The sequence below is a fragment of the Scatophagus argus genome, chromosome 12, assembly GCF_020382885.2.
Source record: "Scatophagus argus isolate fScaArg1 chromosome 12, fScaArg1.pri, whole genome shotgun sequence".
Classification (NCBI taxonomy): domain Eukaryota; kingdom Metazoa; phylum Chordata; class Actinopteri; family Scatophagidae; genus Scatophagus; species Scatophagus argus.
The window spans coordinates 18,445,038-18,508,276 of NC_058504.1; the positions used below are offsets into that span (position 1 = coordinate 18,445,038).

At 42.1% G+C, this 63,239-nt stretch overlaps 7 protein-coding genes across 7 annotated transcripts in view; 2 read left to right on the forward strand and 5 right to left on the reverse strand.

The window, feature by feature from the left end:
* Window positions 1–12,754: 12,754 nt before the first annotated feature.
* On the reverse strand, window positions 12,755–17,823 carry LOC124068746 (transmembrane protein 182-like). Its single transcript, XM_046407209.1, has 5 exons — window positions 17,494–17,823; window positions 15,462–15,585; window positions 15,042–15,140; window positions 13,669–13,806; window positions 12,755–13,332 (listed from the first exon to the last, which is right to left on the reverse strand). Exons 1-5 carry the CDS (start codon window positions 17,665–17,667, stop codon window positions 13,112–13,114), a joined length of 756 nt encoding a protein of 251 aa, XP_046263165.1. The 5' UTR covers window positions 17,668–17,823; the 3' UTR covers window positions 12,755–13,111.
* Window positions 17,824–18,283: 460 nt separating this feature from the next.
* Window positions 18,284–23,794, reverse strand: LOC124068144 (sodium/hydrogen exchanger 2-like). The gene is made up of 13 exons (XM_046406102.1): window positions 23,519–23,794; window positions 22,799–23,021; window positions 22,311–22,551; window positions 21,955–22,205; window positions 21,639–21,856; window positions 21,306–21,502; window positions 21,081–21,170; window positions 20,145–20,215; window positions 19,836–19,970; window positions 19,447–19,543; window positions 19,196–19,324; window positions 19,022–19,085; window positions 18,284–18,606 (listed from the first exon to the last, which is right to left on the reverse strand). Exons 1-13 carry the CDS (start codon window positions 23,769–23,771, stop codon window positions 18,416–18,418), a joined length of 2,160 nt encoding a protein of 719 aa, XP_046262058.1. The 5' UTR covers window positions 23,772–23,794; the 3' UTR covers window positions 18,284–18,415.
* Window positions 23,795–24,806: 1,012 nt separating this feature from the next.
* Window positions 24,807–26,753, reverse strand: si:dkey-237j10.2 (uncharacterized protein LOC568721 homolog). The gene is made up of 2 exons (XM_046406103.1): window positions 26,338–26,753; window positions 24,807–26,121 (listed from the first exon to the last, which is right to left on the reverse strand). Exons 1-2 carry the CDS (start codon window positions 26,504–26,506, stop codon window positions 25,430–25,432), a joined length of 861 nt encoding a protein of 286 aa, XP_046262059.1. The 5' UTR covers window positions 26,507–26,753; the 3' UTR covers window positions 24,807–25,429.
* An 820-nt stretch (window positions 26,754–27,573) lies between these two features.
* sh3bgrl (SH3 domain binding glutamate-rich protein like) lies at window positions 27,574–37,691 on the reverse strand. Its single transcript, XM_046406104.1, has 4 exons — window positions 37,398–37,691; window positions 30,834–31,019; window positions 28,841–28,921; window positions 27,574–28,420 (listed from the first exon to the last, which is right to left on the reverse strand). Exons 1-4 carry the CDS (start codon window positions 37,440–37,442, stop codon window positions 28,385–28,387), a joined length of 348 nt encoding a protein of 115 aa, XP_046262060.1. The 5' UTR covers window positions 37,443–37,691; the 3' UTR covers window positions 27,574–28,384.
* An 875-nt stretch (window positions 37,692–38,566) lies between these two features.
* On the forward strand, window positions 38,567–42,037 carry hmgn6 (high mobility group nucleosome binding domain 6). Its single transcript, XM_046406105.1, has 6 exons — window positions 38,567–38,729; window positions 39,687–39,719; window positions 39,908–39,937; window positions 40,667–40,714; window positions 40,832–40,951; window positions 41,050–42,037. The coding sequence occupies exons 1-6, from the start codon at window positions 38,715–38,717 to the stop codon at window positions 41,095–41,097; spliced, it is 294 nt and encodes a 97-aa protein (XP_046262061.1). The 5' UTR covers window positions 38,567–38,714; the 3' UTR covers window positions 41,098–42,037.
* Window positions 42,038–49,599: 7,562 nt separating this feature from the next.
* LOC124068655 (cell surface glycoprotein 1) lies at window positions 49,600–57,469 on the reverse strand. Its single transcript, XM_046407054.1, has 3 exons — window positions 57,093–57,469; window positions 54,455–54,769; window positions 49,600–54,066 (listed from the first exon to the last, which is right to left on the reverse strand). Exons 1-3 carry the CDS (start codon window positions 57,105–57,107, stop codon window positions 50,671–50,673), a joined length of 3,726 nt encoding a protein of 1,241 aa, XP_046263010.1. The 5' UTR covers window positions 57,108–57,469; the 3' UTR covers window positions 49,600–50,670.
* A 1,389-nt stretch (window positions 57,470–58,858) lies between these two features.
* Window positions 58,859–63,239, forward strand: part of LOC124068693 (charged multivesicular body protein 1b-1-like) — a 4,460-nt gene continuing 79 nt past the window's right edge. The window contains exons 1-8 of the mRNA XM_046407109.1: window positions 58,859–59,004; window positions 59,780–59,877; window positions 59,993–60,139; window positions 61,345–61,413; window positions 61,503–61,610; window positions 61,701–61,744; window positions 62,154–62,226; window positions 63,188–63,239. The exon at window positions 63,188–63,239 is cut by the window's right edge and continues 79 nt beyond it. Of these exons, the coding sequence (XP_046263065.1) occupies window positions 58,989–59,004; window positions 59,780–59,877; window positions 59,993–60,139; window positions 61,345–61,413; window positions 61,503–61,610; window positions 61,701–61,744; window positions 62,154–62,226; window positions 63,188–63,235 (603 nt within the window). The 5' untranslated portion in view covers window positions 58,859–58,988 and the 3' untranslated portion in view covers window positions 63,236–63,239. The remainder of the gene's footprint in view (window positions 59,005–59,779; window positions 59,878–59,992; window positions 60,140–61,344; window positions 61,414–61,502; window positions 61,611–61,700; window positions 61,745–62,153; window positions 62,227–63,187) is intronic.

The window sequence follows — 63,239 nt, forward strand, 5'->3', positions numbered from 1 at the left end:
CCGTATCCCTGCAGGTGTCTGTATCAATAATCCAGAGGGCAGAGAGAAGAAAACCATCCGAGGCGGTGTCCATTGTTTTCAGCTTTGTCTCTTTAGTCTGTCCTCTAGCCCTGAACAAAACCAGTTGAATCCCAGTGTAGGCCACCAGTGCATAAGTAGCAAGATAAAATAAAGTAACTTTACAAAAGTTACAAAACAGTGTTAGCCACCACCCAGCACCGTCTCTATGCCTTGCCCCCAAGCTAACATCTGAAACGTCCTGGATCACTGCATGGATAGTCCTGACACTTGTATAACCAGATTTATACCTGTCCTTCAGATGACTTTGTGTGGAGGTTCCAAAGATATGCCGTAACTGGGCCTACATGTCGGGTGTAACGCAGCTGTGAAGATACCACACGGGCAACTGTGACTGGCTGGTTGTGTTTTTCCGCTACAAGTCTTTTGCTCAGCGTGACATCTGCTTCCTGTCAGTGAATGACAAATATAGTACGGAAACAAGGTGGACCTTCCCACCGTCGCTTACATCACAAAGTCAACAAAGAACTGTAAACACCTTTAATGTGGGGAATATAATTAAAGCATGATCAGCAGATGAAATCCAAGCTTAAACTCAAATACGTGAAAGGCCTGCACCAACAAGCTTTCAAAGGCAGGACTCCTGATAATCCCTAGAATCAATAATAAATTCGTCATACTACTCAACATTAACACCAAACAAAGTTTTTTTGCAGCTAGATTGTTGTCTGTGTCCATATGGTTCCTTCAGCACTTTGCTAATGAGTAGTTTTTAAGACAAATATTGCAGGAAGTTGAATGTAACTGAATAAATTCTGAACAAAAGTTATCTGTTGTAAATGTAAGCTTTTCCTTTCATGAGCTGTAGCTCCTAACAAATATCTAAAAATGAACATTATCTAATTAAAAGGTAAAAGTTGTCTCAGTAAGTCTCAGTAACTTAGTCAGTGAGTACTAATATTTTAAAAAGTTCTTTAAAAAAAATAAAACATACAAACATAAATGAGATTAACTGCCCTCATTATAGATGTCTGTTTTTCAGATTTGCATTTATACGTGAGTCCACTTGAATATTGTTCTTGTCAGTCAAGCGTCCACTAACTTCACTGTCTGCGCCTCACCTCCACTTCTCCTCTTAACGAGCTTGTTAGTGTTAACTCATCAGCAGGGTCAAAAGCAGAGAACACACATTACAACACAGCCAAAAGATCACATTACTCAATTTGAATAAATACAAGGCAATTTGTCACTGTCATGTCAGTGTTGCCCCTTTCTCTGTCTGCCCTCACTGGCTCTCTCATCCTCCTTCCCCCACCCCCCACCCCTCCTCCTCCTCCTCCTCCTCCTCCTCCACGCCCTGACTCCTCGGCCCCGGCACAGCAGCAGGAAGCAGTAATGGTGATTGTATTAACCCGTCATAGAGAGTGCTGACCTTTGCTTCTGTTCAGCTGGAGGTAATAGGCCAGGAACACACACTCACACACAGAGACATGTGTTTGAATGTGTAGACACTCACACTACAGGATTCAGCCAAAGTTGAAGATTTTGGAAGAATTTGGGGGCTTGTGGAAAAGGTGAAACTTTTTCTTCTTTTCTCTTGATGGAGGTGATCCAGCATTGAATTGGCTGACAGAGGGAATATAAACTGAAATGCGTTTGCTGAAAACAACTGGTTCTGAGTTTTAGGGAAAAGATAACGGACAGCATTGTCACAGCTGGTGCAGTGGGAAATTACATAACATGGCCGTTGACTATTTTGCCTCCATGAAGAATACACTCTCTTTATGTCCCTCTTTCTCTCTCCTACTCTGCTAGTTCGTGGCTTTAGCCCCACAGCTGTGTGTCTGAACTTCCTGTGTAGCTGTTGATGTTATGGAGGTTATATTGCCTAAATACACCATGCCTTACTTGTGTGCATTCTAAAATTGTTGCTTATATGCTGTCCACACACACAGACACACACACACACACACAAGCACACACACACAGATGCAGAAGGCACCACGCCATGTTCAGCTTTGAATTTTTGATTTGTAATGGCAGCCTGTGTAGAAAATCTGTGGGACGCTGGTGACATTTTTACTTTTACGCTGCTCTGTCTAACAAGAGGATGGCTTTACTCATTGGCTAGATAAGGAATCTCATGGCCTCATACGCCAAAAGATCACATTACAGGTTGTTATAGGTTGTTTTTGTATGACAGAGATAAGAGTGGTGTGTAAGAGAAGCATTAATATATGATGGACACTGAAGTGAACATTTAATTATCAGCTGTGAACATTGTGGGGTTAGGTGTACTCCCCTACTGATCAGTACTTTGTATTTGCTTATCTTATATGTGCTCATATTAGCTTAGACAAATAGTGAACAAAGTACATAATGCTTGGCTCTGTATCTTTGAACTGAACTGAACTGACAGAAACTATTCAAATCAGCAAACTGGTTCAGAATTTACACATCTGATCTGAATTTGCTTCCACGTTAACACCAACATTTCCCATCTGGTTTTCTCAGAGGATTTTCTCATTTGGCTTTCTCACATACCTTCCCTGTCCAATATTTAAAAGAGTGCTCTTACTGTTAGTTTTAGCATTAATATAACTGGCCCTCTATGTTTGCAATATTTTCAGTATTCTCTTATCACTTATATCCTGAGGAATGAATTGAGTCGAGACACTAAAACAACCGTTTCATCTCAATTCTCTTGAGAGTTGCATCCTTAGGGGGCCTGTTTTCATCTCCAGGCCGACAGAACATTTGTGTATCTAGAACCACTGAGTCCCATGTGATATCTAAATATCACCCACATTAACCCCAACACCTTCACACAGACATCTATATTTCCTAAGCAGATTAATTAAAAAGAATAAAGTTCAACATAAAACATGAAAATGAAGACAATCTTGCTGTTACAGTATATAGCAGAAGATATGTGGCAACAGTATGAATCGCACATACAATTTTTTTGCCAGAATAAACTTATCTGGTTTGCCAGAAAGGAAAGCCTTTAATAAAAGAATTTCTCAGAGATGTGTGTGAGGCGGAAGTCACACAGGGCACCTCTGAGTGAACGGGGGTTAGCACAACAGCTCAGACCTCCTGCACTCCTTCATCTGGCTGTTTCAACATCCCTCCATCCCCTCCACCCTTTCCAATCCAGTCTCTTAAACAAATCCTCTTCTTTCTGACAACCTAAGACACACACACACACACATATTTACAAAGAGCCACAGGGCAGAGCTGTGACCTATCCAGACTTTGACCTGTGTGGGTGAAACAGTCAAACTCTTCGTGTACCCAGATGTCCTCTTGGCTTTTTAAAACCTCACAGTTTCTCCTTCACTTTCTTTTCTCCTCTCCTCTTTCCCGTTTGCTCTCCTTTCCCTCCACCCCCCTCTGGAGACTCAGTGATAACCAGGGTAGACGGGAGGAGGAAGTGAGCGGAGGAACGAGGGATGGGAGAGGAGGAGGGAGGGGGTGAGAGGGAGTTGTGATGTCCCGACTCAGGGATATTTAATCCTCTCTGTGAGGGGCGAGCGTCTCTCTCCCTCTGTTTGGCTTCTGGAGATCAAAGAGGCAGTTCAGATCCTGGCGAGATTGCTCACTCTCTCCTCCTGAGTGGACCAGAGACTCTCTCTCTCTCTCTCTCTCTCTCTCTCTCTCCCTCACACACACACACACACACACATACACACACACACACACAAGTACTTGGGCTGACTGGTGAGGACACTGGTGGTGGTGGTGGTGGTAATGAGGCTGTGATTGATGGGACTTTATGCTTCTTTACTCCACTGTCTTAAACCACCAGCGTATGGATACGCTCCAAACAAAATCAAATCTGTGTGCAGAGGAAAAATGGTTGGTTCAAAGAAGACCCACATTTGGCTTTAAATCAACAATATCATGTGATTTTCTTTACGACTGAATTAGAGCTTGACCTCTACAGAGTTACACTATTTTAGAAGTTAATTTTTTGCATTAAGAATCTTCTTATGCCAGTATGCTCCCATTGTGTCTCAAAAGCTTCTTTTGGCATGGACACAATAAAACAAACACACCTGGAGTATACTGTTGGCTTCAGGCCGTGACCATAACGTTAGTGTGGATACATTTGAAAAAGCATCCTTTTTTTCTGCTTTGGCCCTCCACCCACACCAAGCCGATAATTCACCCACCAGAAACAGATAGTACTGAAAGTGCTCTCCAAAACAAAGACAAATTTTTCTCATGCTGTGATATCCAGGCGGAGCACTGAGTTTTTTGAGAACTCTGGTGTCCACTTTTGAGAAATTTGATATTATGGTGCATTCTTTTATCTGTTGCCTGTCTTCCAATTTTTCTTGCCAGTCACTCAACTGAAACATCAAAACATCTACCAATCAGCTGCAATGAAATTTCTGGATATTCGTGTTTCCCCAAACAATGAAGCCTATTGACTGTGGTGATCCCCTTTTTGCTAGATTTACAGTTGTGATTTGGAAAACGTCATCCACTATTGGACGGACTGACATAAAATTTGCTACAGGCCTTTATGTTCTTCTCATTAATTGCAGTCACTTTGGCAAAACTTTTTTTAACTTGTCATCATTAGCTAAAAATAAAACACTCCCAACATTCCCATTAGCCTCTTCTTTAGCATACATTTAGTGCTAAATAGCATCTGTTGATGGTGTAAAATATACTTCAACTAAACAACAGCATGCAAGCTTTCTCACTGTGAGCATGTTAGGGTGCTGATGTTGGCATTTAGCTCTAAGTACTAAGGCCTAAATACAGCCTCACTAAATTGCTAACACAGTTAGATCTTAGTTGAAACACGAAGACATGGTCATGAAAGAACTCTATGGGTTGACATGGCTAGTAAAAGGTCCTCTGCGCCTTAGTCTCCCTTGCTAAGTAACATTTAGTCTTAATGAAGTATGGTGGAACAATTTTTACAAATTTGAATGTCAGAAAGAAATGCACAGGCCATGGGAAGATTTAAAAGTAGGTCCAAAAGAAGAACAGCTCACTGCTGACGCCTGACAAGAACATCAATATTGGACATTTAGCAAAACCTCAGATACAGCGTGGCATCTTAAGGAAACATGATTAGCAATCCAATATGGATTATCCTAGGGATTCAAGACTTAGTTTTATGTAAGATAAGATAAGATAAGATAGCCCTTTATTAGCCCAACACTGCATATCTGTAAGGTGAACAGGTGGTCCATAACATCAGATGTCATCCATGGAAATTCTCACAGACTTGTCTCAGAATTAAACATGTTCAACAAATCTGTGAATGCACTCATCAGAGGCTCAGCACTTTATTGTTGGATCCGGTAATGTTTTTTCTCATCTAATGCCTAAAATTAGTTTCACACCCATTGCAGCCTTGCCAAGTGTTTATAGTATTACTTAAAAGATATTCTCTGAGGCACGCAGTGAGTACATTTCAGCGCTTTCTGTTTCATCACCCTGGAGGAGTTTGTTAACAGTGGGAGCTAAAAACCGTATAGCTGGCGATAACAAAAGTGATGATTCCAATGTTTCCTTTCTATTTGTATTTTAATTTTATACCAATCCCCTGAAACACACACACAGACTCGTGTACTTACGCACACTCACAAACCTACACACAAATGTAAACCCACAACTCCCCTGCCACTCGGCTTCTGGGGTTTGCAGGTCTCTGATAGGAAGCCTCTGAAATGGAAAAGAGATAAGAGTAAATAAACAAACAAATACAATAAAACCGAATTTGTGCTGGTTCAGTGCACACACAGGGAGAGGGGGAGAGGGAAATGGAGGGAGTGCACTCTGCAAGGCCTGACGACGAACCCCACAAAGATGCATTCTCAGTAAAGCAAAGCAAGGTAAATACCTAAGTGAATTCATGCAAGTTCCATTTATTCAGTGAAATCTGTTGAGACTGTGCACCGATAGAGAGAGAGCGAGACACCATTTGGCTCTCTAACAATGGAGCTATCAGTTACTACCTCTGTGTTCCCTTGATATGATCTCAGTCCATTTTATACAACTGAATTGCTCCACAAAAAAGCATTTTATTTCCATCACAATAATGTCATTTGGTGTTGTCAGCGAATTCTCAGTGGCATACTGAGCTTTCTCTCAGCCCTTGTTGATACCTTAGTGGAGGAACTGCGGTAAACCAAATGTTCTGCGCAGCCAATCTGTCTTTAAAGCTGTGCCACAGGCTTTGATGTGCGCCCACACCAAAACACCACTCCAACAGCCTTTCTTCTCAGATGTTGCTTAATTACACTATCATAGTCTGTTAATTACCTTATCAGTGCTGCATAATCCCATGGTCAGTGTCTGAACAGCATGTATCAAAGCAAAGCAAGTATCTTTCATGGATTTTTTTTTTTTTTTTTTTTTTTTTTTGGCTCTGATTAGTGAATGCAGCAGCCCTAAACAGAAGACGGCAGGTTGCAGTTTTAGACAGGGTTTTAAGCAGAAGCTAAAGCTTTCCCACCCAGTACTTGAGCACAGCCTCCCTGCTTGTGGGTATAGATACTACATGGTTCCTTCCGTACAGCCTTTGGATCTCTCTGTGCCAGTGTAAATTTTAACAGCAATTATAGATTTCATCTTACTTCTTAGATGGAAATGTATATTAGTTTCAGTCTAGTTTCAGACAATCACATCCCAAAGTTTTGACTCAGTTTTAGCCAACAAAAGGTCATTAAGTTTTAGTCAACTTGTAGTCAAAGTGTTTTTTTCTTTAAACTAATTCTGTTAGGATAAGGTTAGCGGATATCAGTGTCAATACAAACCAGCCTGGAGTGCAGCCTGTGTTGAGACTCTGCAGGTCTGCATACTTATTTGAAAGAGCAGAAGCCTCTGCATGATCAGCAGCTCCATGTTTACACATTTCTTTTTAAAGATGCAATACAGTTTGATCAGGCTGTTATGTAGGTTGTACTGGCAAATATCACCATTAAAATCACACTTGTGTTGAAACAGTACTGTTAGTTTAACAGTTAGTTTATATGCCTACTTGGTCTCACAGATAAGAATTCATACACAAATATCTTCCAAAAGAATTACTGTATAATTTTAAAAATATCTAGACTAGATAGTAATTGCAATGCATGCCATGTTTAGGGCTTGCCATGAATTTTTTTCTCCTAAGGACAAGTGATTGAAAATGAATTAAATGTAACTACAAGTTGCTTTTTCAAATATATAAATAAATAACTTTGCATGTTTCAATATTGCAGCAGCACTTGTTAGAACATCACTGACATGCTGCTATTTTCCCCAGTAGTAAAACTGAGTGAAATGTCCATTAGATTTGAGAGTGAAAGGACCAAACCAAAGAGCAGAAGATCAATCGATCTGTATTGAGATGCCATATGAGAGAACCCCAAGCAAATATAATATCAAACTTTAAAATGTGAAATAATCCATCTACTCACAAAATCAGAATCTTCGCGGTTGGCTTGGAATCATCGGGTGACTATAAACACCCTCTCATGTACGTATTTTACTTTGAGAGCATCTGATGTGTTGCATATATGTCGATTTTTACCTCCACACAACTCTGTTTCGATTTGGAGGTGATAATTAAAAAATTATTGGAAAGGCCTGAGAAGAGTTTGTCAAGCGTGGAAGATGCCTAAATGTTAATTCCACTCAGAATATGTTAACGTATGCACAGATGTTAATGCAGACTCCACGTCGGGCTCTTGTGTTGTGCACCTCAGTGCTTTCCCTGTGTTCTTCCCCGCAGCTCTGCCAGCAGCCTACTGGATCTGTCAACTTGGGGAAAATTTCCATTTTGCAGCTAACTCTGCAGCCTTTTGAAGGATACGTCTTGCCGACTTTTATCTCTCAGCGCGTCTGCAAACTAATTAATATTTTTTTCTCTCTCTCTCTCTCTCTGTCTCTCTCTCTTTCCTTCAGGCAAATATTTGTTTCCTCAGAAGTGAGCGTGGGCAACCTTCCTCACAGCTCCATATGCTGCCAGCTGCCAATCAAGTGGGCTGGAACCCTGAAACTAATCGCAGCCTCCCTCCTCCTCCTCCTCCTCCTCTTTCCTCTGTTTCCTCTTCCTCTCCTTCAGCAGAAATAAAGGGGGGGGGGGGGGGGGGGGGGGGGGTGTAGCGTGGTGTTGAAGGGAAATAAAGACATACAGTAGAGAATAAGAAAGGGAATGGTTGAGACACAAGCCCAAAGCAGTCTCTTCTGTTCAATCTGTCCACATAGAGCTCTTCCTGAGTGATTCTGAACTCTTTGTTTTTATTCTTCTTTATTGTATTTATTTATTTACTCTTTAAATCGGTTGTAGGCCTGTTGTTTCTGCACAGGGATTGGTTGGTTTGCCAGTCAAGCCAGATTTGGACCGTAGAGACGTCTTTTCTGTCCACAGCACCAAATGAGAAGCTGGATGTTTCCTTCTGGAGTGTAGTTTGGTAGAAAGAAAATAGTTCCTACATGAAACTGCTCACAGCAAGGTCTGGGGATTATGTTGAGTGATTGGGTTGAGATTTCAGTAAAGAGACACTGCTGGTTTTGTATGTGTTTTTGAATGGGCACAGTTTCCAAAACTGTGACACAATTTTTCTAATAGAAATGTTTTGAGCTGCTGTAGCTCATTTACCCTTGTTGGCCACCGTGCAGTGCTTTTTTTGGGCTGAAATCTTTGCCTTTTTTTGTGCTGGCAGGAAAAGAGGGGACATGAGGTGGACAACTAACATTAAGACTTAAACAGTAGACTCAGCAACTACAATGCAGTCCTTCAATCTCACTTTTGTGGGAGAAGGTTTGAAAAGCTTTTAAAAAAGCTGTTAGATCCAGAAAGCCTTCAGTTTGACTAAAATCTAAGAAAAAGACAGAAATAATTTTAGCTTTGTGAAACATCAGTTTTGTCTTGTTGTGCTTACATGTACACCAATGATATTTTCTAGAATACGGACAAAGATGGACACAAAACTACATGTTGTTTTCTAATATTCTGGTTCTAAACGAGTGTTCAAGTGGAAACATTTTTCAGTCAATCAAATCAAATCAAAGATTCAAATACAGAGCAACACCTTGCTGGTGCTTTAGCCCTTTTCTTTTCTTTGGCACTCACCGCTCTATAGAATTTCCCTGGCAAATGGTTACATTGACTTTTCATCCAGAATTTCTTTTCTTAAGACTGCACACCACAGTACAGTCCACCTTGAATGTTTAATGTTTTTACTGTTCATTAGCAGGAGAATGTGCTGTATCGTTTGAAAGCGCATTATTTTCAGGAGTTGGAACAAAGCAACAGATACACAGGAATGTTTGCCTTCTCTTACAAAGTACACAGAGTATATGACATAATGCCCTTTAATAATAAGCTGACTATTGTGATGTGACTCCCTATGTTGCAGACCCTGTCTGTTTTACAGATAGCAGCCATTCACACACACACACACACACACGCAGACACACGCACACGTCTTTACTGTTTCCCTCCTGCTATCATCATCAGATGTGTGTGTAAGTGAGCCTGTCTTTGTGTCTTTATGAGGTTAATTGAAGGCAGGAGCTCTGACTGTCAGAGACATAATCTGTCTGCATGAACAGTGTGTTTGTGTGTGCCTGTGTGTGTATGTCCGGGAGGGGGGGTAGTTATTTATATAAAAATTAAAAAAAAGAAACACACAGAGCAACTCATCTTTATCCCTCCACCTGCTACCTCTCTACTTCAGGTACCCTGAAATACAGCTTGTGTATTTGTAGGGTCGTTTCTGGGGGGTTGGGGTGTACAAAAGAAACAAAAAAGCACAAGTGAGGCCAAAAGGCTTACTATTCTATCATATCAGCTCTTGTTATCTGGCAGTTTTGACAGGACAAAAACCTTTATCTTTCAAAAACTGTGTCCGCCTCGCCCTGTGTATGAGCACACATTCATGAGCTTGCACACACACACACACACACAAACACACACACACACACACACACACATACGCATACGCATGAAGTACCATGCTCTGGGCCTTGCGGGCTGGGGTTCACACACACACGCACATGCACACACACGCACATGCACACAGAGCAGGTAATCGGCTCACCAGTAGAGTAGGGGGTTAGTGAAAGGAAGGAAAAGCGCTCTCAACAAGTGTATCCCCCTTTATGACTGGATTAGAGTCCACCAGTATTCAGTCCAGGTGCTCCAGAGGATGAAAGGGTGAGGGGTCCACATAGGGTTAATTTTCCCTACCCAGTGTGAGACCACATCCTACTGTTTGCTGTCTGAAACATCACATACATGGGACCTTTAGAAAATAGAGAAAACTTAGCCACAAATAATACTTCCAGGCCTATATATTATCCATCCACACAGCCACATACATACAATACACACTCACTACCTCTAATCAACAAGACGTATGCTCTTTGGGTTCCTTGGGTCTGCCGAGGTTAATTTGCAAACCATTTATTACTTTATTATCATGTCATGTCTTTATTCACATGATGCTCGCTGTGCCATATGCATAATATTATAACACCATAATTGCTGACACTTCAAGTGCAAGATTATTTCTTCCTTAAACGAAGTGATGGTGCGTTTCCATTGTTGTGGATGACAGGGGAGGAGACATAAGAGTTAATTAACTATGATTAGGAAGAGGTACAGTCACTGAACAAGCCAGGGTTCTAGCTGAATACTCTGCTCAGTAATTGCTTCCTTTCCTTTCCTTTCCTTTCCTTTCCTTTCCTTTCCTTTCCACTCACTGCCCCCTTTTTCCATTCTGTCTGTCGATGCATGGGAGCTTTACCTCTTGAAGAAGAGAGCTGGAGAGCCCTCTGCTGGCTGGTTGTGGTAACCAGATGTGAACTGAGTGAAGATGTGGGTAGCTTATTACTAGTTTGCAGCTGAACGCTTGAAAAAGGTACAGTTTGCTTTCATTGAAAACAAAAACAAGTAACCCTTCATCATTATCCACCATTCAGATTTGGGGGAGTTACAGATTTGATTCAGCGAAGTTATCTGGATAACTCAAAGGGACCTGTCTTTTTAAACTGGTATTAAATTAAGGTCACATTCAAAACAACACAGTCAGAAACAGAGACACTCATCTTTTTTTCATCTTAATCCATCAAATTGAAAATCAATCAAAACAAAGCTGACAAGTTTAATGACAAATATTTTAAAGGTCCAATGTGGATTTAGGGTGTATCAATACCTTCATGCATTCCAGACACCACTCACAGCCTTGTTATATAATACATATTGTAACTTGAGTGACTTTGCGTTGCTCCATAATAGTTGACTTCTTGATCCAAAGAAAGATATGTCAAGAAGTGCTTTCCAGATCTCTGTTAAATTTGCTGCGAACAGCCAAAGTCTTTGACCTTTCCACCCACAAGACAATACTTCCACTAATAAATGCAAAAAAATTCTTTGTGTAAATAGCTGGTTTTTATTTTGCCTGTTAAGCACATTTATGCACCACTGAGGATAAACCCTTTTGACTTTAATGATGCTATGATGTGTGCTGCTCTCTGTGCAAACCTTACTTTATAGTCCTGTTACTGATGAGACTCTGAACTAATTCATAACTGCAATTGTTTGCATTTTTTTTTGTCTTTGTATTCTAACAAACCCCCAGCTCTGGTAAAGAGCAGCTGCTTCCCTAAACTTGCAGTGCAATGGGAAGCGAGTGTCTGCCAACCTGTGGCTAAAATATTTGTACCAAAATGGCCCAAACTAGCTTTGTGGGCTACTAGAAAGGTCAGTGACAAGCACAGCGCTGGCACCTCATTTACCAAACCTTAGCCTATCTGTGACTGTACGTCATGGGCGTTGACTTGGCTGCTGCCAGTAGTTCTGTTTTAGCAGTTAATTTGTTTTGTTTTTGTTCTATTGAAATACTTGAGACAATCAACTGTCTTACACACACTAACAGACTAAGTAAGTAAGTTTAGTAAGTAAGATCAGCTTGTCAGATTTAACAGGATAGCATTTGATGGCTATGGTGCTAAATTACAGCATTACACCCTGAAGTACACTGAACAGAATCAGTTGTGTAGGAGCAGTAAAAAAATACAGTTTATTTCAAAAATAATGATGATGGATTCTTCTGGACTGTCTGATCACGGTGTGTGTGTCTGTGTGTGTGTTTCAGTGTGTATTTTTTATGTTTGATCGGTGGGTTCTTTGAAGAAAACATACCAGCACCCCCAACCCCTCCCGCTCTACTGAGGAGCAGATGAAAGCTGATGTGTGATTGAGAGTCCACCGCTTGCTTCCACACGCTACCCATTCAGACTGATGAAAAATAAGGATGATCTAATATTGTGGCAGTTATGATACAATCACGAGCCTGCGTCCTTCGTTTGGATAAGAATGTGCGAAAGAAAGTAGATTATCTATTAGAAGCCGAGGGGGCCCCACATGTTGCTGTCAACATGGGGAGCGAGACAGAGAGACATGACAGTAAAGACAAAGCGTAAGGATTTCAGTGAGGGAGTAAAAGGTGATTGGGGTGAAGGAGGCAGGTGGTTTGTTTGCTGTGCACCAAACGTCCATCCCCTGCTTCACCCCCACCCCCACTTTCTATCCAAATGCAACATTTCCATCTCGTGTCCATCCAGCTGGGGGGGATAGCTGGGGTTATCTCGCCTACTTTGATTGTGTGCCAAACGGCAGGACAAAGGACACAGCTGGTCCACCCATGCATTTCTAACCTTTGGCTTGAAGAGCTCATCATTTGAAGAATTAATAACAATAACAAAGGATGCAATCCAGTGAAAGAAATATTTATATTCACACAATTTTGTTTAGAAAAAAAAAACAGTCTCAAGGCTCCCTGATGCCAGTGACACGTCATATCAAATTAATCCCATCAACTGTAAAACTGAGTTACTGTTGTATTATTATTCTAAAATAAGTATTGATTTTTTTTTACAGAAATAAAGCAAAACAGGTTCTACAACAACCTCTACACCACTGGCTGCTTGCTACTTGCCATCCAAAGGGTGGTGCTGTAATATTGATCATGTATTCTCAGCCAGCATTTACATCCCACAAGTGTGCTGCCGAGTCCCAGGGCAGGACATTAAAAGGTCAGTCTTTTCTTCGCCCGCAGGCTGCATGGCAAGCTCACTTGCTGGCACGCAGCGCACGGCTCACTAGCATGAAGACCAACCCGGAGATGAGCTCCAGAGGCACGCCAGCAGCCGCCACCATGAACGACAGGCCGTAGAGCACTGAAACCTGTGCATGTGGACACGCCTCTCCTCTCTCCTGCAGGATGTAGTGCTTCACCTCCACCACCTCCATCCACAGGACATAGAGCAGCAGCATGAACAGGAACAAGCAGGCTGGGGAGCGATTCAAAGAGTATCAGAGAGACAGGTAGACAGAGACAGGCAATCACTGCTGTGAGTAACACTAAAGGAATGCAGCTCCTACTCATCTAGCAGTGTTTAAACCTGCTGTTGTTATAGCAACAGTACTGTGACATCTGCTGCTCTGTGTGTTGGGTGTTTGTGTGTCATGTGACAGGTATGAACAGCTGAGAGCTGACAGCAGCACCAGCAATGGTTGTGACATGTGTTTGTGTCTGCACATTCACCTCCTCCCCTGGTAGCACATTTCAGGCTGGGCATAAATACTATGGTTATGAACTCAACACATGCACATAGACTATATTTTACCAGCTGCGATGAGGAAAGCACCGCCCAGCTTGTACAGTCTGTGGCTGATGAAGGGGACACCACAGACCAAGAGGAAGCCTCCAGTTAGGGCTGCAACCAGGCCAAGGATTATCAACATGGTCCAGAAACCCCGAAACACTGAAAGACATACAACCAGGCCACCGTCAGAGCAGTTAGATATCTGTGTGTGTAGCATGGTGAGTGTGTGTAGCTGTCAATGAGGACACTGAGGTCATGTTCTCAGTATTTTTTTCCGCCAATTTGGGCCTGAGGGGAAGTGACATCCTAGCCTTAAAGAAATTGTTTGACCTCTTTGTAAAACATGCTTAAAAGCTTATTTTTTAGGTCAGAAGATTGATAGTCCACCTTTCTCATATCTTTCTAAACGTTGTAAGATGATATGGCTGGCTTAGTATGAAGACTGGTTACCAGGGAGTTTCATTGGTTTGACTATTTCTTGGCTTAGTGTGAGTGACTTCTTATGAATTAAAACAAAAGAGGTATAATCCCTTACAGTCAGTCAGCTGTAGAGATGCCAGGTTTGCTGTTTCCCTTCACTTGCATTCTTAATGTTAAACTAAGCTAATGAGTGTCTAAATCAAGAAAAATGCATGTAATTACATGTAATTCCCGAAATGTTAAACTTTTAAAAAATTTCAGCGTTTTTATACTAATTTCACTACTTTTAGGTCAATAAATAATAGAAAAAATTGTATTTTTGCATTTGTATTTGTCTTTGTGGATACTTTCCTTTGGTGATGTGATGTGTGTGTGTGTGTGTGTGTGTGTGTGTGTGTGTGTGTGGGTGTTGGGGTTTTACACTGGGAATTTTTTAACCCATGACCTCAGTACTTCTAAAATTCTAGTTATGACCCTGGTTTGCATGTGTAATGAAGATGAGATAGGATCACCATTTTTACTTCGTTTTCCCAGTCATTTATACGCGCCTTCAGATGAACCCATGACCTTTCTGCCGCTCAGTGTTACAGTATAATGTTAGCGATGTTGGGATTTCAGCTCATTCTACTGTTATTCTCTCCGGCTAAATGCAAATTTTAGATTTTTGTTTATGTGTGTGAGGAAGAGATTTTAAAAGAAAGTGCATGCTTTTGTGCCTGTGTGTGAGTATATATGGGTAACAAAGAAGTTTCACCTTATTGAGAGTGTTGTAGAAAGGTGTTAAGCCAACACAAGCCTCCAGAGCAGCTTCAGTGCTCGTTGGCACATATTCTATGGAACCACTAGAGGGATGAAACACCATTTCTCTAAGAGGTAACTACCTTGTGTATGTTTTTTAATTTTCAATTATTTGTTTGATTTTTTTTTTCCTTGAGTTTGTCACTTGTCTGTAAGTATGTGAGTGGATGCATTACCTGCCGTGGTGTCATAATTTGGATGAGGCACATGTCCAAGTGTGACAGGCAGGGGGAAGAGGTAACCATGCACACAGATCTTTGATTCAGGCTGGTTTGCTGCATGAAAAAGAAAAGGTAAAAATAAAACCAACCTAAGGCTCAAAAGAACCTACTTATTGTATGTAATAAAATACAGGGGGAAATAAGAAAATTTAGAGAAAAGCCAACAGCTCCCCATGCACTGAAATAAATGCCGACACATTCTCCTGGCTGCCCTCCTGTATATTTTCTTTCAAATACCCAAATTATAGACATATTTCTTTCCTGCACTTGTTAGCATGTCAAGCAGACCACACTGCCAAGCGTGAGACATGCAACCACATTGGAAAAGCCCCAACAAAAACGCTTTTGCCGCCTCTGAAGGCCTGCTGCACATACTGAAGAGAGTGGCCAGGACTGCATGCGCTGTGGGCTCCACCTGAAACACGCAGCGCCAGAAGAAGCCCTCATGGTGCAGAGTGAGAGAAGGAGGAGAAGCATCCAATGCCTCCACTAAGCTGATCTAAAAGAGGAAAAGTAGATGGACAGACGGACAGACAAACATCAGCAGGCAAACACAGAGATGAACACGTCTGAAGATGGCAGAATTAATTTCTGTCAGCTTTGTCAGCACGGCTCTCTTGGCCTCTCTGTGTGATTCTGTACTTCAGCTGTGCCACGGCATCAAACGTGGTTCTGATTATGGCCTACTTTTCCATGAGGTTTTCAAGGGGAACTTAAGAAACATGCATGAGTGATACTCTCCATTTGCTTGTCAGAAATATGATTGATGGCCTTGAATAACACACAGAAACTCTAATCATCCACTTTTATTTAAAATGAAAGACTTTGTTGTGCTGTGATGTTAGGGAGGAGTTCACCGGAGGATTAGCTTTTATAAATATATCCTTTACTAAGTTCTTCACAAATGTGCCATGGACGAGTAAACTCAAAATTTCAAAAAGGCATTCCACACATGAACATAAGCTGATCTGGAGGAGCTTTGTCAATAATTAAATGAGGACATCAATATCCTCACTGACCTGAATGACTACTACTTTTTTCTAAGTCTATATTTGATAGTGAAGTTAGGAAACTGGATAGGGTAGGTTTTTGTATGTGCATGTGTGTGTGTGTGTGTGTGTGTGTGTGTGATTTAAACTCTTCATATATGAACCATGCAGGGGTTGCAGGATGTGTTCTGGGGGGGGTGACAGAGTGCAAAGAAGTGCAGTTAAATTTAAGCGAAAGCGTTTTGTAAGGAAAGATTATGGTTAAATGTTAATGAAGATGTGGCGTCTCGTGTCTCTACAGACTTTTTCTGCAGAAGACCAGATGACAAATCTTTTCTGAACTTTAACTGAGTGCTGGCAGAAGCAAAACATAATCAGAAATGAATATGAAGTAGTCTTTGTGTGTGGATACTAAATGATATATTAAGTATCAGACTTTTTACAATTTTATGTTTGCAAGATTATGTTTTCCTACTATATTCATACTACATATAGATGTAGCATGAATCTATATATACACATATATACATATATATATACACACCCAGTACAAATATTTAACCATGAAGCGGCGTGGCTTGAAGCTTGAAATACCTGGTGGCCTGGTTGGCCTATCACTTTGGTCCAGACTGAAATGCTTCAGTAAATATTGGATGAACCCCTGTGAAATTTTGTATAAACATTCAGGGCTGCCTGGTTTAAACTAATGTCATTCCCACTAGCCTCAGTTGTACTTTGCATTTAGAGCTAAGTGCAAGTTGTACAATAGACAAGATAAATATAACACCTCCTTATCATCAGCATTTTCATTTCAAGCACACTAGCCTGCTGTCATCAATATTTCAGTCAAATAACCGCCAAAAGTAAAGCCTCATAGAGCCACAAGAACAGCTGTAGACTCTGATCTTGTTAACACAAAGCCTGCATTACAAAATGGGGGCATGAAGTTAGCAAGACGTGGGTGTTTCCCAGACATAGTGTCTGAAAAAAGATGCTATTGCCTGCATTATGGAAAGTGTATGATCCAGTATTTTTGGAGCTTGACCCATACTAAAAGTCACTGATGTCAAACTAAGTCAAGATGTTTTGACATCTTTTGACATTCGACATGACGCTTCAAATCTGTTTCTCCCAAGTCCCCCGACTTTATAAAAGACCAAGACAAAACTATTTTGGTTCCTCTTTAAATATCATAGGCATTGCGTGCACACCACTGACTACACCATCTGATCATGTTCCATACCAGTCTTTTCGTGGTTCTCACATGTGATGCTTCACTGATTAAAATAATGTGCTATTGTGCCTGTATACATTTGTTTAGCTAGAGGTCACTGACCAGTTCTGACAGCAAGTAGCAAGGTTTGTGTATTTGTGTGAGTGAATACGGACAATTATACGCACACATATGTTTGTCCTACCTCAGTCCCATTGGCATCTTTTTCTCCTGTCAGTGTTGTTTGTGTTGGCCATGTATGCGGTCCACAGTTGTCACTGGCCACCAGCCAGTAGTCTGTACCAAAGGCCAAGAAGAAACACAGAGTCCCTACTGCCCCAAATATACCCCCAGCCAAGGCTGCGGCTCCCACCCTCATAGCTCCAGCCTCAAACCTCTCTCTCTCTGTGTTTTCTCTTCAGCGTTCAGTCTTTACGTCAGTTACTCCTCAGCTCTTCACCAGCGTCCTCTCTGCTGCCCACTGCCCAGCCCCAGTCAGAAAGCACAGACAGCACCCTGACTCACCCTGCCACTCCCTGGCATACTGAGAAGAGTGAGAAAAAGAAGCTTCAGTAGGGGGCGGGGGTGCAGAGGGAGGCAGGGGGACAGGAGTTATTTTAGGAAGCAGTAAGCCTGTCCTTGTCAAATTACCAGTGGGTGTGCTTCGCATTTATGAAGGAAACAAGGAGAGGTACTATTGGTTTGTGTGTGCTTATTATGTGGAGAGTAAGTATTGGCATTTATGTCTGCAAGGTATTTCTAAGGTAGGTGTTACACTTGGAGCGCCACTTTGAAAGTAAATTAGACTAGAGACGCAAAGGACTTCACCAAAGGGGTACAAAAGGTGAAGCATGGAACTCAGGAGAACTTTACTGTAGCTGGCAAATGCTCTGTATAACAAAAAACAAAAGCTGAAACATTTAATCCATTTGAAACTTTAATTAGAGGATAACCTTGAAATTGGGAAAAGCTTTCATCAAAATAGTTTTGCCCAAACCCACAAATCTATGGCTAAATAAATTTGAGCCACACATCATTTTATGGAGCCAGTTTGAAATGAGTGAACACACTGAATTCACTGGATTACAGCTCTCTTCCTCTCTTTCTGTCCTTTTCACCGTCTGTCTTCACTGCTGTTTCTCATTTTCCAAAACAAAGCTGAGTTGTTTCTTGGGGGCTCTTTCCTCTGCTGCTTGGTGTTGTGGAGAGATCTGGTCCCTGCTGGCAGCAGAAGACTTTGGATCCGCTGGCCCTGTCTGAGCTGAGGCTGCAGGGACTGATAGGTCCTGGAGGATGGCCCTTGGACTTATGGAGCACACTGCCACGAGAAGACCCACAATGTCACAATAGTCACACCATAACTGTCAGGGTCAAAGGTCAGGAGGTAATGAGACAAAGCACAATCTGATTTTACGTCTCTGTCTTCTTAGCCTGTTGCTTTCAGTGAGTGATGAATGCTTGAGAGAAAGCCGCAGAGTGGAGATTTGTGTATAGATAAAAACTGTTATTTGTTGAAACTTCTCTTTAGTGAAAACAAAAGGGCAGATGCTGCCTTTCCCACAGCAGCATCTTCCATACGGACACAAAGAAACATAAAACGCATCAGCACATATACTTTGTGGCTTCAGTATGGGACAGTGGCTAGAAACTTGAAGAGAAAAACTGTGTGTTTGCATAACGTGTTTTGTTTTGGGTTTTTTTGCATATCCATTTGTCTTTAATTGTCACTTTACCTGTGTGAGACCTGCTGAGTCCTGCTCTCACTCTGTGTGAGCCACTGAACTCTCCAACCTCCCCCTGTCACAATGGAAGCACACAGAAAAAAATATAAAATAAAATAAAATAAACATGCTTCTAAATAAACATGCTTCTAGTGACCAAATCGTGAGTGGATGTGGATACAGTACCTGTGGCCAGTGTGTTATTGTATGATGAGTGCATCTCTCTCCCAGACTGTGAAGTCTGTGAAGAGGCTTCCTTGTTTTGTCCATGGTGGCATCCTGGTGCAAAGTGTGTCTGCTGTAGGCTGGCGTCTGCTGGAGTGACAACACATACATGAGCACAGATAGCAGGCAAATAGTTCAGTTCATACCTACATTGCACGTTTAGCGATTCCTTGAACAAAACAGAGATACACAAACCAAATCTGTGAACTTACCTTGTTGTTGAAGTTTTGAAGGTTTCTGGAGAGAATACGCCTGATGCTGTCCATCTCCTCTGGTAAGAGGGGACGGCTGTGAGAGCGAGAGTCCACTCTAAAAATGAAATGTGATATTCACATCCATTTAAGCCACAAACCATGTTGTGTCAGTTTTGGGTGGTGTGATTGGGGTTTGGGTTTTAATTTTGACTTTCATAGTGATGATAATGGTGCTTCCAAGGATTTCTTAAAGGTTGTTGTGTTGCACCTTGTCCACCATTGAGGAAGAAGGTCTGAATTAGCACAAATAATCATAACGATCATGGAATTTTCCTTAGTTGATACATGGACCTCCCTGAGCCGCACTCAGAGAAACAATGACATAAAGTAAAGACGCGTTTTCTCACAGTGCTGGCGCTTCCTCGTCTCCCCTCTGCTCCCTTCTCTCCAGCTCCTGGTACACTCTGAGGATGCTGGAGCGATCCTGGTGGTCCTCGCGGATCAGGAAACGACGAAGGTACTTCCTGTTGAACTGCTCAAACCTCTCACACACATACAAAAACTACACTGCAGTAAGATTATTTTCTGACTGTAGAAAATGATCAGGAACATTTGTATTGGGTATTTGCTGCCACCTACTGGTGTCCCAGGTCCTATATTTATGGGCATGCAAGGACTTGAAGGGTAAACAACAACAAATGACAAGAGAAACTAACTTGTCTTTCCAATAGTGCTGCCCCCAGTAGCCAACCACATCCTCTATTCCTGCCAGCAGGTGATCAATGAGCTAAAAGGAGACGTGAGAGTAAGTAAGTATGTGTATATCATTTTCCAAAGATTACTGTGAGTGTGTGTGTGTGTGTCATGGTTTGTGTTTAGGTGTTTATCCCTGCCTGCGACTTATCTTTTAGGAAAAGCATGATCAAAAATCACACTCTCTCCGCTGAACAATCACTATTATGTTCATTTTCACAGATGAAAGGAAAAAAGTCTGTGTTTTGCATGATCACACAAAGGGAACATGACACGGTGTAAGATGAAAGACTCATTATTATAGGAAAAAATAAAAAAAATGAATCAATTGGAAAACTAAAACCCAGGATAGAATTTTGTGGTTCATCTGCAGTCGATGAACCAGAACAACAAGAAAGTATTTGAAGATACGCAACCTGCTAACACATATCACCTCCACCTGAATCCTTCTTCTGTCAGGTCTTGCTTTGATACCCACATTTTGTGACAGAAAGTTTCCAGCAAAGTAAGAAAATTAAAACTGCAGTTGGTCAAAGGTTAAACAGTAAGGACTTTTCAATGAAATTATAGCCAATGATCATGTTGATTAGTTAGAAATTTTAACATTTTTAAACCAAGATAATATAGTTTTAATGATTTAATGATTGATAAACATCAATGGGATAATTATTACTGTAGAAACAGCTGTCAGTGTAAAACCACCTCTTCTTCCTGAATGAATGAGGCACTGATTCAGCAATGAATGTATTGAATTATTTTGTCTGCTTTCCTATTGCTCAATGGATGCCTTGACGAATTGTAACTGGAACACATAATACTACAGTAGTAATACATATACGGTGGTGTATTCCTTAAAGATCATATTGCAGCACTGCGCTGCAGGTGCTGTCATCTCTTACTCTGCTGTGGATCTCCTCACTGACAGTAGGCAGAGCTCTCTTCTTCCTCTTTACATCCAGCAGCTCAACTAGAGGCTTAATGGTCATCCCCTGGAAACAGCACAAAACAAAAACTGTGACAAATATATCCAAAGATATACTCCATGAAGCCAAACAAAGGCAACACGAAGAAGAACTAGTGAGTGAAAATACAAAAACTGGTCTGTCATCAAAATGTTTCCCCACCTGAACAAAGACAGTGAAGAGTATGACCACAATGGTAGTCGTGATGAAGAGTCTCTTCTTTGGGAAGTCATCGATCAGGAACACAAGGGAGAAACAGATTGCCCCTCTTAGGCCTCCGTAGGCAATAATGAACTGATCTCGAAAGGTCACGGCATTCCTTCGGAGCTTGTTAACCACAGCAGTCAGCAGGAGAACACCTTCAGAGGAGGGCATGTGTGTTAATTCGTCTACTTTGACAACTGTTTTTCAAGCTCTTGGAAAGAGCACCAGTGGTACATTGTTCCATACAAAGTAAGAGTTTCTGAAAGTGCAAAAAAAGATTTGAAAAGCTACCTGTGGCCCTCCAGACAAGACAGAGCAGCAGTGTGGAGCAGACAAAGGGCCAGCTCCACATATGGACATCCTGTATCGTGGAAACGCCCAGGAAGATGAAGATGAGGGTTTCACTCACGCTGCTCCACATCTTCAGAAAGTACTGGATGCTGGTGTTGCTGCGCTCAGACACATTAGCCTCCACATACTGCTTCATGGTCACAGCACAGGTCACAATGCTGCAAAAAAAAAAAAAAACATAAATATGAGGCCAAATCAAATTTGACCAAACATTAACAAAAGTAAATTTTTTAAGATGATAATCAGCAACACGTACGCCATGATACCAGAGAGGTGAAGCATCTCTGAGGTCAGGTAGGACAAGTAGGAGTAGAGGAAGACAAAGAGCGGGGCAATGACCTGAGCTCTGGAAGTGAACCGTGAAGTGAGGGCTGCCACCAGGCCAAAGAAGAGGCCTACACACAAACCGCCAAGGCCCACCACCACCACCCTGCACCCCCCAAGCAGCACATCCAGACCTGACACTGAAGGCAGACGGAGGAAGGACTCAAACAGCTTGTAGAGCACCTGGCAGCAAGAGAGATGTATGATGCACAGAATAAGAACATTTAATTTAATTTAATTTTATTTTATTTTATCTTGTGACCTCCCGGTGACCACCTCTCCCCTCACCACAGTAACAGCGTCATTGAGCAGTGACTCCCCAAACACCAAGATATGAAGCTGTTCATTAACATGCATCTCCTGGAAGACAGACAGCACAGCCACGGGGTCAACGGCAGCAATCAGAGAGCCAAACAGCAGGCAGTGGAGCAGAGAGACGTCTCCCAAAGAGCTCTGAGCCAGAAGGCACACACCGTACAGAGACAGACCAATGCCCAGCACGTTCCATAGGGTTCCCAGAACTGCATACCTGGAAATATGTAAGAGAACCAGCTGCTTTACAGGAAACAGAAATGATATTGTTTGACAAAATGTTGGCACTAGATGAAAAGTTAGCAGATCACCAAAGTCATCCTGAATTATCATCTGGATTTTTTGAATGTCTGCACAAAATGTAATTGTAATTGAATCATCTGAATTTGGGATTTTAAACAAATCTCTATCCAAGACCATGTATAAATCAACAATTAAGACTAAAACACTGACTATATACCAACCAGAGAATGGTGCCAAGGTTTTCAAAGAACAGCCTCCCTGGCAGGAAATATCCAGCATCCAAGACAATGGGCGGGAGCAGAAAAAGGAAGAAAGCATCAGCGCTGAGAGTTGGGGGAGCAGAGTGGCGAACACCATAGATCACCCCTCCAACCAGGAGGCCCACCATGATGAGGAGGCAGCTCTCAGGGACGACTGCTGGTACTCGACCTGACCAGTGGAAACCTGGATGTTAGAGAAAATAAAAAGAGGTCCCACTAATTGAATTTAACCATGTTGTGACTTTCTGAGCTGCAAGAGGTTTTACTCCATCACACTGGCTAAAAGCACACATGTGGAGCTACACCAACAGTTGATACACATCACATCAAAGCTGAGTAGTAATGGGATGCTTGTATTGGCTTTATATATTCTAAATATAAAGGTCATTTCAGTACATAGTTACATTCATACTTTATTAATTCATAAAGTTCATGTCAAATAATGGCATGTGTTCCTGTTCTTTTCCTGTATGCCTTAATATTGTACCTTACACATCATGTAAATCTAAGAATACTAGTGACATGAATTTGGATTACATTACACTAACTGTAGTTGATGAATTAACTCATAACTATGAATAATTTTCAGTTAACCTCAGGTCTAAACATCTAACCACTTCCAAAAGTATTTCATTTGATATTAGCTTTTCATATGTGAGTATGAAACCAACTTAAGCTTACCCAGCTTGGCCAGTGAGGCCAACATGATCCACAGCACAATCTCAAAGGGAGCCTGCACATGGTGATAGTCCACGCTGAAAACTCTCAGAGCCATGGGCAGGTCTACAGACAGGCTACCATCGCTACTGTTGAAGCCCAGCAAGGGGGGCAGGTTGCGGGCCTGAGGGAGCTCAGTAGGGGGGGCCAGGGCCAAACAAAAAGGCCACAACAGGCAGGCAGAGAGCAGCAGATAGAGAATCCACAGAGCAGCCATCCTGCAGCCATGCTGGGACAACAGGAGAGAGAGAGAGAGAGAGAGAGAGAGAGAGAGAGAGAGAGAGAGAGAGAGAGAGAAAGAGAGAGACAGGGAGAGAATAGGACAGGGGAGTTATGGAGCTATAGGGGGAGGGCGAGCAGCGCGCACACACACAACATAACACAACACAGTCTGACCACAACTCATGCAGCCACTAATGTGCACAGGAATCCCTGAGCTAGCACTGATATCCAAGCAGCAGGACAGAGCTCCACAAACACACACACACACACACACACACACACACACACACATACACACACACTCCCATCAATACAGTGAACATCTCTGGTGTAGTGACAGTAGGCTAATATGTTATAGAGTTGATAATGGGTCTGTACCACACTTCTAAACAGTAGATTTTAAAGCTGGACAGACTCTATAACTGATATCTTTGACTGAGACGGAGACACTGCCTGCAGGAGTTCAGCTAACTTAAAAGTTCAGAGTTAATGTCACTGCGTCCATTTCTGAAGCCCTCTGTGGAGTTGACATAAAGTTTGTTCTGCTCTCTGTGGCTCTATGTGTTTTTGCCTTCTGTTCTACAGAAGATGTAAACTTACAAGGTTTTCATATTTTATTTACGTACTTCATATATTTTTCATCCAATCATTTTGCTCTAACGTTTTTTTTATCTATTTCATTTTGTTTTTAAAGCCAGGTTTATCTACGATGGGCATCAGGGCAGCCTTTGGTTATTATGTTGTTGATAGATATTTATTTAGGTGTGTAACCACACTCCTGATGTTCTTCTGCCATTGCTTTCTGTACTATAATGTTGCAAACCATATGTCATTTTGAAAGTCCACTTTGTAGTTATTATGTTTGTTTACATATCATCCCAGATATAACATCACAATAACACTATAGAGGAAAACAACAAAACAAAAAACATAGTAAAATGAAACTCTTACAGTCTCCACAAGAGCCTGATGTTGTTACGTTGTCGTATTACATTGTCAGAAAAACTTCTTCCAGGAAGTAGTAGTTTGAGGTGAATAAATGCAGTCAGCACAGTTTACCATTTGATCTATTTCATTTATTTCCCTAAACATTATTGAAAGATTGGCATATCACATTTACCAATACAGAATCAGGGCATCTCCTCTCTTGACAAAGGACAAAACATGAGACCAAAAATAACACATACAAAGAGCAGTATCGACATCAGCATGTAATTCAAATTCACTTAAAAACTTAAAGATATACATTAAAAAAAACTTTAGTGATTCTTTTATTTTTACTTCAGTTCGTTTACAACAAGGTTACGTCAGAGGCAATGTCAGAGTGCAGTACAGGCTTCCTCTCGATCACAGTTGATCACAGTTTAGTTTAATAAATACCTCACACACACCCAGCTATAAAGTCAATAACATCATTTCTTATGTATGTCAGGTAAAGTTACGATGGTGTAATACTAAAATCTAACAGCAGGTGGCACATGAAAGCAGGTAAACTTGAGGCATCATTTCATAAAGCAGGTAATGAAAGACATTGTTTATTATAGATAAACAAAAATAGGTAAACAAAAACACTTGGAAGTGGAGCAAAACAGAAGCAAAACAGACTAGTTGAGCATCACATAATACTTTTGCAGGATATATGCATGGCTGCATTCACTGCAAATGAGCATTGTCAGCCTCTGAAATCCTCAGCACAGGGGAGCTGAAGTTGGATGAGCAAGGAATTAAGTTCTGGGTGTGCAGGTAACTAATTTTCCTGCCGCTGTCAAGTCCTGATTCTTCTTCCAGACTGGCCTCCAGTGAGTCTGGCCCCCTCAGCTGGCTGCTGGGCTGTGGTGGTGGCACCAGGCCTTGCAAGAGGCTGTTCCCCAGGTGGGAGTTACATCGAGCCAAGTTGTCGGTCAGGTGCTGCATGTACACCTTCTCAAGCTGTTTGTCCAACAGGCCATTCAGCACAGAGTTAGACATAGGCTCGCACCCTGATCCGGGCAGATCCAAGCTGGTGTTCACACTGGCCCCCATAACCAGATAACCCTGGTCTGGTACCAATGAAAGAGGCTCATCTTGTGGCTCCTGTTGGACTGCCCATTTTGGTTGATGGCAGACTTCAGAGACTAAATTGTGTTGGGCAGTGATGACTCTCTGTGGGTTATGTGGGATGCGGCCTGAATCAGCCACCTGCAGGTCTGGATACTGCTCCAGGAGGCTACAATGTTCTAAGCAAAGTGCAAAGTCAGGGTCCAGGATGAGGTCTGATGGGCACCCAGGGATTGAGAGACCTAAAGGAACTTGAGGCACTACTTTCAGCCCCTGGAACTGGGTAAGGTGTTCTCCCTGGTCAGGACCTGATTAGACAAGACAGGTTGGTTGTTTAGATGTTTGCTATCTATCAGGAAGTCTTATGCAAGATTATACCTAACAAAGGAAGAACATTTTAATATGAAAGGGAAGCGAGGGAACTAGACCGTGTAGTTAACTTTGGTACATGAAACCAATGTGGACAATTAATCTCGACATCACACACTCCTCATATGTTATAAAATTGTATAAAGCTGTTTTACCTGCTTCAGTTGAATCTGTCTGTTGGTTTGCCGCGTTTGAGTCGGAGACAATACGTTTGAACCGATCCACACAATGAGCATGTGTGTGCGAGCTCTTTAGTTTGGAAGCAGAGGCAGACTGCCTCTCCTCTATGTAAGGCAGCACTCTGAGAAAACCTTCAGCCAACATGACTCAGGTTGGTTGTCCCCTTTGTTTCTGTCTCTTCTTACTCCAGTTTGCTTCTTAGGATTGTCAGTTCGAAGGGTAAATGGCACAGGGTCTAACTGTGAGGCTCTACTTGCCTGTTTCACTTCTGCAACTGAGAAACAGGCTCTCCACCCCCACCACACACTTCCTTCATTTGTCTGTACGGAAAAAACATCACAGTTTAGAGAAAAGAGAACAATAAATGTACACTAATGTAACAGCAAATGAATTACTGCACAACATATTTAAAAGATCACAAGTAAAAGTACTCATTCTGTAGCAAAATGGCCCCTGTGAGTGATATATGTTTAACAGCCTAAGCTTCTTAAGTTACTTTATGTCTATTGGGTAGTTTATAGGTTCCCAAAAGATAAATCTGATTTAGGCAGGGAAAGAACAAAAAACATTCTGCTCCACAAAATCTTTGCTTTTTGAGAAATACTGGTTTAATCTATTTGAGCCTCACACAGTTATTCAAATGAAACTACGTGAGAGGTTTAGAGAGGAAATCACTTTGTGATGGAGCTGCAAAGAACTCACAGAAACATGACAGGAGGCCCCCCACCATACACTGCTTTTTGTAAAGAGTCATAAGACAAATTCACTGGGAACCACCAGTTTAATCTTTCACAGGTTGCCTGCTGCACATCCACAAAGCCTCAATGTGATAGGTGATAGGTATCCACACACTGGAATCACAGCTCACGGCTTTTTGTTGTTGAAAAGTATTGGAGTAGAAATGTAAAATAGCATAACAGAATTCAAGAAAAGTTCAAATATCTGAAGTAAATGTTCTTAATTACTTTCCACCACCTCTTTGAGTGGTCAGATAACATTCTGGTCCCTAGAATGTTTCCAGGTATATCAGAAACATCTGCTGTCTCTTTCACAAAGTTTATATTTCACACCAAAGAGATGTAATTCACAGTCGCTCACATGCTGTGAATGTAAAATCATTCACTGTACATGAAAATGAGAGTATGTCACATGTTTGACTGTGTCATTGCTAAAGCTTGACCACCACCAAGGAATACTCAGAGTCAGCCTTGTACTTTTTCTTGCAGTCTTATTTTTATTTTATTTTAGGGAAGATATCAAGTTATGCAAGATGGGGATTACCAACACAATGTGAAACAGGATGCGTATGGCAAAACAAAAACAGCTGTCCACCTCCCTTCAAAACAACAACAAGAACAGCAACAAACAAAACTCAAATGTCACATCCCACTATGTGTGCAGATTCTAATTATGGCATGTTTTATTATTTCTGAACATATATCATCTCGTAGAAAAAAATCTGCTATTAAAACAGCATTAAGACAATATAAGGTAAATAAGAACACAGAGAATGGGATCATAGGTGATAACTTTTACAGAAGGTGCTGCAGCTTTGGCGATGACATGACTGGCAAAAGCACAACATTTGACTCAATGTTTTCAGGATCTGACAGATAAGACTCAAAAGATTCTGTTGATTTAAATAAGTGATGTTAATGTCAACATGGATGGCGTTCATGGTCAACCATGAATCTGTGTTACAAGTTCTGATGTTTTGTTGCTCTTCGTTCATGCTAATGATTTGATTGACTTTAGGCCAATTAGGCTTAGCAGGCTGAGGTTAATGGGAGGAAACAGAGCTGTTTGTAGATACCCATAATGCTCTGCTTTGGGGCCTCCGTTCACTACAGCTGACAAGGCACAGCTGAACGCAGATTAATTAAAAAAAAAAAAACATATTGAAAAAAGTACACATAAGCTGAGTGAAATGCTGCTTTTTTTATTCCTGGATCAGTTCCAGGTCAGTCCAAGTCTGGGTTTAGGACTATGCCTGAGGTCTCAGGTAGAAACGGTGTGAAGCTGCTACTGCTGATCTTTCTTCATTAGAGCCTCGGCCTCCTGAAGAGAAGAGACAAAGACGGAAACAGAGGGGGGAGAAGGAGGAGGAGAAGAAGGAGAGTGAGTCATGTTAAAATGGAGGATAATGTTTTATATCTCCTTTGCCACGGCACAGAGGAAAACCCCTCTGTTTCTATGGGAACTGGTACAGCTCCCTGCAGGTCCTGTCGTAGCAGAGAGGAGGCACCAGTGTGCAGGAATGAGAGCAAAGGGAGAAGAAGGATCTCATGAACAGATGTATTATGTAATATGTGTGTTTTCTGTATGGAAATCACACTGTCAAGATAAATATATCGTTAGCCACCAAATCCAGTCATAGGGGAAATATGATTAGGCTACAGGAATGTAGTTTTCCTTTCTTTTAGAAAAAGGACAGATATTAGTGTGTTTACACATTAGAGTTTGTGTTCATAGGCTTACCTTCGAGCCCGGGGGCGCAGTCAGGCCCAGAAATGCATAAACAGCATTGTCCTCTCTGGCATCAAAGAAGGCTTCATAGTTCTGAGAAAGAGGAAGACAAAGAGACTGAGAGGACTTCAGATCGATCAGAAAATGAGCTTGTCTAAATTCAATCTCCAACCTGAGGAATGATAATGTGAAACAGGCGTTGGATCAGTGCCTGAGGGCAACAATCTGAGCAGCAGTACCACATGGGGAACTCTTTGTGAGACGACAAGGTTGCATTATTTGTCCAGAGACAGGCCTTGGTAGTCAATCTGTTAGGAGGGTATTGTCTCTGAGAATGTAACCCAGAGTAAACAAGCTAACACACATCCATTTACTGCAGTCTCTCTCATTCTTGATCCCTCACTCCTTCTCGTTCCTTTGTTTTCCCTCATTTCTCTCCCACACACACAAACGCACACACATACTTGTTCACACAAAAACAGCTGCGAGTATCCTGGGAAATGATGTTCTCTTTGTTTGTGACATTCAATACAGCCTGTCCTGCATGTGCAACTTCACTCCGAGTCATCCATTAACTGCACAGTGTGGCATCTAAGTGGACCCAGACTAAAAGGTCTTTCTAATAGAAGTAAATTAGCATCTGCTAACACAGGGCAGAAGGCAGAGTACATGGGAGCAGGGCTGTAGCCAGGATGTGACAAATACTACAACCCCACCCTCTAACGCATTTTCCAATAGCTGCCTGTGAAAGGTCTGTGGAGTTTTCTGATACTTCATTTATCAATTCTTAATGAACTGAGCACATCTGTAAATTGTATTTCCACACATAGTGTTTAAAGGAATAGTTTGACATTTTGAGAAATGCACTTAGTGACACTCTTTTGAGAGTGAAATGAGAAGATCAATACCAGTCTCACATCCATCTGTTAAATATTAAGCCAGAGCAAGGTGACAGTTAAATTAAAGCTACTCTTGAGGCAAGTTTGTATGGGAATACACTCTGCTATAATGCTCTGAATTAAAGGATATTTAATAGGTTTTAAACTCTTTAAAAACTTTTTACAACCCAACCACCACCACTCCTTGAGCTACGTTGACCCAAGTCCCCCAGAGGAGTGCTGGTCTGACATAGTGGCAAAACTGTGTAATTATAATGTCACATGAGGCACCAGTGTGAAAGAGGCTGCTGTGAAAAGGGGGATACATTTTACACAGTGCAACAACCCTGGAAGTGACTAGTGAACATACCCTGTGAGCCACACAATACAGAAGCAATGGAGGAAGATCTGGGTAATTCTATATCCAGGAAGCTGCTTTTTGGCTTGATGCATCATTGAGCAACTTCCATACTGTAGGACAGGGCCCTGTCTCTGATGCTCTATCCAGATTTTCAGATAATAGATCCATGGTTTGACCAATCAAAGAGCAGTGCACATGGCTAATATAAGAGAACACCTCGAAGAGATCCAGACACAACGTTATATGTTTTAGCCTCAGTCGATCCCAGACTCAGAGGAGGAATCTGTTGTGCACCGAACCTGCACTTTGGAGACATATCAGATCGCGAAGTGTAGTTAGCATCTTTTGTTTCTACTGTTTGTAAGCTTACTAGCTTGTAACTGACAGTTGCTGTCAGTGGCTGTGAAACATACAATAATATCCGACCAAAACCAATTGCAAACTGCTATCTTGGCTGTGTCTAAAGGTAAAAAAAAAACAAAACAAAAAAAAAACAAACATTCAAATAAATGCGCAAACTGCCCATTCGCAGCTGTCACTGAAAGTGACACCATTCACATTGTGCATAGTAACTGACTGATGTTATTGTTAATATAAAAATATTGGTTAGTGCAGTTTTAAACGTCTAAAAACCTGCCATACAGGATTTGAGCTGCATGAGTCCTCAGTGGTAGCTACAGCTATTCGATCTCTGAGGATAGTGCTGAAACTGTATGAACAACCATAAGCCAATATTTCAAAGCATCTGTGTGCATGTGCATCTCACCCCACAATATTTGCTTTCGTTAAATATCTGTGGAGGGAGAGGGTTCCCCGTGGCCGGCCTGGACTCCTCCGGAACATTCTCTCTCATCCACTTCCTGTTGGCTTCGTTGGCTGCAATGTCACACTCCTCGAATTCGATCTTGTTGGCCGCCAGGAAGCCCATTACATCCTGCTGTTGCTTTTTAATCTGCATGCAGGGGAGATGAGGGAGGATGGCAGAGGGGAAGTTGTCTGTTAGACATGTGTTAACTTAAACCTTACGAGGAAACATAAGGCCCTCGGTTCAACATACTGTCATCGGTCTGCTGCAAAAAGAAGACACTTTTTCTCTGTTGTGAGAAATTAAACTACAGACATCATTGGCTGGCTGCTCTGTTACTAAGTTACCACTCATTCAAAGGTGGATGAAGTGATACAAGAGAATTGAAGCGGGTGAACTTGGGCAAGGCCAAGCAGGGACGGACTGTGTTTCATCTGCATGAAAAATGCCATGCAGGAAGATGGCAACTCACAAGACTAGACTCACAGTCTTCTTACACTTTGTTTAAAATGGAATCATTTCAACACATTTGTACTGTGTTGCATACTTGTAATTTGACTGTCCACACTTAATATTTTTATACAAGAAAGTGAGAAAGACTGTTTTTACAGTCCCCACGTGAGAGTTCCTGTCTTTCTCACTGCATCTGAGGCGTTCATGGAGATACGACTATTTTTGAAAGGCATCTCAGATGAGATGATGCAGATAACCAACTTTTAAAGTGTGCATTCAGGTGTGTCATTAAAACAGTATCTTGAAAACATCCACACACAGCAAGATAATAAAGAAGTTGCAGAGAGGATAGAAATGTGTGCTTGTCGGGATTTGTTCTTCCTGATTCCTTATCTATAAGGATGTGTGTGTGTGTGTGTGTGTGATGAATTGTATTAAACTGTGGTCCAATGAGATCTCAGTGGGTGTGTACAAGAGGGAGGATTGCCGTACAAGGCCAGACGGAAACAAGAGCTCCTCTGGGACTTGAGAGGAGGTAACTGGTCAAACACAAGCCAAATAAGGCCTGCTGCAAGGAGGCACAGACACTCAGACACACACACACACAGACTCGCCTGTAGACACACACACACACACACACACACACACACACACACTCACATTCACACACCTAAAATCACACTAAGTCAACTTCATGGTAAAAACACTACATGGTTCTATGGAAAAATATGAATTTACTGTCTTGGTCAGACCAGGCACGTCCCTGTGGGGACTCCTCCCACCTTTATGGCGTTCCCAGGAGACAGGTGGATTATTTAAGAGCCATCTGCTGGAATAACACTGAGGCATGGTAATGAGGGAGCTGACAATTCTGGCAGATTAGCTGTGGTACAGTTTGAATCATTTAATGGCAGTTGCAGTCCAGAAGCCAAAGTCCTAAAACTAGCACTTTCCCCCCACCTGCTCTAGAAAAAAAGCGCGGGACAAAGCAGTGGGGTGGAACGCCATGAGTTTAAACTCACTTGAACTCCAGCTGTCTCTAAACATTGACAACCCTCTGTCTGTCTCTCGCATAGTATATAGTAGCTAAGCTGGTGCTATGCCCAAAATGACAAAAAACTAACTATCCCAAATTGCTAATATGGCAAGTTAAAAACGATGATCGATTTTCTCTTTTCTCCTTTCTTTGGTGCACTCAGGCCATTCCTTCAGCAAGCCTGCATTGTACTGTTGCCAAGAAAAAAATAATTTGTAGGGCAAACTGGCCTCATGCCATCTGTCCCTAACTCTAATTGCACAGCGACAGTTTCCAGCTTTGCCTCTTTGAGCCCATTGCGCTGCTTCCTGGTATCTTGATTGGAGCTCCAGCTGATTTTATGAAATCATATCATATACTTTATTGTTCCCTTGACCAAATTTGTCTCGGATTCTTATGCTGTGCACATATAGCTGCCTCAATAGCAGTAATAACAAAATAACATAAACAAAGCAGTAAGAAAGAAAACAGAGTTCCTGGCTTTGGGTGTGGTAATAAACAAATACTTTTCCCCTGTTGCCTTGTAATTCACTTCACTTCTTATCTGTCTCTTCTGTCTCTCTATCGTTCATCCCACTCAAGAGAGTGAGTGAGGTGTCAGGTCTGCAGTCAGTCAACAGGCAGGACCTGTAGGCCTCAAGTTTTGATTTCCATAATCGACACTAACCCTGTCACAACATGTAAATAACTTGCTTTGGTATGCAAATATAATGGCTGTGCTACTTTTATGTAGAGATGGGAGGCAGTAACTCAAAGGTGGTTTTAGCTATGCTAGCTGCATATTAGCCAGCTGGTCCTCTACTTTGGAAATAGCTCAAAAACTACTGCTTTAGAACAGACAATACTTACAACTTTTGTTTCTCTGACTTTTTTCTCTAGTGCCACCATGAATTGACATGTTTATTTTTCAGTGAAATATCTCCAAACCTATTGGAAGACGTTTTGTAAAGACATTCACAGTCTCCAGAGAAGAAATCTAGATAACTTTGACTTGTTAGATGGTGCCACCAGCAGGTTATTGCTTAGCCTGTGAAATATCTCAAGATCAATTGGATGAAATGGCACCAAATGGCAAAAGTTATGGTTCCCAGATGTTATACCCTCATAAATTTAAATAATAAATAAATCTACCACCACCATAAGGTGGACATTTTAACCGCAAGCATGTTAAAGATGGTTAACATAAGGAGTTTTATACCTGCTGTATACTAGCATGTTCGCATTCACTGTGATCACGTTGGCATGCTAATATTAGGAAGATGAGGTAGAGGTACACATCAATTGTTATTTTGATTCAAAATAGAAAACTACTGATGTAACATACAAATCTGCAACACATGTGCTTTAGTTTAATTCCCATGATCATCACCATCATGTGAGTGCTGTGGTGGGGCATTGAGATCAGATCCAGACGTGATCGATCCCTGCAACAGCTGCCAAACAATGGAAGGCATTGACTGCACTGTATTCACAACACAGGCTTGGATCGATATGGTGGAGACTGATTCAATCAATTAAGGTGACTTTTGAACAATTCATCTTTAATTCACGAATGAAAAGGAAAGGACATTTCAACTGAGTTTGTCAAAGCTACTTTATAGATAAGACTTGATGATGTTTCTAATGTCTCTCTGGCTCTGTGGGCCAACATTTGAAGGCAGGAAACTGCACTTTGGATTAAAGGAAACACGAATCAACCCCAGCCCTATGCATTTGCAAGGGATAAAGTCTTGGATTTTGTCTTGATTAGCTCAAGTCTGATTTGTGCTGAAAACGGACGCTCACTTGAAATTTTGCAGCCACAGGAGCCTCCACCCAATCCTGAGCTCAGTCAGCATTACAACATTGTTATGAAAGAGCCTTGCACTACTGCTCTGGCTTGTGTTCCCTCACTGCAGCCTAAAGGTGAAACAACAGCAAACGGACAAAAAAATGACCAGTTACACAAACTACATGACTTGCTGTCACAGCTGTCAAACTGGCCTATAGACCCTAATGTGCAAACTGCAGTGGAAGAAGACCAGTTAATTTGATTGAAGATTTAGACTTGCACTGTGCATACTCTTTACAAACTGAAAGATATCCCAGGTTATCACAATTCTTCATACATTTATTGTGGCTGCAGGAGAACAATTCAGTTTAAATGGGCTTAGCACAGCACAATCCAGGTACATGTAGGTCAGCTACATGTGCGTGCATATGGATTTACATGTGTGTATTTACTAAAGAAAATCCTTGTTTGGTATTCAAAGCTGGCCTGCAGGTAACCAAAGGACCAGGTCAAACAAAAAGTGGCACTATTCTCTTAAAAACACTCTATGTTGAAACTATGTCGAAATGTCATAAGAAAGGATATCACTGGACACACTTCAGGTTACCATGAGGATATGAGAATGTAGCATGACCTAATCGTTACAAAGCCTTTGACAGAAACACTAGAAGTCTCTCTGGAGAATTCACAATGAGTCAGATCACCATTTACTCAAGTGACTCAAACTCAAACTCTCACTCGGGACTGCTCTGGCCAGGGGAGGGGTGGAGGGTGGGCAGGTAATCGGTGCTTTGCTCAGAAACCCTAACCCACAACAACTGTTGCAGGAAGCAGACCTGAAATAATCCTGTAGCTTATTATGTTCCTCTTTTCACTCAGAAAGTTGTTGCTTCCACACAATATTGTGTGGGACTGTACTTTGTCATGTGTTGCTTAGTAGTTTTATATTATAAACCATGTATGTTACATTCATCCTCATACGGCAGCATCCAAACACTTGCAAAGACAACACTTATTCCACAAATCTTATATTGGACTATTCATATGTACGTACAGAACAAGATCCAGATCCCACAAACACAACCTAATGAATCCACCTTTTGTATAAACGGGAGCCATCATGTTGACACACCTCACCTCAGCTCTTCGTGATCTGCCTTTTAGATACAGTACTTCTCTCTAACTGACCTTTGTGCATATCTTTTGTCAGTCAGCTGTGGTTGCCTAGTATCAGAAAGAGTTCGGTCCATTAAATCTTATGGCTCTTGAGATGTTTACTAGCCTCTGTGTTACATAGAACAATTTCTGATGGTTATACGGATGTGGCTTTGCATAAACCATGAAGTATTACAAGCTATAAATGTCTTCTAAAATGAAACAGAACTTTATCTCTTTAATCAACACATCTGCCTGAATAATGCTGACTATAGTACCTAGTCGAGTGCTGAATGTGATACATCCGTCCAGCTAATTTTAAACCATCTCTCTTGCTGACCTGCAATTGTTTCCTTGATGGAACAAAAATGTTTAAAAAACTGTTTTTGAAACACTCCTACTTGTCTCCCTATTTTGGCTATTGCTCCATTCACATGCTGAACTAGACTGATTAATGGTACAGTAGTCACAAGCCTGGTGGGAGCATGCAGAGGGTTTAGGCCTCAATTTGACACTCCGCAGCATTTTTTGTTTTAAAGACTGACCTGACAAAGAGAGAGACTTTAAGAAAAATAATGTATAAATCATATGTAGAGTATGTCCTTGAATTTCTGTAACGTGATATCCTGTAAATGATTCCAAAGAGATGAGTTACAACAGAAACACAAATCAAAAAACAAACAGACATAATGTGTTTACGGCATTTCACTTTGGTCAGTCATACTGTTGGTTTTCTTCCAACTCTAAAAAAAGATGTTAGTTCAAGTGTGTCTATGCAGCATCTGGGAGGACATGTTCACTTCAAGCAGACTCCACTAAAGACAGATCAGTGAGGAGTAATGGATTTTCCCAGACGGGCTTCAGCACTTTGACGGCATCACTTGCTCTAAACTCCTAGCACTCTGCTTTTCAAGGAAACTCCCATCCTGTAAGACTACCGCTGAGCTTTTGCAAATGTCACTTACTACAAGGGCAGCAAAGTCACTCGCTGATGCCCATCTGTAAAGAGTCTGCACTTCATCACTTCCTCTGTAAGTGAGCTCTGAGAAACAAGCTGCTCATTTAGGATAAATCATCCTCAAAGTGATCTAAATCTGACTGAATGACAATGACAATGCACTTTTCCACAGTGACAACAAGAAAATATGGGCTTTTTAAGTACTTCATTAGATTTTTCTGTAACATTACCTTCTTTTAAACATGTTGCTAACAATCTAGAACATGAGAGACACTAAATGAATGGCAGCCTATTTCATCAATCTTAATTAATTCACTAATCGTGTCTAGAATCTTGCCATAGCTGCGAGCTAAATATGTTTCAATCTAAGAATAGTGTTTTACAGGCAAAATTCAAGCTTCAGGGCACTTAAGTCATAGAAATGTCTGCATTCTTACAAATCCAAACCTCCAGTAAGTCCTAAACAGAGCGTAAGTGTTCCCAGGCTGCAGCTGCAGGTCTAAAAAGTGGCCCTGGAGAATTGCATCACCATCATTCCTCTCCACTTGAAATTGGCAAGATGGAAAGTCAAGATCCTCTAGGCTGCAGGACAGTGAAGGCAACAATACTTTCTAGAGCAAGTCTGATCTGCCCCCAACACCCCTAACAAGCACACAGAGTCTGAGCCAACCTATCCTGGAGTCAGGTGACAGAACAGACCATTTCAAGAGCATTTGTGGATTTTTACTGCATGTCTCTTACTGATGTTCAGTCTGATTTCAGCTGCAAAAACTACTTAACTGTCACATCAGGAAACACTGACTAACCACAGCTGAGAGAGAAGTGTGCCTGCCGTTACCAGCCTCAAACTTCCTCTCTGTCTCATTACGTGATGACATTAAGGAAGGCAAAGGCAGAGAGAAGAACAGACATGGGGGGGGGGACCCCATCCCGGTCCGAAGTTTTGAGGAGCACAGAGCAGCATGCTTACTGATGAGTCATACCACTCCGGACTGATGGCAGAAGACAGCTTGGACATCACTTAGTGAGTTCAATAGAAGTTCAGCTGCGTTTCTATGACCTGATCAATGCTGCAGATGACACCAGCTCAAACCTCATAAATATATACAAATATACATAGTTTACAAGCCATGCCATTCTAATCTCCCTTACCGTAGTGGATCCAGAGGACGATGCTATGTACACTTTGATCACCATGATTAAATTCCCGATGCAGACCAGTAAGCAGAGGTTGGCTACCCTGCTTTTGAATTGCTGACACTTTGCTTGCGGATTGCACGACAGCGAAACAAAAAAACCGAATAAAAACAAAAACAACAGCAACAACAAAAGTTCCCCGGCTGAAATGCTGTGCGTCTGTTGAGGAAAGCGCAGACTATCTGCGCAAATGCTCCTGTTCTCAGCACTGGATGGAGCTTTGCATTCCTCCTCCGCCTCTACTCTTCCTCCCCGCCCCTTTTAGTTTCTCTCTTTCTCTGTGGAGCAAGAGTGTACAGACACACACACACACACACACTCAGAGACACGTACACACACGTACAGAGAGGCAATAGGCCTATCAGGACGGCGGTACAACGAGGTTATATTGTCTGCATATTTCAGCACCGACCCCATTGTCTGCAAGCCAGACATGCGCTTTTGCTCTTTTAACAGTGCAAATGTGTACCGTGGCAGATGTTCTAGTAAATAAAGGTATGGTAGGCGAACCTTGTGATGAATAAAAAAAATCAAATCTGCTATGATTTTGAACACTTACAGCGCGCTTTGTGTAACAGCACAGGCACTGAAGCGCTGTCTTGTGCAGCCACAGTGTTAACACGGGCTTCGTGGGCCCCCTGCAGGCGTCTGTTGCAGACGACGTAAGGCTTTTTCCCTGAAACGAATTTAGGAAAGCCGACTGACAAACAAAAAAAAAATGTGTCGGAGAGGAGTGGGCGCCATATTGGACTCAAACACGAAGTGAATTAACGGTGAAATTTCTCCTTGCTGGCCGCTGCAGATGTGAGCCCGGGGTTTTAGGACAGCCAGCGAGGGTGCATTGCTTTGCACTGGGACATGTTGCCTGTGGCCGGGGCCTGAAAAGCGGTGCACACAGGTCCGCAAGGCCTCTTTCTCACTGTGATTTAACAGATTTGAATGAGGCAATATGTCCTCGAATGCAACCCCTTTCATTCTTGCAGGCTTCCTCCCATCTCTCCCTGCAAGAAGCCATTCGCGCAGACCCCAGATCACCACCGGCTCCAAAATTCCAAGTGTTCTGCAGCCCCGAATGGCGTCATCTGATTGGCTGAGAGCCTATCAATCATGCCTTTAGCCGCACCCCTCCCCCCATTCAACCACTCGCCTCTCTGTTCCAGTGTGTTTACTACACTGCCGAGCATAAGGGAGACACTCGTCTTCACATGCACTGAACCCACCAAGAAAAACAGTTTTTAGTTGTATTTGTAAGAAAATCTCCAAGAGATCAACATGCCCAAGAGAAAGGTACGTATTCTCAAAATAATAAAAATAGTTTCAAGGAGATATCGGCTACTAATGCAATGCAAACGATTGTGAAGACATCCCTCTGAGACATTACTTAATTATCACGCAATGTATAACCGTTATTTAACGCTGGTAATTTTTTGCCTATTTTCTGGATATAATATACATTTTTTGTGTGTTGGAATGAATATTTTCCTGCTCGGACACGGCCTATAAAACGCGTTTTCCTCCGACAGCCGCTGTCCTTTGGAGAGTCAGAAGTCTCTTTCGGTCTCCATGCAGTTAAAGCACAAGCAGCAGCCATGCTTTGCAGCTCTTGTCCACCTTCGTCGCCGACCTACCGAGAACAAACGCTTCGCTTATCGCCATTTCGCCACCAAACCGGCTAAAAATGCCACCACAAAATGCATTAGTGCCTTTACTTTGCATTTTGGCCGCAAAAACAGACATTCGCCGTCGCGTTTCGATAAAATTCTATATTTTTTCTCTTTGTTCATAGTCCCAAATGGCTGCGATTGCGTGGCTGTGCCGCTCGGTGGCGCCCGTGAGCCGTAGCAGGTTCCTCCCCCTTCTCAAAGACTCCCGCGCCAGCTTTCAAATCTGAGCTTCATGCATTGGAGTAGAGAAAGAGACGGGGCAGTGAAAGGGGAAAGTAGAGCCAGGACCCTCTAAGTGTGGCTCCAGAAGCCCACATGGCTCAGCTCTCACAGCCTATTACTGAACTAACACATTACCCCCACGCTTGGGGGCTGTAATCCTTTAAATCCACCTGTATTTGAAATAAATTTTTGTTTTCACATGAAACTAAAAAGTTTTTTCAGTAGGTCTGTAATTATTCATAATATGGGCCTGAAGCATTTAACAAATGTTTCCTGTCAATACAAACACAATTTAAACGTTTAGCCATGTTATTTTTATTTTTGTTCTATTTTAACTTGTTACGTTTGTGTTTTTCAGTCACAGGGAACAGAAGGAGGAGAAAAGGAGGAGGTAAGAGAGGACACATCAAGTAATGCCTCGTACCTGTTATTAAAATGACTCTTTAATCAGCCTGTGTGGGACATGAGAGGGCATTACAAGGAAGAAAGTACTTAGACATTGAATTCAAATGTGTGTTCCCTGAATACTGCTTCGGTCAAAGTGAAAACCCTGTGATAACAGTCTTTGTTGTGTTTCAGCCTCAGAGGAGATCAGCCCGGTTATCAGCGGTAAGGAGACACCCATAGAAACTAAGCCAACTCATTTACATGAACAGAATCAGTTCAGAAAAATATAAAACATATTGAAACGCTTAAAAGTAGCTCAGCACATCTAACTGCATTGGTAACACAGCACTTCTCATGCTGAAAAGCAAAACAGGTGGAGAAGCAGGTCTTCTTTATATGAGACGTTTAAATTTGATTCATAGCAATGCAAAACTTCATAACATGTAGTTTCTGCATTCTGAAGCATAATAATTTGTTAAGATAATGCAAGCAGAGACTAGGGGAAGAAATTAATTTGGTAAGATTAATTTAGAGCTAATCTAAAGCTTTATTTCACAAATAAAACATGATTTAGAAAAGTTCTGTGAGTGAAAAGTGCAGAGCAGGTACAGTACATACTAAATACCAACAGCAGGCATGAGAGAGCCTCTCAGGATTATTGGCATAGTGTTTTTAGTGTTTATATTGCCTAAATTCTTTTATTAATCTAGTTAGGAGCAGTCAGATTAATGTTAAAAACCCTCAGACAGGGTCTGTGTTAAAGTGGGTTTCTTTTCAGAGAGAATTTTAGAGTTTGATTATTGGTTGCCCATTTTAAAAAAGTGTATTATGGGACCCAAAGTGTAATAGCACCTTCAGAAACACGACAAAGTTGGCATATTAGCAAGAAATAAGAAGTATGTCACGTTCAAATGAAGTAGTTCCATGAGCCCTTTATCTTTCTTTTCACAGAAACCGGCCCAACCCAAGCCGGAACCAAAGCCCAAGAAGGCAGCAAAGGTAAGAGCCAAAGAAAAGGTAGCCCTGACTGTAAATGAACTTCGAATCACAAGGCAGAAGTCGCCGGTCATGTTCAAATGTTCAGCCTGCCAACAGTCTGTTTTGTGGCCACTGCAGAAAGAAAAGGCTGTGAACGATAAGAAAGAGGACAAGAAGACCAAGAAGGCGAAGGAGAACGCAGAGGCAGAGGCAAATGAGGAAAACCACTCTGAGAACGGAGAGGCCAAGACCAACGAGGTGGGTAGACCGAAAAATCTTAACGGAGGAGAACTTTGGACTTGCTGTGTACAGCATTGGCTTGAAAGTGTTTTGAACCTGTCTGCTTTGTCCCACAGGTGGAGGCAGCCCCCGAGGAGGCCAAGGAGGAGGCCAAGTCCGAGTAGCACCACTGCCCAATCTTCCTCCTCCTCCTCCTCTACAGTCCCTCCCCTTCTGAACCCCTAGCCAGCCAGCCAGCCCCCCCAAGTCTCTCACATGGTTTCCCTCCAAGGCGTATTGTTAACAGAGGAATATTTTTATCAATGATTTTATAAGTATCCGTACAGATTTTTAGCACAAAAAGCAAAGCTGATTATGGAGCGCCTTGCAGATTTGCAGTGGTCATATCAAGTGTCTGCAAGCAAGATGAACACACTAAAATCTTTTTTAAATGGCATTTCATGATTGTTGAAGGCTTGTGTGGTGTAGAAAGTGCGTCCCTGCCGGATTGGCTATGTTGTGAGTTGTGTATTCCTGTCTTTTTCCTCCTTCCCTGACCCACCCCTCCTCCCCCTTTTCCTCCACAGATTAGACCTTCCTCCCCTCTACAGTTCAGCCTTTATCCATGTTTTATTAACGGTTCAGCCATGTTAATGTGGGTGATTCTCCTAGACCTCTAAATGTGCAGCAGTGACTTCCCTTTGCTTCTGTCTCTTGTTTGTTTTATTTTTGTTTTGTTTTGTTTTGTTTTGGGGTTTTTTTTTTTTTTCCATTGAAACCGTGTTTTAACAAAAAAAAAAAAGCGTGTTGAAGTGTGTTGTCCACATAAGAAAGAGGAAGATGAACATGTGAAACATTCCGGGAACAGTGATTGCCTCCGACCTGTCTTCTTTAGACGACCCTGCGTGTAAAAAGAAAAAGAAAACAAAAAATAAAAAAAAAAAAATAAAAAAATAAAAAAAAACAGCTCCTGCTCCATCCACGCTGTCATGTCGGCTTTTCTAAACACTCTGGTTTTTTTAAAACGATTGAATTTGGAAACCTTCTCTGACAAATGCAGGTGTCTGGTCCCTCTCTTATGTTCTGAAATTCTCTTAATAAAAAGAAGTCCTGGGAATTTTCCTCAAATCAGCGTCCTGAGTTTTGTTTTTTACGAGGTAGATATTGGTGCTGCCACAGACTCAGTCACTAAAAAGAAAAAGGTGATTTTTGTAAACTTTCAAAGTATGCATCTACATCTAAAATTAATTTCAGTGCCCAGCATCTAATGCCTGTTTTCACTGTAAGTACATGTAACACTGTCATGTGGAAATAGCAATTTAAAGCCATATTGCAGTCTGTAATCCTGTCCTAATGCTGCCACCATCGTTAACCGTGTGACTGCTTTTCACGTGGTTAATGATGTACAAGGAGATGTAAAATGAGTCTTGTAACAAAATGAAAATGAGATGCAACACAAAAAACAAGATTCAGACCTCTGACTGAAGGAAACATCTGTAATGCAATTTCACTGTGGACAAACCCATCATTTCTTTTGAGACTGCTGCTCCTGCATGATATAGATTCTTAATGGAGGCACTTCATCCTGCTTATTTTCTCTCTCTAATTAAAGAATGGGGATTTGCTGGTCGTCCAGACATGCTTGTTAGCTGAGGACTGAAACCAGCACCATGTGTCCCACAGGTCTGTTGCTGCAGATCCATAGGGAGGCGAGGTCAGCAGAGGCTCGGCCAGTGTTGGGACGCTTTGAGGATTCATTTGATCAGGAGTGTGTGTGTCGTACTGCGAGACATTTGCTCCTTCATTCCTCATCCTTACAGAATGGTTCGTCCTCATTGTGAATCACTGAAGTGTTCAAATAAAGCACATGATACTCAACAACTGACAAAAGGCCTCGACTGAAACCCTTTGTGCACTTGTGTTAAGGCCATCGCCAGACTGAGGGAAGTTAGCGCTCTGTGTATCTTTGCCTACAAGTGTGTACCCACTGAAGGAGTGGACAGAGTCTATCCAGTCTTGTTTCTCTGTTCCCCTTCAGAATTCAGTCACTTCAGTTCAACTCTCCATGAACTCAAGCTTGAGTGCTGTGACCCACATTTACCTCAACCCTCAAACAATATATCACATTTATTTAGCAACATCATATAAAGGAAGTTTCATATTTAGTTTATGTATACAGAGCAGCATGCGTCCACTCATGGCAGAAGCCTGGCACCAGAAAATGCATGTAGTTAAGCAAACAGCATGAATAGACTTCTTTTCCCTGTGCTTCGTGTGTGTGTTTGTGTGTGCATTTGCCTCCCGTGTTGACTTGTAGGTGAATGTGTATGCTTCTTTGCTGTGTTCTTCAAGGCCAGGCTTCACGTTGATGTGTATTATAATATACAAGAAAAGAGTTTTTTTGATTACATAGTGCAAACAATCCGCAATGCCCTCCATGAAAACGAGGTTAAAAAAAGATTTGATAAAAGATTTGGGTAAGGTTTGAGATTTGGCCTTAATTCTTTATGACTGCAGCACTTGTGAATATTAATTTAAATAGGAATCACTGCCTACATTATCCACAGAATGTGACTCTACGTTGTGTTTCCCCCGGTGTTTTGTGCAGCACTTGCAGTCACTCTGACCTGCATTGTCATGGCCGAGCGCCGGTCTCCATTTTGTTGGTATTTTGTTGCGTGCACAGCGTTATTGCGCCGCTTCGCCACTAGATGGCAGTATTGTTTCATCTTTTTTCCACAAAACACAGAGAGGCTTTTCTTATTCCATCCTGGCGAGCTCTGATAGGCTGCAATTTATTAACTGCTGTGTTCAAAAGCGTTCTTATTTGTTCCTATTTCTCATTGAGTAGGCTAATGACAGATCACACATTTCATCATGAGAAAGTACTTCAAACGCTCCAAAGTGGACCCCTCCAGGCTTAAAAAAATCTCCCATCTCCTCTTTCATTCACATCTCCTATCACATTTTCTTTTAATCCTCTGTCAGCATCATCTGTTTGATGAGTTTGCTTTTCTGTAAGCTGTATTCAACCAGACGATTCAATAAAGAGCAAATTTTTGAGCCCAGGCTATGAATTCAGCAGCTTCTTTCGTGGGGTCTATTGATGAAGTGAAGTGATGTGAGGGGAAAACCAAAAGGAATACAATATTGATCAGACAGCATGTTTCTGATCTCTCTTTTCCGCGCCACCTTCTTTCATCTGCGCAGCACTTGTGATGTTCCTCGGCTCCTACACCTTCATTGATTGGTCCATTCATCCTGTGTCCTGTGATTAGCCCTCTGACTCGTTAGCAGCTTTGATACCAAGATGCTGTGAGTGCACAGACACACTCTCTCCTTAGGCATCCAAACATCAAAGAGCTAATTACTCCAATATTATTCTATCTTTCTTCTGTGCATGCTTGCTGCCTGGCCTGCTAGAACTGTTTGTCTGCCTCCTTAACTGTCTGTCTGACCATCTGCCAGTCTGCCTGTTTGTCCGCAGTTTATCATCTTCTGTCTGTTTTCACTACAGTAATCACAACACCCCCTGTGTGTGCTCTCATTTTGTCCTCTCTGTGGCTCTGTGACGGGTTATGAATGTTGACTAAAATAGCCACATTTCCCTTTTGAAACTTGTGCATATCCTATTTTGTCATCCCACGCATTTCCAGCTGCTGTCTCTCCCCACACTCATCCACTCAGCCACTGTCCACATCACTCTGGTCAAGGTCTCTCACGCAGGATGGGGCCTTATTGAGTGTGTATGTGTGTGCCTGCGTGTGTGTGTGCATACAGAGAAGGGGGAGTGGAATTAAATTGTCTGTGTAAAGCATGAGGATGACCTTTTATGAGGAAGTGATTTAAATTATGTCCCGTCGTCACCAGGGATACCGTTGTGTGAATGTGGATGAGCATGTGTTGTGGGAAAGACGTCACACTTTTGACAAACACACACGCTCCCGTGCACAAATAATGTACACACTCACAGGTTGCCAACAGGTACACACTGACATTTTGTGTGAAAAAGCCAGAGTCAAATGTCCTCCCTCCAGACTGGACTTTGGTGATGCTTGAAATGAACAGATGTTTAGTGGCAAGGTTCTCTAATATGCTACTCTGAGAGGAAGTCTGCTGTCTGGCTGTCTTAAATTGTTTGTGTTGGACTGTCTTGTTTATCTGCGGGGCAGGCTGCGCTCTACGGGGGTGGGCTGTACAAGACGAGTGAATGAGAAGAGGCAGGGTGACAAGGAGAGGAAAAGAGAGTACCGGGAGGTGAGGAAGAAAGAGGAGGGGGATAAAGAGAGGAGAGGAGAGGAGAGGAGAGGAGAGGAGAGGAAGGGGGGGCTGAATGCAGATGGGGATCTATTCTATCCGCACACGCAGACAAGACTGAAATGAGTGGGCGTCTGTGACGTCAATCAATGCACACACACACACACACACACACACACTCCCTCCTCTTCCAGTCCCATGCTAAAACATGCTTCACTGCAAACAGCAGCGGTGCGACCACACGCACAAACATCGGCTCAAACAAACACCCCCTCTCCAGCTAACGAAAAACAAACATGAGCATATGACACGCAGATTTGAGTCTCATCTCTGACCTGCCTGTGATGTCACGCTCTCATTCCTGTCATTCATACAGTAAACAAAGAAAAGTAAAACAGTAAACCAGTCAGGGAGAATTTATATCGTGAATCAGAAAAAAAGTTTTCTCTAAAAGGCAAATACGGAGCATCATTTGTAAGCCTAAAGGTTTAAGAGTCAGAGGAATCTATTTTTAGTACACAGAACTTTTATTTCACTACTAAAGTACCAATACAACTGTAAAAGAACGAAACAAAGAAAAACAAAATATATATATATTTAATGAGTAAAAGAATAAAGCTGCACAAGATTTGCTCTAATAAGCTACAAGTATCCCAAAATCACCTCCATTAAAGTTTGATGACTTGAGAAAGACAATTTTTTTAAAAATGATGTTCAGATTTGGAGCAGCAGATCAGATATCCTCATATAATTTCTGGCACCATTAACGCTGGATCCATTTCCAATTATTCATTAATTTGTGTATGTACAATTGAAGCCTCTTGCTGTTGTAAATCTGCCTATCTGCCCGCCTGACTGATCGGCTATGTAAGCTTGTCTTTGTCACAGAGCTGATATTACGAGCCATTATACCACATTTAGTTTGCATAATAAAGTAAGATCTCGGTGACCCACAAGTTTCTGAATGGATTTGATGCGTAAGAGACCGGCAGACAGAAGGCACAGACACCTTTCAGGAGACATAATCATCTCCCACTCTGTTCTGCATCACTGCACAGTTTGGATTGATGCAAGAGTAGTTAAAGTAATGACAGTACAACCTGAACCACAAAATAGAACAGATGGGTTATTTTATGGAACACAGTGATATGATCGACAGGTCTGATTCCTCAAGGTTTTCTGATTCAGGCTCCATGTACGGCATGTATTTGGCAAGTTTGCCTTTAAGAAATCATTCATCCATGTCACAGAGTCGTGACGACACAGACTTCTATCTAGAGAAATGAAAAACTATTTTTGAAACACTCACTGCCTTCTCATTTTTGAGGATGAATTTGAGGATAAAGTACGAGTGCATCAGTTTCAGTATAGAGGCAGTGTGTTTGTGTATTCTGATGAGAGGGTAGTGTGTGTGTGTGTGTGTGTGTGTGGCATTCGAACCAAAGATGCAACAGCCACTTGCCAACTGATATATTTCTTTCAGTGAAATGGTTTTCTTGGCTGTTTTTCATCAAGGTTTTTATCCTCTTGTACCCTCAGCTGGAAGAGGACTGAGTCATAGCAGTCAGGGAAGCAGGTGGGTGGGAGGCACACATTGCATAGGGGGTGGGGTGGGTGGGTTGGCTGCCGGGTGGGAGGTGGAGGATGTAGGTGGTACACGTTAAGGGGACTGAGTTGGAGGTTGTAGTGAATGGAAAAATTTATGAATGGCCAATGGTGAATACTATTAATTCATTTTATTACCTGATGTTCATCACTCTCACAAATGATGATGGTTTCTATTTACTGTGTGCCACTAGGGCTTCAGTGGTGACTGCGTTGACATTCAATAAACACTGCTCTCACATGAGACTCCTAAGGAGCTGGTAACAAACAGAAAGTTACAGAGGAATTAATTTGGACATCAAGATGAAGGGGGATTCAAATAAATTTGCCAGCAGCCATAATTGTTCCGACTCACACTTTAGATAGAGCAACATGTTTCACGCATTAAGCCTCTGCAAGCCCCAACTTGATGCTTTTGCTTCCATTTATCCTGCAGAGGCTGCATGTGCCCTCAAGCCATTCCTGTTTCAACTCCGACATATGAAGACATTTGAAAATATGAGGAAATAAAGAAGCTGCCAAACCCATAGGAAAGATAAATGATATTGAGGAGACAGTCATATCAAAAGGACTGGCCACAGACAGAGAATCAGATGTGTGGGTGATGTTCTCTTTTTGTCTCAGTGAGTTTGGAAACTGTTTGTTGAGGGTGGACGGGTGGGCGGGCCATTAGGAAAATTGATGTGTGTGCAGCTGTGTGCATGTATGCTCCTGTTCTAACATCACTGCTGTCGTCATTGCAGCCACCTCACAGTGACTCCCTGGTGGCCTGACAAACCTCCCACACTCTGCCCATCAGCCCTCCTGCTCCTCTCCTCTCCCTGCTTTACCTATACCTCCCCCCACTTCAGGTTCTTTGTCCTTCCCTTCTCCCCAACCCCCCCACTCTATTTTCTCATCCATCCGTCTCTTTGTCCACTACCTTTCTTTCATTTCACCCACTGCCTTTTTCTTTTGGATTGTTCTCATCTCTCGCCCCCTCATTTGCTGTGTGGGTCTTCCCTGTCTTTCGTCATGCTCTCTGCACCCACCGCGCTGCCTGTTTCTGTCTCTATGGAAACCCCAAGTGGACAAGAGTGGCTCAGAGGTCCACGAGACGCCGATACAAACCCTATTAGATGACACGCTCGCTTTCTCTCCTTGAGAGCCACATGCTTGCAACCGTGCACAGACGAGTGCAAGCCTGTACTGTGTGTAGATAGATGGTTTGTGAAAGTGCCACTACCTGCCGTCACACGAACTCTCTCTGTGGAAAGAGATGACCCTATTCCCCTTGTGCTTGTGACTTATCTGTGGTGTGAAGTGGGGTGGGAGGTGGTGGACGCTCTGAGGGAGTAAGGAGGGAGCCCTGTTGTTTCATTACACTTCAAGTCTCTTCAGTTGCTAGATGGAGAAGGATGATGATGATGATGGTGATGCCTCTGCAAATTTATTCCAATCTGAACATGAACATAGTCACAGAAAGACACACACATATGCACACACACTGCTCTCAGTACCCCCTCCTCTCCTCTCCTGTCTCCCCTTTCAGTCTCACACCTCACGAACCATATTCTCCTCACATTTGCACACTGTTGAGCCTGCTGTGTTGCGTAGACTGTGCGTCATTCGGGTCCAAATACATCTAAAGGACAGGTGATTTGTGATAAGAGGCCTCACTCAGACAGAATTTCACAGCTTTGGGTTGCTCTCCTGAGCAACATTGTGGTTTGACAGTCACGCTTAAGTGGATCATTGCAGGGCGCAATCATAGGGAAAATACGTAAGCCGTATACAGCATATCGTTTTGGGGAAAAGTGGAAGAGGTGCGAATGAGAATGGACACAAAAAGACAAGGAAACAGGGGTGTTGTACTTCATTTTCTCTTTAAAGTCAAGGTTTAGTGGCTTTTGAAAGAATTCAGTTTCTCTGAAATCTGAAGGTTTGTTGAGTTTCCCCTTTATTTTTTTTTAATCAAAATGTACATGAATAAACTACAACAAAGGACTACTAAGAAGACATCAAAACGGGCAGCAATAACAGGGGTCAACAACCGAACACACACCCGACCCAGCCCCAGGCCCACCCCATTAACACCCCCAGTGCAGTGAGATAAAGACATGCCAATGATGTCTCACATTTAGGCACTTGATTTTCCCTACCGAACCATCTTTGGTCATAGTTGCTGTTGCACGGCTTTGTACTTAGATTCAAAAAAACTTTGAGGTGGATTTGAACTTGTCTCATGTTGATTCTGAAACTGTCTGAATTAATAAGATGCTGATTCATAGCGAGAGGAGCCACAGGAGTTTTAATGTAATTCCTTCAGTTTAGACAGATCTGCGTCTGCCATGTTGATGACCCAAAGATGGTTGTAACCTGACCACCTCCACAGAGTAAACATTAGCATTAAATAAATCAACACTTGATGGTACAGTACTTCACATGATTACAGAAAGGACTCCACAAGGAAAAGGAATCAAGCACTACATCTTAACACATTTTACCTGAAAACAATGCAGTGTATCCGCACACGATATACTGTAATCAATAAGCTGTACAGTCTATTGCAAAGGCATTGTTGTTGGCATTTATCTGTAGGAATTAACCAGTCTGTTTACCGCTGAGTATTATCTTGGAAAGTCTTGCAAAAATAGATCAATTTTTATTAAATTAAAAGCCTTTGCTTTGACTTAAGGATGTCACATATATTTAGCTACTCATGCATGTCTAACTTTGTGTGCATACAGTATACTGTATGTTTGTTTACTGTGTATTTGTGTGTACTGCATGTGTTGTGCATGCACGCGTGTGTTCTGATGAAAGTACTTCATCTACACACTTGCCCCTTGGTATTTTTTTCTGAATACATCCCTTCAGTAAAGGATTGACAAAGATACATTAAACTGTTCAAGAATCGTAGTACTCACACAGTATTTGGCAGTGAGAGAACAGTCCTAATTTATCCATGCACAACATCAACCACAGGCAAGGTCCACATTCTGAACAAACCCATTAAGAACAACACAGTAAGAACATGAAAAGAGTGTACAAGAATTCAAGAACCTGGAAGTGTGCTTTGTGTGTGTGTGTGTGTGTGTGTGTGTTAGGCATGTCGCGATATACCAGTAGTGATGATAACCTTGATATTAAAAAATGAAATGTCAATATTGTGTTCAAAATACATATATGGTAACATGGTGTAAAAAAGATCCAGTGCAGACATGGGGACTTGAGGATCTTTTATCAATTCATCTTTTTGCCTGTTCACTGTTCATTATGTGTCACTGTTGTCTTCTTGTACACTTTTTGGACGGTTAGAGTTACTGACTCTCTCTGCTCCCTTTGCTCGTATTTTAAGTGTGATTCATTTCCCAAAACAAACAAACAAACAAAAAAGACAAAACACACAATAAACAAAGTTAATGATGAATTTGACTGATATTTTCTTCCCAAAATTTCAATTGATATCACAATCATATAATTATTGTGAATTTTTTTACCACAATAGTAGTAAAAATCTTGTATGATGACAGCCCTCTTGTGTTTGTGTGTGCGTGTGTGTGTGTGTGTGTGTGTGGCATGTGTGTGAATGTCAACAGCACAGTTGGTTTCCTAGGGAGACCAAAGGGCTATGACTCATGCAGTGCATACAGCATTTTCTGGAATTTTAACAATATCGGAAGAATTATTATTTTCCTACAAAGCCCAGATAATTAAATATAATCATGTTAGAACCTTACAGAGTACTCTGGGAGTTTACTGTAAAAATCCACTCAATCCCACCCCCACAGGTCTATTATAGACCAAACAGTTTATCCCTGGATTATATTTCCATTCTCCAGCTCTTTCCTCACGGCAAGCACGTTACCCCTGCTCAGCTGTTGATTTTGTGTAATTACGTTCATGTTTGGGTGTTAGACTAGTCCAGTCTGCGTGTGCAGGTGTAAGGGGTATGGTTGGTAAAGCAGAGCTGATCCCCCTTGGGGTATGTAGTAGCTGCAGTAGCTGGGTTCTGCTAAATAGGGGGCACTGTGCTCGGCAAGGTATGGGGCAGGCTGATAGAAGCATGTCACATGATCTGTATTGGGAATGATGTTCTGCTCTCCTAGAACCTTCAGTGCCAGCACTGTGATCATGTTCAGTGTCTGACGCCTCTCGTGTCCCATCAGACACACTGTGCTGTCATCTACCACACGACGCAGCGTCATCAGGTACTGGTATTTGCTTCTCTCCTCACCAATAAAGTGGTTCTTCAAGTAGGACAGGATCTTCCTCTGCTGCTCCTGCACGTCAGGGAAATCAATGAAAAAGCGAGAGCACATATAGCGCTCCAGGGTCTTTATCTGAGTCTCACTGGCTGGTCGGTAGTCCCTCACCAACAGGTTGCTGTATTTTAACAAGCCACCACCTCGAATCTCCTCGGGGTTCCTGGTAGCAATTAGACGGTAGCGCAGGTGGTCCATGGCTGCCTCAAAGTCACCATACATGCTCTCTGCCAGGACCTCGACAGCAGGGACCGAGCCAGGATGCTTGCTTTGTTCAGGCATGTCTCTGGTTACCTTCGGGACCTCTTTGTGCTCAGGCACAGAGCTGGATGCTTCATCTGCTTTTAGGCTGGCAGATTCTCGTGGGCATCCAGGCTGAGATGGAGGCAGCACATGTGAGGTGGAGCTCGGGATTGCGATTGGAAATGAAACAGGCTCCACAACCCCAGGCAAGGATGAGATATAATCTTCTTCCTTTTCATCCTCCAACTGTAAGAGAGGGATTCCTGGCTGAGGGGAAGACCCTTTAATCTGTTCCTCACTGTCTGTGTTCGCTATCAAAGGATCCATGTCAGAAGATACCTGAGGTACAAGGTCCTCTGACTCCACCGGGGGAGTAAGACAGAGGAGGGGAGGGCTGAGGCAGGGGGAAGGAGGGCTTAGACAGAGTGGAGGAGGGCTGAGGCTGAGCATAGGAGGGGTCAGATAAGAAGGTGAGCTGAGGCAGGAAGAGGTAGGGCTGAAACTCAAGGGTGGAGAGCCTAAACTGGTCGCAGGGCTGATGGTAGTCAGCATTGGAGATGAGAGGCAGTGAGACGGCGGGGTTAGACATGGAGGAGGGCTGAAGCTCGGTGGCGAGGGAGTAAAGCAGGGAGGGGAGAGACTTAGTGTGGGAGGGGTGAGGCAGGAAACAGGAGGGGTCACATAGTGGGAGGAGGAGGAGGGTGAACTAAGTGTGGCCTCCTGTGAGCTGCCATTTGGATGATTCAAGTCTATCTTTTGGGTCCTGTTGACATCTTCATCCTTGAGCTCAGTGTCTGAGGTGTGTACTGATTCTTGGGTGTTTGAGCTAGACACATCAGTGAATGAAACTAACATGTCCACTGACTCAAGAGGCTCTGACTGACTGGATGTGCCGACAGTTTCAGTATGAGAGGACTGAATTTCTTCATCAAAAGCCACATGTGTGGATGTCAACACCTTTTGGTTCTGAGTACTACTCTCACATGAACTTTCTGTGATTAGCTGAGAAGATGACGGCTCTTGAGGTAAAGAAGACACAGCAGAGGGGGAGATTATATCAGGGGCCGGATCAGGAACTGAGGTACGGTCTAGGTTTGAAGCCAGGTTACTGAAAGGGTTGGCTTCAGGCTCAGGGTTTATTTTAGTGGAGACACTAGTTGTTGGGGCAGTTGCAGGGTCTGAACAGGAAGCTGTTGGCTTGGGGTTAAACGCTATTTCAGGTTCAGGACTAGTGCAGGGATTTGGAGTTGGACAGGGTGGTATGACGGGTCCACTTTCAGTAACTGGACTGGGGTAATGACTGGGGGTACCCTTCCTACACATCCTCCTGGGGGGTTTGGGAGAGGAGTGTTTGAGCACCACCATGTGAGATATTCTATCTGAGGTCTTACAAGAGGGAGGAGAGGAGGTCTTTTTGTCAGAAACAAGGCTGGGTGGTGCAGGTAAAGTATCCTGAGTATCTGGAGGGCTGAACACATCAAGTGTGTTAGCTGTTTTATCTGAGTTATCTATGTGTAGAGTGTTGTGAATCTCCAGTGTATCCTGTGTGCCAGTAGGCTGTGTGTTGTGAAGCGTAGCAGATGTGGAAGAAGTGGGGCAGGAACAATCAATACCCTGTGTGTTGTCTATGTTTTTTGCCTTTGATGCTAAAACCTCTTCTGTCAGTTCACTTATTTCTGTGTTGTTTTCCCTCTCTGCTTGCTCCCCTGTCTCTGCTTCTGTTGTTTTTTCATCTGCTAATTGTTTCTCTATCTTTGCATGTGAAGATGTGATGGAGTCTGAAACAGACACATTTTGTATTTTATCGTTCTCATTGCTTCTCTGATCCTCACTGAAAAACTTAGTTAAGTCAGTACTGTGCAGTTCTTCTGCCAGTTTTAGAAGCTCTGTGTGGGTTTTGTTTGAGGTTTTTGGCAGCTCGGACTGTCCCATCTGCTCTGTGACTTCTTTCTGTTCATCAGGGGGTTTTGTGTATTCAGATTGTTTTTTATGGGAAGCGAGGTCTTTCTGATTTGAATTTGCTGGTTGCTGGCCATCACAGGGCTGAGTTTGTTCGGTCTGTTCTACCTTTGTGGAGCACTTGGTTTTGTCTGAGAGCTCTGGCTCATGTCTGAGTTCAGTCTGAGTTGGAGGTGCAGCTTCCTCAGAGGTTTGCTTCCTTTCTGACAAAAGGTTTGGAGATGCCTGGTCAGAGAAGTCTGTCTCATTCAAGTCTTCTCTGCGCCCTGACATTTCTTTCAACTCCGTAGGCGTATTCTCTTTTTCATCTTTTTCAACTTTGCAGTGTTTTGTCTGTTTTGAAAGTTCAGTTTCTTGTGAAAGTTTTGTCTGATTCTCCTTTTCATGCACCTCATCACTCTGTTGCGTCTGGGCAAGCTGAGCCCCCTCTTTGCTGGATGAGTCTCTATCAGTAGACTTCTCTGTTTCTGGAGAGGTGGCCTGTTTGAGGTGAGAGGGAGAGTCTTTATTCTGATTCTCTGGAGGCTGGTCCTTAAGATCAACAGTGTTATTTTTTTGCTGTGAATCCTGCTGCATATAGGACTCCAGGAGACGATCCAGAATGATCTGGAAGGAGTCAACACTGAACTCAAACTGCCTCCTCAGCGCACTTACAAATTTGAGCTCGAGGTTTTTGCCACTGTTGTTTGAGAGTGAGATGAGGCTCCATCGATCGTATTCACTAAAGACCTTGACCATTTTCTGGACATAAGCCTCCTTCATTGTAGCATTGCTGATTCGCTCCTTATTGACCCCAGCAGGTAGACAGTCCAACAAGCAGCCCAGCACTGACTCCTTGATCACCTGGGAGGAGAGCAGGTCAATAACATGACAGCTACAACAAGTAACCGCAATTTTCCTTGCATTATAGAAATGATTAATGTGATGCTCTTGTGGTTTAGTTTTCTGTTTAACACAATTACAAATATTTAAAAAATATATCACTATTGATTTAGCCTCATGGCTTAATGCTCTACAATTTAATTGTGGGTAGCATTACAATAACATCATTATCAATTTCGCATCTGAAAAAAATGCTGCAACACCCTTGAGATAGTAGACATTCAGTGTTACACTCAAGGATAATACAGCAGAATGAATGCTTTTCAATGCAGGGGATCGAACCTCAGTTCTCAACTCTTCTTACACTGACTTGCTTCCTTTTCCTAACCAAACAGAACAGTAATCATACCTGGAACTCCTCCTGACTGGGCAACTCCACTCCAAAGATGATATCCAGGTCTTTGTAACTTGTTCCGTTGTCTCGGACAAGGACGTGGCTGGCTGTGGACCCATTCAGACGAACATCTCTTACTGCGATTCCCTGCTTCTGGAGCCTGGCCCGCACGGCTATGATGATGTCTCGAGGACGCAGCTCCAACGTGGGAAAGTTCCCACGGCCGTGGATTGGAACCACCTCCGACAAGACCTGATGGAGAACCTCCACCTGCTCAGCGTTCAGGCTGTGAAAACGCTGACTGTTTTTGGTTTCAGACATGCTGTTGCCCTGAAGGGAGGGATGGAGGACAACAATGGGAGTTTATTACAACTTTCCAACAAACTGTGCTATGTGTTAAACTCTCTGGCACTTTGCCTCACATACACTCACTTAGCACACGCTCACACTCATATGCACACTCCCTGCCAGTCTGCTGTCTGCAACTCGCAGCTTCACTGACAGCTTTTCCTCAATGCTAATGTAACTGCTGTGTTGACAAGCTGACACACGGAGCGATGCACATAAATGTGCCTTGCATAAATATTCTTGCCCTGCTCAATCAGATCACAACAAGTAATGAGGACATGTTTGGCATTACATTATTCAGCACATATTTTGTTAAATATATCAATTAGTCCCTTTATTTACACTTCATCTCAATAAAAACAATAATTACATAGAATAAAAACGTACTATACTTAATCATTGGGTAAAAATGATAATAATAATAATAATAACATTTAAATGTGGCCTAAATCTTTGTTTATTGATAGTTTCCACAAGAGGAGCATGGGTTAAGATGAATGAGTCATCACCAGCCGACTGCATTAATCACACCGACGTCATTAATTAAAGACCCACATCTGTTTTTGTGTCCGTGTGTGCAGCACATGATGTGAAAACGTTACAAACACTGACTACCACACACATTCATGTGAGCACGCGCAAGCTTGTATACGACATTTTTGTAACACAAATTGTAACACAAATTGGCACAGAGCAGGATTTAATATAAGCCAATTATTTTTGTTTGGCTCTCACATGTGTAATCCTCCTGACAGTTACGCACACGCAGCCCCTGCATCCAGACGCCATCGATCAATCCCTACAAACTAGACATATTCTTCAATAAACCAAACAACAGTTGGCAAAGAGTCAGTCAGAAGAAACTCTGTTATGTGACTGAGTGTGTGATTGTGGTTGCACATGGAAAGTGTTTCAGCGGGTGAGTGCTCATGTCTGAGTGTGCAACTGTGGTTCTTAGCAGCCCATTATGATCTATTGTTTGCGTTAATCAATAGATGTCACTTAGTGCTACAGCTGAATGCTGCTGATTGCTATGATTTGTCAGTACTAGCAGGGTAAACATTTGGATACTACTGAGCAGTAATGGGATGCTCCCTGTTAGCAGTTTGTCAGATATCAGAGGGCTATACTTTGTAACAACCACAAACAATTTATTATAGGGAGTCTTTATAAATCTAATTTATGTTGTACACAAACACTGCAGCATCTGTGGAGCAACAAAAGATAAACTCTTCGCTCATTCAAAAAAAAAAAAAGAAGAAATGAGCATGCTTACCAGAAGACCAATGAGATGAGAACACAAAGTTCCTCAAAAACTGCAGTGGGTGAAACATCTGTCTGAGCCACATTTTAGCAAGACAAATTTCAACTTGCAAAAATAACAACAGAATACACTGATCATACACACAAGGAAACAATGTGTTTGGGAGGCGGACAGGCACTGCAGGACTGTTTTCCAGCTAGCCCGTGTACCTCCCCCTCCCCTTTTGCACTCTTCTGCAAACTTGCAGCCTGAGTGACTCATCCAGGCGTATCAGCTCAGCTCACACATAATCTACAGCCTCTGAAAAGCCAACAAATCAGAGGGTCTCAAACACACTGGAATAAATCCAAAACAAACATAAACAGTGATTCTCTGCAAACTAAGGTTGCCATCACCGGTGCAAATTACACAAAGAAGTATAAAGGGAAAAAATCTCTCCAGTGGATAGAAAACTCTCGATAAAGCCAGAGTAGTCCTACAAGATTAATGCAGGCCTATATCTGTAAATAACCTTTTTTCTCTTTCATTCACTTAAACGATTATGAGCCCATGAACTCTGGTTTAACAACTCAGTATTAGTTGTATTAGGCTACTCTGCAAAATGTATTGGCAACATACTGGCCAGAAAATTTGTATAAATTCTATAAATTTTGAAAATGTTAGAACTAAACTTGCCCCGACAGTTTGCTGTTTTATTTCCCATTAAAATGACCAGCAATTGAATGTCATAGTTTATCTTATGTACTGTTTCACAGTCCATCACTGCCTAACACTCATTGGAACTGATCCAGAGTCTTGCTGAGTTTCACTCTAACATGGCAGTCTAAACTCTAATCATCTAATCACGCACTTGCTTACTCCTGAGATACCAGGTGAGGGAAATTAAGCGCATGTAAGTTGCCTGGCAGGATAAAGGGCAGATGTGACTGTCAGGATTAAAAACACACACACATTAGCCTAGATACCTGTGTGTATATTCCATCACCTTCATAATTCACAGTGAAGTGAATTATCCAACTTGACAGAACTGCGGATTCTTACCTGTTGCTGCGACATTTCACGGAGCGATTGGCTCCTGGCTCGATAGTAGAATTAAATCTTGAGTATCCAGCGAGCTTCAGGTCCGGGGAGTCTGCGTGTGTTGTACGTGGGTTTGTTTTTCTTTTTGAAGTCCCTACCCACTCCGGTTAGGCTAAGTGCTGATGCTGCTCTGACCCTTGTAAGGCATACGAGGCTAGAATCTGTGCGCGAGTTCATCCGGGCGCTGTCCAGGAGCTCGCGTGGTGCTGAAATGAAGACAGAAATGAGTCCTCGCGCTCTTGTTTTCTCCTCCGGACGCTCGGAGCGTAACGCAGTTTCCATAGCGACCTGCCGTCATTCAGTTATGACTGGGGCGTGTGTGTGTGTGTGTGCTGGTGTTTGTGTGTGTTTTGCTGGTGGAGTGGTGTGTTGTGGTGGTGGAGCAGGAGTCCGTATTTAAATATAATGTTTGTCCGTTTTAAAAATAGAAGTTTACGAGCTATATCCAGCTAAATGCACACCCTGTGCATTACTGCCACAGTTATCGCAGCCTTTGTTAGTCGACTGTCCCTGCTCTGGCGTGTTTGCCGTAAATGAGAGTTAAATGGACTGAAATCACAGTCATCTTAAATATTACACCGCAGCTGTGCTGGGATTGAGGCCAGGACTTCCATGTTTGGGTTATAATGATAAGCTGGCTAATATTTGGGCCAGTTTTGGGAAACATTTGTAAAAAACACTTCTCATTCACTTCTTCACTCTCCCTGACGCAGGCATCACTGCATCTACCCCTGTATCCATACAGACTATCAGCAGATACAGTATGAGTCATCCATGCTGCTCCCTCCCCTTGACCCAACCATTAATCCCCCCCAAACCCCAGCCCCTTTGGCTGGCCGGTGCACGTACACACCGGAAGCTTGTTTTTTTTTTTTTGTTTTTTTTTTTTTACCTAAAGACAACCGATGATCCTGTTTCTCCTTGTGCTGCATTTTCTTCCATCGACATCAACTAGCCTACTAGTATATTCCTCTATGTTCCCGTCAGGTAACAAACCCGTCCCGACAACCAGTCTCTCCATGCAGAACTCTGCAAAAATAGTTATTAAGCAGATATTAAACATTCGGGTACGAATTTATTAAATAAGGGGGGAAATGACCGAGAGCATTAAGGCAAACAGCGAGTGGCTCAACGGAAAAGGTCAGTTTATTCTTTCAACCACTAAAATGCACAAATGACGTCACTAGACATGTCTCACAACCTAACGATAACCCGGTACAAACTATTTTTAGCCTGCATGGAACTTGTTTAGGCACGCATGCCCGTCCACTTCTTGAACAGTCATGACGTAGGAGGCGCGGGCACGCCATGCAAAATCGTGACCATGTGACGACTGTGAGATGTCATGGTTTAGCATCATGGGTATGAATCCAACCATCGTTACAGCTAATCACTTTATCCAGTAGAGTCGACAAATCACATCACACGAGCCCCCTCTGTCTAATACTGTATTGTTTATTTATAATTAGCCCATATATTAGGTAGATGATACAAAACAAAACTGCTATATCAAGCAAAATTGGGCTTTAGTATATTTTCAGCGTCACTGTGTTGCGCATGCGCGACACAAGTGAGTCCAATTTTCAACGCTTTTCAACCGTAAACGATTTTCAAAACTTCTCCCCTGAATAAATAAGCTCTCTTGAAGCAAACTCCATTTTACAACATTTTGTCTCCAAAACAACTGCGAAACTGCTATGTTTATAATTGCCAAGCAAATGCGGAAGTGAATACAAGTGAAGCCTCTCGGCTCGCTACGTCGACGAATGTGCGCTAGCTTGACAAGTGAAAACAAACAGTTGTGAGTGGCTGGAAGACATGCAGTAGGTTGTGTGTAACCAGAAAGAGACGTTCATCATGTCGAATATGGAGAGTATCTTTTCCTCTGTAGTCTAACATGCAAAACGGGAGTATACGCATAACAGTAGCAGTAGCAGTGGCGTGTATGATATGCAATAGCTTTTCACTTCTGCCCCGTCATGCAATAATGGAAAAAAAAACTAAGATTTGTCGACTAGCGTTTGTTAGCTGGCTTAACTCATTTTATGATTGGTTGGTTGGAAAAGACATTGTCTGTAGTTCTTCCAGCTTTAATGGGACCTTTTGTGTTTTTTGTTTAAGTTACTCATGTCATGGGCAGTAACACATCCTGGTACTATCACAGATGTTTACCAGCAACGGTTTTCTAGTAATATCCTTTATGTAATCATGTTGTTTTTAATGCAGTGCTTACCTTAACATTGAGCCCCTGTATTCACTGACAGAGATGTAGATGTCGCATGGCTTTTACCTGCTATAGCTGTTAATCTGGTATGAATTACCAGGTGTTTTCACTGTGCATTTCGTTGTTAAAATGTATCTTTTGAACGGTTTGAAAACATATTATTTCAGAAAGTTTAGAGTATAATCATTTCAGGGTAAAAAGTCCAAATACGTCTTTCCTTAAGATTCATTCAGTCAGAAGTAGCGTTTGTTAGCTGGCTTAACTCATTTTATGATCCGTTGGTCCAGTTGTTTGGGAATGACAGTTTGTCTGAAATTGGTTGAATTAGCTCAGTCTGGCTGCTTCAGTTTAAATTCATTATATATTTTGAAATTACAATGTATAGCCATTACTAAAATAAACCATCCCTTGACTCACCACTCAGAACATTTATTTAACCTCAAGTTTGCTGCCAAGGAGCTACAGCGCAACTCCAAGAAATGTGACAAAGAGGAAAAGGCAGAAAAAGCTAAAGTGAAGCAGGTTCGTTGTTAAATTGTGAATATATTAGAGAACATGCTCCGGGAACAGGATGGGCTGGGGTGCTGGTATAGCCTGTGATGTTTGTGTGTGTACCCCGCTTTCCTTTGTTTCTCAGGCTATTCAGAAGGGAAATATGGAGGCGGCCAGGATCCATGCAGAGAATGCCATCCGTCAGAAGCATCAGTCCATTAACTTCTTGAGGATGAGTGCACGTGTGGATGCTGTGGCTTCCAGGGTCCAGACTGCTGTCACTATGAACCAGGTCAGGACTGCAGGTCAACGGTTTGTAGAAAGTGTAACCACTGGAAAGCATACCAGACATAAAACTCTGATTGCAAAAAAGTTGTGAACGCTCAGTAAGTGCTTGAAGACTGAGGACACTACTTGTTGAAATTGTGAAAGGTCTTTTTTTTCCCTCCTTTTTTTGCCTGATATACGACCTCAGGTACTGAACAGTCCAGTGTCTCCATTGTCATATTTTGAGCTTCATGATGTGCCACACATTTTCAATGGAAGGCAGGTCTGGACTGCAGGAGGGCCAGTTTAGTGCCTGCATTTTACAGCTTTGAAGCCAAGCTGTTGTAATACATGCAGAATATGGCTCGGCATTTTCTTGCTAAAGGAGCCAGGAAGTCCCTGAAAAAGACATTGTCTGGAGGGCAGCATATGTTTCTTCATGTACCTTCCAGCTTTAATGGGACCTTTACACATGTGTAAGTTACTCATGTCATTTTTTGAAAACATATTATTTCAGAAAGTTTAGAGCTGTAGAGTGTAATCGTTTCAGGGTAAAAAGTCCAAGTATGTCTTTCCTTAAGACTCATTCAGTCAGAAGTTCCACACAAAGGAGAGAGAGGGAGCGAGAGGGAGCAAAAAAAGGCAAGCAGACATCCAAACAAAAAGCCGGCAATTACGTAATGTCATTAGATGTGCTTCAGATTTTAGGCTTTCAGCTTCTCGCTCTTATGAGAGTGTCTCCTTAAATTGCTTTAATTCAGCTTCAGTGTGGGATAGGCATTATTTCATGGAATAGAACTTAATAGTGTGTACAGAAATGGAAGCACAGTGAGATGGTATCACTAAAAAGCACCTCTTAGATCCTCTGTATGCTATTGTAATACTGCTGCCTATCTCATAAAACATTAACACCACAGCTTTAATAATACATTTCTCTATACTAATTTGGTCAATGATTTGTAGGTTGGTCTTGGCATGTTTAATCCTCAGTCAAGAATCATCCTTGAAATATTAAGAATGCTTCTAGGGTGAAAGGTGGTCATGACAAAGTGGTTAGAAAGGTAAAAGTGACACCTAGTGGAAAGATAGGGATACAGCACTTTAAGCCTTGACGTGTGAAGAGCCACCTCCCAGTCTGACTTCAAATGCCATGATTCCATATAGACCAGTAAAAATGAGAAGACTACAGACTTCAACACTTTGTTTTTTGCGGGGTTTGTATTTGTGCAGGTATCCAAGTCCATGTCTGGAGTTGTCAAGTCTATGGATGCTACATTGAAAAGCATGAACTTGGAAAAGGTAAGACAGACACAAACAAAATGAAACAAAATATTTCATTTAAGAGCTTTTAAGATGTTGTTTTGTGTGTCTGATTTTTTTTGCTATAGATATCTACATTGATGGACAAGTTTGAAAACCAATTTGAAACTCTGGATGTGCAGACAGCTCAGATGGAAGACACAATGGGCAAAACCACCACTCTGACAACACCTCAGGTAATAAGCTCTGTCCTTACACAACCAGGGAAAACTCTGCTCCTGTGCCACAATGCATATTTCTGAAATGATTGTTTGGCTGGTCCCCAGAATGAAGTGGACATGCTGTTGCACGAGATGGCTGATGAAGCAGGGTGAGTATGGCCTGTGCATCCAAACTGTTTCAAAACACAAATAACGGCAATAACAACAACAAAAGCACTGGTGAAGGCTAAATATAATGGAGGAAATACAAGACGTCTTGCATTTACTTGTTAAAACAGACAGAGTAATCTTTAAAAATAAATGAGACACTCAGAGTAAATTGTACTAAAAGCTTTATTTAAATATCTTCCTCATAAAAATCTTTGAACAAACCTTGTTTAAAAGGTTTCCTTGTAAATACAAAAAGCCTGTTAAGATTAATGCTACAGTTTAAAGAAGCTGCGTTGGCAGGTCAGAGCAACTTTAATATAACCCGTTTTCTCAATTTTCTTTAAGAGCTGAGCATCTAAGCAGAAAATACACTGATCCTGTGTTTTTTGTTTTTTTATTTATGTAAAGGTTGGATCTTAACCTGGAGCTTCCTTCAGGCCAGACTTCCTCACTTGCTTCAGCTGTGGCATCAACAGAGCAGGTAACGCAGCCACTGTTATCATTGTGCTGTCACAGTTTAGCTGTTTTACATCCCAGAATTCACACATGATCTTTATTGTCTCTGACAGTCTCATTGGTACACATGAAGACAAAAAAGGAAGTTGCAAGTGGTGCTCCTTTCACAACTGAGAGGTGCCTCTTAAACATTCGCTGTATGGAACAGTGGCTGTGGTGCAGGTTCTCACATCGTTGGTCTCATTAAATACTTTTAAACTCCATTCGTTTTGTCAATCAAATTGCAGATCACATTGCATTTAATTGATTGAAAGGTGCTCACCAAATACAGTTTGATTGATTGATTGACTGAGCAAGGTATAAAAAGTATTAAAGTAAAGTATTCACAGAAAATAAGCAGCTTGATGCATTTCTCAATCTGTATGCTCAACATGTTCGAAACAAAAATGTATTTATTTATCTATTTTTTTGCCATAGATGGCTAAAAGACCCAGTGTCTGGGGGAGCTTTGGAACGTCATGGAGAATAATAGCATGACAGAGAAGCAGTATATTCAGTATATTTGGATTATGTGGCAGGAAATGTTTGAGTCATTCCTTAAGATGTTTTGATACGTTTTCCATTATGACAGCTCAACACTGGAATCCACTGTAACCACCATAACTCCAGTTGACTGCAGTCGCTGTTTGTGAAGGACATAACTACAAACTTTATGCGCCTCTGAAGCCTACAAGGGTTGATTGATGCTCTTTACTGCAATTTCTCACGCTGCCCCATTGACTAATTATTTTTTTGACTTGAGGCACTCATCTCAAGAGTTTTCTTTGTTTTGTAACTTCATAGCTGCTAATCTCATAATGAAAATGAAAGAAAGAAGAAAGAGACTTGCTTTGAGAGGCAAATAGTTGTCTCAGAATTTCGGCTGGATGGCATTTCTTTATCTAGAACGTCCTCTTACTGTTGTGTCTATTTTGTTTTGTTACCAGGATGAACTCTCCCAGAGGCTGTCCAGGCTGCGGGACCAGGTGTCATAATGAT

What these genes read in the sequence shown, in the direction of transcription:
- LOC124068746 (XM_046407209.1), bottom strand. Translation starts at nt 17,667, where the DNA reads ATGAGGGTGGGAGCCGCAGCCTTGGCTGGGGGTATATTTGGGGCAGTA. An exon ending in AAGATGCCAATGGGACTGAG is followed by an intron (nt 15,586 to 17,493) that starts GTAGGACAAACA and finishes TTCCTCTTTTAG; the next exon opens with ATCAGCTTAGTGGAGGCATT. An exon ending in AGTCCTGGCCACTCTCTTCA is followed by an intron (nt 15,141 to 15,461) that starts GTATGTGCAGCA and finishes TTTTTCATGCAG; the next exon opens with CAAACCAGCCTGAATCAAAG.
- LOC124068144 (XM_046406102.1), bottom strand. Translation starts at nt 23,771, where the DNA reads ATGGCTGCTCTGTGGATTCTCTATCTGCTGCTCTCTGCCTGCCTGTTG. An exon ending in TCTTGTCTGGAGGGCCACAG is followed by an intron (nt 21,503 to 21,638) that starts GTAGCTTTTCAA and finishes CCTCCTCTGAAG; the next exon opens with GTGTTCTCCTGCTGACTGCT. An exon ending in GTGAGGAGATCCACAGCAGA is followed by an intron (nt 20,216 to 21,080) that starts GTAAGAGATGAC and finishes GTCTCCTTTTAG; the next exon opens with CTCATTGATCACCTGCTGGC.
- si:dkey-237j10.2 (XM_046406103.1), bottom strand. Translation starts at nt 26,506, where the DNA reads ATGTTGGCTGAAGGTTTTCTCAGAGTGCTGCCTTACATAGAGGAGAGG. An exon ending in GACAGATTCAACTGAAGCAG is followed by an intron (nt 26,122 to 26,337) that starts GTAAAACAGCTT and finishes TTGTCTAATCAG; the next exon opens with GTCCTGACCAGGGAGAACAC.
- sh3bgrl (XM_046406104.1), bottom strand. Translation starts at nt 37,442, where the DNA reads ATGGTGATCAAAGTGTACATAGCATCGTCCTCTGGATCCACTACG. An exon ending in ACGAAAGCAAATATTGTGGG is followed by an intron (nt 28,922 to 30,833) that starts GTGAGATGCACA and finishes CCTCTTTCTCAG; the next exon opens with AACTATGAAGCCTTCTTTGA. An exon ending in CTGCGCCCCCGGGCTCGAAG is followed by an intron (nt 28,421 to 28,840) that starts GTAAGCCTATGA and finishes TCTTCTCTTCAG; the next exon opens with GAGGCCGAGGCTCTAATGAA.
- hmgn6 (XM_046406105.1), top strand. An exon ending in AAGGAGGAGAAAAGGAGGAG is followed by an intron (nt 39,720 to 39,907) that starts GTAAGAGAGGAC and finishes GTTGTGTTTCAG; the next exon opens with CCTCAGAGGAGATCAGCCCG. An exon ending in AGCCCAAGAAGGCAGCAAAG is followed by an intron (nt 40,715 to 40,831) that starts GTAAGAGCCAAA and finishes TGGCCACTGCAG; the next exon opens with AAAGAAAAGGCTGTGAACGA.
- LOC124068655 (XM_046407054.1), bottom strand. An exon ending in CCAGTCAGGAGGAGTTCCAG is followed by an intron (nt 54,067 to 54,454) that starts GTATGATTACTG and finishes CTCTCCTCCCAG; the next exon opens with GTGATCAAGGAGTCAGTGCT.